Source organism: Phyllostomus discolor, chromosome 12 (genome assembly GCF_004126475.2).
Source record: "Phyllostomus discolor isolate MPI-MPIP mPhyDis1 chromosome 12, mPhyDis1.pri.v3, whole genome shotgun sequence".
NCBI lineage: Eukaryota > Metazoa > Chordata > Mammalia > Chiroptera > Phyllostomidae > Phyllostomus > Phyllostomus discolor.
In genome coordinates this window covers 727,000-799,088 of record NC_040914.2, presented here as the reverse complement: position 1 = coordinate 799,088, position 72,089 = coordinate 727,000, and the positions used below count along the sequence as shown (strand labels likewise).

Sequence of the window (72,089 nt, the reverse complement as noted above, 5' to 3'; positions counted from 1 at the left end):
GGACATATATAGCCAATAGGCATATGTAAAGATCCTCAATTTGCTAATCATCAGAGAAAAGCAAATTAAAACTACCAAGAAATATCACTTCACACATTTCAGAATGCCTATCATCTATAAATCAACAAACAAGTGTTGATGAGGTAGTAGAGGAAAGGGAATCCTTGTGCACTGTTGGTAGGAATGCAGATTGGTACAGTCACTGTGGAAAACAGTATGGAGTTTCCTCAAAAAATTAAAAATGGAATGGCCTTATCACCCAGTGGTTGTACTTCTAGGAATTCATCCGAAGAAAGCCAAAACACTAATTTGGAAGAATATATTCCCCCTATATTCATTGCAGTGTTATTTACAGTAGCTCAGATTTGGAAGCAGCCCAAGTGCCTGGCCATCAATAGATGAGTGGATAATCCACCGCTGGGATTATACCCTAAGAATCCTGAAACACCAATTCAAAAGAACCTATGTACCCCTATGTTCATAGCAGCCTAAGTGCCCATCTGTAAATGAGTGGATCAAAAAACTGTGGTACATTTACACAATGGGATACTACACAGCAGAAAGAAAGAAGGAGCTCCTACTCTTTGCAACAGCATGGATGGAACTGGAGAATATTATGCTAAGTGAAATAAGCCAGCAGGCAAAAGACAAACACCATATGCTCTTACCTATAAGAGGAACCTAATGAACAAAACAAACAAGTGAGTGAAATAGAATGAGAGGTATGGAAACAAGGAACAGAGTGACGGTGACTAGAGGGGAGGGAGTGGGGGTAAGGGTGGAAAGAAAGGAGAGGGACTAGTGAAGAAACATGTATGAATGACCCATAGACATGGACAACAGGGTAGGGATTGACTGTGGGAGGAGATGGTGTGCAGGGCAGTGGAGAGCAATGTGGGAAAATTAGGACAATAGTAATAGAACAATAAAATACTTAAAAAAAAGCTGTTGTGCATTTACACAATGGAATACTGCTTGGTTGTAAAAAAGGAAATCTTACTTTTTGCTACCGTGTGGATGGACCTGGGCAGCATCGTGTTAAGTAAAATATGCTGGTCAGAGAAAGACAAATATCATATGATTTCACTTATACATGGAATCTAATGAACAAAATTAACTAACAAAAAAATAGACACAGACTAATAGATACAGAGAACAGACTGACAGCTGTCAGAGGGGAGGGGTGTTAGGGAATTGGGTTAAAATAATGAATAAATTAAGCAAAGAAAAAACAACTTCATAGACACACAGCACAGTATTATGATTATCAGAGGGCAAGGGAGGTGGGGGGAGGTAGAAGAGGATAAAAGGGGGATAAATGGTGACAGAAGGAGACTTGACTTTGGGTGTTGAACACACAATACAATATACAGATAATGGAGGACTTTGAAGATGACAGTGAGGTAGGTGGGAGCTGAACCCACTTGCTCATGCACCCAACTGGGACACCTAGTTGATCTTCTGAAGAACAGAGTGAACAGCCAACAGAATCCCAGCTTATATGAAGTATGGAAGCCAAAGATTGTAGAGGACATTTAAAAATGGATGGTAAGGAGGTTGAGTAGGCCCACGGGAAGGTCCCCAGGGCCTGCACCTGGGACCATGGCTGCCCTGCAGGAGCTTTGGAGGAGAGCTGAGTCAGAGATTGTAACTTCACAGCATCCTCTCCTCTCAGAGCGGGGAGGCCAGTCCTGCACTAGGAGATACCTGGATGCTTGAAGTCTTGAAGTCACTGTGGAGATAAAGATGCAGTGGGAGACACACAGAGGCCGTACTCTCAGGCTGGGACTGTGGTCAATGGCTGTGACAGTACCAGAGAAATTGGGGAGCTGGGTGACACCTGGAGATGGCAGAAGAGTTGGGCCATGACTGACCATGACCCAGATAGTCTCTGAACAGTCAGAATTGGGCTGTGTGAAAAGCCGGATGCTTGCTAAGAAGGGCTGACTGCATCCAAGGGAAATTTGCTCAAAAATGGCTCTCAGCTGCTGTGCAAGGACTGGCCCCCTGCCCCACAGCTCCCCCCCACCCCCGCCAGTGAAGAGGGAGGGGAGGATGCTGAGAGGGGATTTGCTCCAAACCAGGGCACCTCACAGACTGATGAAGGGGGGCAGTGGGAGCTCAGAGGGGTAGTAGTCCCCAGAGATATTTAATTTAATAGGGGAACTAAACTGCCCTGAAGGGACTTTGTGCACAGGCAGGGCCCAAGCCAGCAAAGAGAGAGAAGGTGTGTGAGTTTCTCCCACTTGGTGCACCTCACAGTCTAATGAATGGGTGAAACAATGAAGTGGATTAAAGGCACTGGCCTGGCACACACTGACAGTGAGGGCCACACAGAGCTCTGAGGACTTGGGTTAGAGGCTGGACACCTGTGAATATTATAGTCCAGATGGAGCCTCCAACACAGAACCACAAGAAAGGAAGAAAAATGGAGCCCAGCCCTACTTGGCCTACAGCATCCAGGAAGAAGAGCAGAACCTGCTTGGCCAGTTTAAACTCAGCAGCAGGCTTTTTTTTTTCCTTCCAATATACACATGGTGTATTACAAAATTGTACCCTGAAACCTACATAATTGTATTGACTAATATCGCCCCAATAAATCAAGTAAAATTTTGTTTAAAAACATAAAACTGTGTAAGTTTAGGCCCATTCACTCTCTTAAAATTCAAGCATGAGCTTAAGAAAGAAGAGGGATCAGCAGACACCGAGAGCATCTCAACAACCCTGTTGAGCAGGTATTTTAGATGAGAAAATTGACTACAAGATTAGGTGACAGTCCCAAGTACAAAATCTATCTCCAAAATGCCTCCAAATATACCCAAATAACTTTTACTATTGTCTTAATCCTCTTGAAGACGGAAGTACTGATAAAGACTATGCCGCAGTTGTATCCATCCTCTACTACAGTATTTTAGTGCACCACACACCTGTATATTAATTTGCCATCTTTATTCATTACATCAAGCTAAAATGCAATCAATTAATTTGCTACATATCTAAAACATCTATTTTGGACAGGAGGAAGATGGTGTCAGGGTAGAAGGGAGCAGATTCCACTTTCTCCTACACACGGTAGAAAATCCTAGCTGATCTACAGAGTAAAAGAGAAAACAACCAATAGTACCTCAGCATATATGAAAATAAGAGAACAAAAATTGTAGCAGAACTGCAAAACCAGATGGTAAGGAGAGTGCTTCAGGACAATAAGGTCCCAGGGACCAGTGCGGAGTCCAGGGGGGCTGCAGCCCCAGGCTTGGTGCCCGCTGCTGGGTTTGCCACAGAGTCCTTGGGAGGCAGCCGGGGCAACTGTTCCCTCCCCAGCCAAACAAGATCTGAGCAGCACTGGGAGAAATCCGGTTTCTAGCAAACACACAGGGGCTGTGAGCATGCCGGAGTCTGTGGACACTGGCAGAGTTGAGAGTCACACAGTGATGGGCCCTGACCCCCATAGTCACTGGTCTGGCTGGAGAATTGGGCTGTGGGAGAGGCCAGGCCACTGTTTGGAGTGGCAGGCTTGAGTAGGAGGAATTTCTCAAAAAGAAAAAGTGAAGACAGACACTGTTTGGGGAATTCTCCTACAAAAATCACTCTGGCCTCCCTGCCAACCAGCTGGGCAGCGATCCCGAGGCTGTGTGGAAGGCTATGCGGAAGACCCTGCACACCCCCATAGCACTGGATAGGTTAAGGCAGCCTGGCCAAGCACATGCGTGCCCTCACCCCAGCCCACAGTGGTAACCACTGGAAAAGGCCTGGATCCCACACCCAAGGCACAGGGGAGAGGTGCTAGGATAGCTCCCCGAAGAGTGCATGTGGCTGATTGAGTGCAGATGGGGAAGGAAGAAGAGCCATCCCCCCTCAGCCTGCTGCAGCCAGCAAGACCAGAAAAATCAGTTTGGACACTTTGAAACCAAGAGGCTTTTTAATTTTATTCTATTTTAATTTTTTTATTTCATTTTTTAATTTTTATTATTTTTTCTCTTCAATTCCTTTTTGCTCTTTCCTTCTTTCTTGCTTCATTCCTTCTTCCTTTCTTTCCAATTTTATCTCTTCTTCCTTCCTTCATCTGCCTTTTTTTTTATTACCTATGAAGTGAGACCAAAAAAAAAAAAAACAGAAACAAAAAACCCTGGAACTGTGAAAAGACCAGAGTTAGACCCAAAGAAGGGGCATCACAACAGCTGTGACAGGGAGACAGATTTCACTCTGCGATTACAAGAACCTGCAAGTTATTGCGTATTAGTATTATTATTATTTTTCCATTATTTATATCTTTTATTTTAATATTATTTTTGTATTCCTCTTCTTTCTGTATAGTCTGCTTTGCTTGTCTGGTTATATTGTATCATTGGACAGGTTTTCCCTAATATCTCTTTCATAGTGTATTCCTAATTTACTGTCCTTCACTTCACTTGTATCCCATTAGTACATTACTCAAAGTCCTATACTCCCTATTCTTGTTATCCAAATCACATACATTCTGTCATATGATTTTTGCTCCAATATTATTGTTAGTAAAAACTGTTCCATATAATTGTAAATACTTCACAACACCCCTCCCAGATCTTAGCCCACTTCACAGTTTCCTGAACTCTGTAAATGTAGTGGTTAACTCTATTCTCTAACATACTATACCTATTTACTATCCTTTACCCTCACCTTACTTCAGAATCTGACCTCCCAAAACCTTACTGCTTTCTAGATCCAACTCACAATCCTTTCTTCCCCAACAAGAGTCTTATCTTCTTTCATCCTTTCTAAAAATCACCTAGCTGGGTGGAAGATCATGGTTAACACTATACATAGCCAAAGGATCTCCTATCTCTTCTCTACTGGCTGCTACTATAAATATCATAGAATACTCTTTTGCTGTCTTAAACCATTTTGCCTCCCCCCTCCAACTGATCACAAAAAAGAGTAGATGGAAGGGGTGAACACCAGGATACCCACTGGAAGAAGAAAGCCAACAAAAAGAGGAACCACTAACAGATAACAGAAGAAGGTGAAGGAGGGAGTGGAAACCACACAAACCTCAATATAGGAACTACTGGAAATACAACTAAATAGTGAAGACACTACCCAGTACAAACAACTGAACAAGAGCAAGGGAGAATCCTCAAAACCTTGTACACACAAAAGAACCAGCTTCAACACACCTGCCTTCACCAGCAAAACAAAATACAAGAGGTGGTGGGCAGAGTAACACTCATTTAACCAGCTGGTGGGAAGGACCCACCAAAGAAAGACCCAACAACAATCAAAACCCAAAGACAAATACAGAGTCAACTTAAACTATAGCCCAAGACCGGTGAGCTCTGGAGATCAAGGAGATTGCATCACTGAATCTCACAGGCATTCTACCACAGAAGTTCACACCATAAACCTTGGGAGCCAGAACTGATCAATTTAAGAAGCTGAGGATAACAAGAAGAGTCTCACAAACAGTGGGAAGACAAAGGAACAGTCCCCAAATGAAAGGAAAGGAGAAAGCCTCAGAAAGAATGCTAAATGAAATAGAGGCAACTCAACTATCAGATATTGAGTTCAAAGAAATGATTATCAGGAAGCTCAATGAGCTCACAATGAGCTATCAGAAACTTCAGGGAAGCTACAATGAACTCACTGCAAACTATATCAACATGAAAAAGGAAATAGAAACTACCAACAAGGGCCAAGAGGAAATGAAGAATACAATTTCTGAACTGAAGAACACAGTAGAAGGAATGAAAAGCAGGATTGACGAAGCAGAAGATCAGATCAGTGTGCTAGAGGACAAAGTAGAAGAAAACACCCAGAAAGAGCAAGAAAAGGAAAAGAGCCTGAGAATAATTAAGAGGGGTGAAGAGAAATGCAAGACAATATGAAACATAATAATATCTGTATAATAGGGATACCAGAAGGAGAAGAAGAAGAACAAGGGATAGAAAACCTATTTGAAACAGTAACGGTGGAAAACTTCCCTAATTTGATGAGAGAAAAAGTCACACAAATCCAGGATATACAGAGATTCCCAATCAAGAGGAACCCAAAGAGGCCCACTTCAACACATATCATAATTGAAATGGCAAAATACCAAGACAAAGAGAGAATCTTAAAAGCAGCAAGGGAGAAACAGGAAGTAACATACAAGGGAGCCTCAATAAGGCTAGCAGGTGACTTCTCAATAGAAACGCTCCAAGCCAGAAGGGAATGGCAAGAAATATTCCAAGTAACTAGAACCAGAGGTATGCAACCAAGGCTACTTTACCCAGCAAGGCTCTCAGTCAACACAGAAACCAAATAAGGAGCTTCCCAGACAAAAGAAGTCTAAAAGAATACACTCCACCAAACCAGCTCTGCAAGAGATGCTAAAAGGACTGCTTTCAGGAAAGGAAGGAAAAGAGAGAGAGAAAGAGAGAAAGGAACACACGTACACAAATGGCAATGAATAAGTACCTATCAATAATAACCTTCAACATAAATGGATTAAATGCTCCAATCAAAAGACATAGAATAGCTGAATGGATAAGAAAGCATGACCCACACATATGCTGCCTACAAGAGACCCACCTCAGGATAAAAGACCTACACATCATGAAAGTGAAGAGCTGGAAACAAATTTTCCAAACAAACCAATAGGAAAAAGAAAGCTGGGGTAGCAATACTCATATCAGCAAAATAGGCTTCCAAAAAAAGGGCCATAAAGAGAGACCCAGAAAGTCACTACATAACACTGAAGGGAAGACTCCACCAAGAAGACATAAATATTGTAAACATATATGCACCCAACACAGGAGCACCCAAATACATAAAGAAAATCTTAGAGGACTTCAAGAAAGATATTGACAGCAACACAATTATTGTGGGGGACTTTAACACTCCACTGTCAAAAATGGACTGATCTTTCAAACAAAATATCAACAAAGATATTGTGGCATTGAACTATGCCCTAGATCAAATGGACTTAACTGATGTATATATAGAGCCTTCCATCCCAAAGAAGCAAAATACACATTCTTTTCAAATGCACATGGAACATTTTCCAAGATTGATGACATGATAGGACACAAAACAAGCCTCAACAAATTCAATAAAATTGAAATCTTATCAAGCATTTTCTCTGACTACAAGGGACTGAAACTAGAAACCAACCCCAAGGGAAAAAATCCAAAACACTCAAAATCCTGGAGATTAAACAGCACGCTATTAAACAATGAATGGGTCAAGAATGAAATTAGGAAAAAAAATCAAAAAGTTTCTGGAAACAAACAAAAATGAACTCACAATAATCCAAAAGTAATGGGACACAGCAAAGGCAGTCCTGAGAGGAAAGTCCATAGTAATACAGGGCTACCTAAAAAAGACAGAAACATTTCAAACACACAACTTAACTCTACACCTAAAAGAACTCGAGGAACAACAAGAAAGACATCCCAGAGCAAGTAGAAGGAAGGAAATAACCAAGATCAGAGCAGAATTAAATGACACAGAGACTAAAAGCACAATTCTAAGGATCAATGAATCCAGGAGCTGGTTCTTTGAAAAGGTTAACAAAATTGACAAGCCTTTAAGCAGACTCATCAAGAAAAAAAGAGAGAGGATCCAAATAAACACAATCAGAAATGAAAGAGGCAAGATTACAACTGACACCACAGAAATACAAAGGATTGTAAGACATTACTATGAAGAACTATATGCCAAAAAATTTGAAAACCTAGGTGAAATGGACAAATTTCTAGAAAAATATAATCTTCCAAAACTCAATAAAGAAGCAGAAAGCCTGAAGAGACCAATAACAGCAGAAGAAATTGAAACAGTAATCAAAAAACTCCCAACACACTAAAGTCCATGTCTGGATGGTTTCACAGGAGAATTCTACAAAGTATTTAAGGAAGAGCTAACCCCTATCCTTCACAGACTATTCAAAAAAATCCAGAATGATGGAAGACTCCCAAACCCTTTTTATAAAGCCAGCATCATCTTAATCCTCAAACCAGATGAAGACATAACAAAGAAAGAAAACTTCAGGCCAATATCACTGATGAACATAGATGCTAAAATCCTCAACAAAATACTGGCAAACTGCATCCAACAATACATTAAAAAGATCATACACCATGACCAAGTGGAATTCATCCCAGGGATGCAAGGATGATTCAATATTCGCAAAGCAGTGAATGTAATACATCACATAAACAAAAGCAAACACAAAAATCACATGATCATATCAATAGATGTGGGAAAAGCATTTGATAAAGTACAGCACCCGTTTATGATAAAAACACTCAACAAAGTGGGAATAGAGGGAGCATTCCTCAACATAATAAAGGCTATATATGAGAGACCTACAGCCAACATCATACTCAATGGGCAAAAACTAAAATCTTTTCCACTAAGATCAGGAACAAGACAAGGTTGTCCACTTTCACCACTTCTATTCAACATAGTGTTGGAAGTTTTAGCCACAGTGATCTGAAAAGAAAAGGAAATAAAAGGCATCCAAATTGGAAAGGAGGAAACAAAACTGTCATTGTTTGCAGATGATATGATAGTGTGTAAAGAAAATCCTGTAGACTCCGCCAAAGAACTTCTTGACCTAATAAACAAATTTTGCAAAACAGCAGGATACAAAGTCAATATCCAGAAGTCAAAGGCATTTTTGTACACCAACAATTAAACAGCAGAAGCAGTAATCAAGAAAAAAAATCCCATTTGATATAGCAAAAAGAAAAATAAAATACTTAGGAATAAATCTAACCAAGGAGATAAAAGACCTGTATGCAGAAAACTACACAATGCTGAAGAAACAAACCAAGGAAGACACAAACAAATGGAAACATATACCATTTTCATGGATTGGAAAAATTAACATCATCAAAATATCCATACTACCAAAGCAACTTACAGATTCAATGCAATACCTATTAAAGTACAAATGGTGTATTTCACAGACATAGAACAAACACTTCAAAAATTTATATGGAACCATAAATGACCCCAATAGCTGCTGCAATTTTGAGAAAGAAAAGCAAAGTAGGAGGGATAACAATACCTGATACCAAACTGTATTACAGGCCATTGTAATCAAAACAGACTAGTACTGGCATGAAAACAGGCACATGGACCAATGGAAGAGAACAGAGAACCCAGAAATAAACCCAAGTCTCTACAGTCAATTAATATTTGACAAAGGGGGAAGCAACATAAAATGGGGTAACAATAGCCTCTTCAACAAATGGTGTTGGGAGAAATGGACAGCTACGTGCAAAAAAATGAAACTCCAGCACCAACTTACACCATAAACAAAAATAAATTCAAGGTGGATAAAAGATTTAAATATAAGCCACGACACTATTAAAGTCCTAGAGGAGAACATAGGCAGGAATATCCCAGACATTTCAGTCAGCAACATTTTTACTGATATGTTCCCCAGAGCAAGGGACATAAAGGAAAGAATAAACAAATAGGATCTCATCAAAATAAAAAACTTCTGCACGGTTAAAGAAAACAGTATTAAACTAAAAAGAGAACCAACTGTAGGGAAAACACATTTCAGAGAAGGATTTAATAATCTCCAAAATATATAAAGAACTTGCACGACTCCACTCTAAGGAGATAAGCAACCCAATTAAAAAATGGGCAAACCCTGGCTGGCGCAGCTCAGTGGATTGAGTGCAGGCTGTGAACCAAAGTGTTGCGGTTCGATTCCCAGTGAGGATACGTGCCTGGGTTGCAGGCCATGACCCCCAGCAACCACACATTGATGTTTCTCTCTCTCTCTTTCTCCCTCCCTTCCCTCTCTAAAAAATAAATAAATAAATAAGTAAAAATTTTAAAAAATGGGCAAAGGACTTGAACAGATTCTTCTCCAAGGAGGACATACAGAGGATTCAGAGACACATGAAAAGATGCTCAATATGGCTAGCTATCAGAGAGATGCAAATTAAAACCACAATGAGATACCACTTCACACCAGTCAGAATGGCCATCATAAACAAAGCAACAAACAACAAGTGTTGGAGAGTGTGTGGAGAAAAGGGGATCCCTAGTGCACTGTTGGTAGGATTGCAAACTGGTACAACCACTACGGAAAGCAGTATGGAACTTCCTCAGAAAACTAAAAATGGATCTTCCTTTTGACCCAGCAAGTCCACTGCTAGGATTATATCTTAAGAACCCTGAAACAGCAATCCAAAAGAACCTATGCACCCAATGTTCATAGCAGCACAATTTACAATAGCCAAGTGCTGGAAGCAACGTAGGTGTTCATCAGTAAATGAATAGATAAAAAAAACTATGGTGCATTTACACAATGGAATTCTATGCAGCAGAAAGAAAGAAGGAGTTCCTACCCTTTGCAACAGCATGGATGGAACTGGGAAGCATTATGCTGAATGAAATAAACCAGGCAGTAAAAGACAAATACCATATGATCTCACCTTTAATAGGAACCCAAACAACAAAATAAAGAAACTAGCAAAATATAGCCAAAGACACTGAAATAGAGAACAGGTTGACAGTGTCCAGAGGGGAGAGGGGAGGGAAATTCAATGGAAAAGGGGAAGGGTTTACAGGAACATATGTGAAGGACATATGGACAAAAACTAGGGGCAGCTAAAAATGGGAGGGAGTTGTGGGGGGCTGGGTGGGTGGGCTGGGATGGGAGTAAAAGATAGAAAGTTGTACTTGAACAACAATGAAAATTAAGTTAAATTAAATTTAAAAATAAAACATCAATTTTGACAGTTGTAATGTTATTTTTGATAGGGGACTGAAGAGTTGGAAAGTTTTAGTTTAAGGTAAAAGGTTATAACCCTACCAAGTAATGTATATGTTAAAGCTTTTGTTTCAGAAACCACAGATAGATAGGGCCCATCCTGGCTCCTGGGAGAACATCTGTCCTCCTGGAGCACTGGTAAAGATTACCACCTGTGGACAAGTGGAACCATCCAGATCATTGTGTTCCAGGGAGACACAGAGGACCATTCGTCTCTGGGAACAGCTAACTGCCCAGGACAAGAATGCTGCAGTCTCTTTCACCTAATTCTCCCTGAATTTCAAACACCCTCACCTCACCTTGTTTATCCCCTGCTGTAAATAGTCTGACCTGGAAAGAAAAGGGAAGGCAGTTCTTTTGGGTGTGAACCCGTTGTCTTCTCAGATTGAGGGCCATCTGAATAAAGCGCCCACAAAGATTCAATCGCTGTCATTGCTTATTGGGTTTGGTAGTGACAGGCAGCCCAAATGCCAGTGTCTTTTCTGGTTTCATCTTAATAAGTTTAATATATTTCACCCTATTAATCTTAACATGCAAACATTTAAAAAGAAAGTAATGATCAAAAGACTTATGGTTCATTTTGTTATGCAAGACTATAACAATATATTCTTTCCAGAATCCTTTACTTTTCTTCTACTTGATACAAAATATGATTTCATCCAACAGTAAAATTACAAAAAGTAAATTTGTGATATGGACAATTAGAGAGCAAGAGAAAAACAGAAAAAGACAGGGAGAGAGAAACAGAAAACTGATTATTTGAATTCCATACTGATAAGGGATTCAAGAGTTGGAAAACTTTAGCTTAAGGTAAAAAGTTATAAGCCTAGCAAGTAATGTATATGTTAAAGCTTTTGTTTCAGAAACTACAGATAAGGCCCGTCCTGGCTCCTGGGAAAACAGCTGACTTCCTGGGGCACTGCTAAAGATTACTGCCTGGGGACAAGTGGAAGCATCCCAGCCATTGTGTTCCAGGGAGGGACAGAGGACCATCCATCTCTGAGAACAGCTAACTGCCCAGGACAGAAATGTTGCAGCTTCTTTCACCTAATCTTTCCTGCATCTCAGACCCCCACTACACCTTGTTTATTGCCTGGTATAAAAACATTGGCCTGGAAAGAGAATGCAAGGTGGTCTGTTAGGGTATGAGCCTGTTGTCTTGTCAGATAGAGGGCCATCTGAGAAGTGCCCATGAAGATTCAATCACTGTCATTGGTTATTGGGTTTGGTAGTGACAGGCAGCCTGAATGCCAGTGTCTTTTCTGGTGTTATATTTTGGCGACTCCATTCTGGGACAGACTTTGGGACTCTCTGGTAAGTCTAGGTATTTGGTGGGGAGTCCCATTGGCTGCCTGGGCTGAGAGGCCCCGGGGGTTTGGATTTGGAGAATCCCAAGCAGCTGCCAAGTGATTTTGAGGCAGGAGACAGCATGGGAAGAACGCTGAGACTGCAATACTGTCACTGGCCAGCATTTAGCACCCTGGTTGCCAGGAAACGCCTTTTACCAATTAGGTAGAATAAATAGTAAACAGGCAGGGAGAAGAATGAGACAAGTCTCACATGCTAACTAACTCAGCAGTCCTGAGCCTGTTCTGATAATATTGCCAGGCGTTCCAACATCACAAGAGACACTATGTTAGCAAGAAAGAAGGGAAGTCGTTGAAATTCTATGTAGCATTTCCACTATCTGGGAAAGAAAGCCTTGAAACTGTGCTTTCATCCCAAGGCCTGAATGTGGGAGAGGGTCCGTGGTGCCCAAAGAACGAGCCTATAAAACAACTTTGGTTAATTGCCTACCTCTGGTCACTATCTGTTTTATGAGGGAGTCCCTGATGCTTACAGAAAGAGCCCATAAATAACTTTGGAAAGTGCCCCAGTTTTAACTAACTGCCTCCTGTCACGTATTTGTTTTAGAACAAGATGAACAAATGGGGTCTGGAGCAAGATAAAGATTCGGGCTAACAGACCCCCACACATACCTAAGTTTGGGTAGTCACATTCCCCCAGGAAAGCTGGCAGTGCATCTACCCATTAATCAATTTGTAACTTTTTTTCCTCCTATCCCACCAACTATATAAGTCCTGAGAACAAAGGACTCTCTCTCAGGGGCTCGGGGTGCTCTTGGCTCTCAGGCCATTGAGCCTCTGGCCACCCAGCCTCAGGCTTCCCAGGGGCTTGCCACCCTGATCTTCAGCCGCTCTTGCTTATGTCACCCTGCTTTGTCCTGAAACTTTGTCTTTTACCCCCTACTCTACCCAGTCCTGCTCTCTTCCATGGGAACAGGCCACTAATAAACTGATTACATACTACTAGATTTGCTGATATGTAATTCTTTACATGCATCAGCAAGAAGAACCAGGTCTCTCCTGTCAAAAATTTCACTTGGGGATTCTCCCCCCTCAGTCCCAGCACTTCTCGTCATTTGTCATGTTTGACTGAATCGTTGTGCTTTCTGGTTCAGGTTAAAATCCAGGTCACGACTTAGGTCATCTGGTAAAGGTACCTTTCTGGGTTACAGAGTTCAGTCTGAAAAAGAACATCCAATGTGGTTTGGGTACCCACTGTTTGGAGCTCCATCTGGTGGAATGGGGGGAAAAGCCTCCATTCCAGGAAACAGTCCTTCTGGGCCAGTTCTGGGTAATTCTTCGACTTATGAGCATATATCTAGAGCATATGTTGTTTTATTATAATACTGTTCTGTTTGTGTCCTGTATAATTTAGACTCAGGAGAGCACTGGTCATTGAATGGGCCTTTAAATTACTGTATTATATTGTAACTAGAACTGTTTTTCGAAAAACCAGGGAAGTGGGACAAAATGCCTTACTTAGAGGTTTTTTTGTTTACATGATAAAGATGCAGCATTAAAAACAAAACAGAAAATAAGTTAATGGCTCAGAGAAAAGGAAATTTGCATGTGAAAGACAGAAACTCCGAGGAGAGGGACCAGGAAGATTTAGATATTTTGACCACTGCAAGCTGGTCAGAGTTCTCACAGCCCCAGGGGATCTACTTGGATGAGGGAAATGGGGAAAGTGCACCTGAACTGGCATCCCTGTCTTGAATTGGTCAAGGAACCAAATTTGGAGGAGGAAAAGCCCCTAACAGGGCAGGGTAATATCCTTTCCAGAGACTTTCAATGGGAGTAGGGCCAGAGGACCAGCCAGCTGGATATTATTGGGCACATACTCTGTTTTCTACATTGGATCTGTTAAACTGGAAAAGCTCAAATCCTTCTTTTAGAGGTGATCCTCATAAAATGAGTGATTTAGTTGCGTCAGTTTTTGCCACACATCATCCCTATTGGGCAGACATACAATGCTTATTGAATTCTTTGCTTCAATAAGGGGGATGAGTAGAGGCTGGTGTTGGGTAAGGCAAATGAAGAGGCTCAGAGGTTGCACCAAGAAAATCCAAATGGAGCTCTGGGCCCTTCCAGGGCAATACCTCTGTCCAAGCCCAACCGGGACCCTAATGGGGATGGTCTTCCTCTCTTAGAGCACTATAAGAGATGCCTTCTTGAGAGAATGGGGAAGGTGTCCCAGAGCAGAAAAGTCTGAGTACGGTGCAGGCGGTTCAACAAAGTCCACAGAGGACCCCTCCCAACACCAGGAAATAGTTAAGGAGATTCCTGGGGATGGCAAGCGACTGCTGCATTTGGAGTCCTACCTTTGGCCTCATTGCTAAACCACTATGAGACTCTGAAGGGACTGGAATGTAGCCCTTTAGAGTGGACAAAGGAGTGCACTCAGGCTTTTGAGTCCCTGAAGGTGCACTGGCCTTGGGACTTTCAAACCTACTGAAGCACTCTCGATAATATGTGTGTGAGAGACGGGACATTGCCCCAGGATTCCTTACCCAAATGCTTAGTGACATTTGCATCCCATCACATAATAGTCAAGAAAATTAGATCACACTGTCCCGGGGTGGCCAGCCTGCTTAAGAGTGCCAGTCACCTGAGTGATCTTGCAGGAAGTAGAAAAGTTTTCCTTGGGACCACCTATATCAGTTATGTGTCCTAGCAAGTATTGAGCCTGCTGGAGCAAAAGGGAAATATGTGGCTCACTGCTGGAAGAATGGGCAAGTACCAAGCCATTCTTCTCAACAATCCCAATGTCTTCCTCAAAACTGTAAGTAAGTTGAATCCTGCCTCTCTTCTTCAGGAGCCTGACTTGGCTGTGCTAATACATGACTGTGCTGAGATAACTGATGAAGTGTATTCTAGCAGAATTGATTTACAGGACCATCCTTTAGAAGAAGCAGACTGGACTCTCTATACAGATGGAAGCAGTTATATGGACAAAGGAAGCAGAAAGGCTGGGTATGCAGTTGTGACTCTTGAAGGAGTACTGGAGACCAAGGCCTTGCCACCAGGAACCTCTGCTCAGAAAACTGACCTGATCACACTGACGAGGTGGCTGGAATTGTTGCAGGAAAAGACAGTGAATGTGTACACTGACTCAAGGTATGCTTTCTTGATTTTGCATGCACATGGTTAAATCTGGAAGGAAAGAGGGTTATTAACCTCCAATAAAAAGAAAATTAAGCATGCAGCAGAAATTTAAAAATTATTAGGGGCTATTCAGGTACCTTTACAGGTGGCAGTTATGCACTGCCTGGGGCATCAGAAAGAGGACACTGAAGTGGCTAGAGAAAGCAATCAGGCTGAATGGGCAGCAAAACAGGCTGCTAAAGGAATGTTTATGATACCCTTGGTAACTGTTCTGGACTTGTCATGATTTGACCTTGAATATTCTACTGCAGACTTAGAGAAAGCTAAGGGCTGGGGTTTTGATGAAGAAGGTCCTCATAGTGGATGGAAAAAGAATAATAAAGGAGCTATATTGTTTTCCTGAACATTTAGTAGATCCAGTCATGAGGCATTTGCATGAGGCACACACTGTGGAAGAGACTCATTAACTATCTATGTCAAACTGTGGCTCACAGGTCCTGGAATTTCTAAAGCCATAAGAAAAGTAATTGTTAGATGTGTTATGTGCTGGAAGAACAACCCCAAAACAGAACCCTATCAAAGGAAAAAAAGGAAAGCAATACCAAGGACAGTGTCCACTTGAGGAAGGGCAAATAGACTTTACTCAGATGCCAAGGGACTGAGAGTGGAAATATTTGTTAGTCTTTGTTGACACCTTTTCCAGGATGGATAGAAGCATATCCTACTAGAATGGAGAAATCTTTGGAGGCAGTGAAAGATTTACTGAAGGAAATAACCCCTCACTTTGGTCTTCCTGGCAGCATCCAGAATGATAACAGACCTGCTTTTATTTCAGAAATTACACAGGAAGTTAGTAAATTTTAGGAATGAAATGGAGACTGCACATGGCATGGAGACATCAGGCTTCTGGGAAGGTAGAGAAGATGAATCATACCTTGAAGACAAATATATCCAAGCTGCGTCAAGAAACTCATCTCCATTGGGATCGAGCTTTGCCTATTGCCCTGCTTAGGATAAGGGTGGCTCCTTGAAGCAGGATTCAGTTGAGTCCCTATGAAATTGTGTACAGGTGGCCATTTCAGGTCACATTTGGGGTCGGAGATATGTATATAGATAAAAAAACTGAAGGTAAAGAAAATGTACAACATTTAAGTCAGACCTTAGCTATGATGAATGGCCTTGCTTATATTAGAGACTTCTCTCCCACAGGTTTGCTGCATTCCTTCAAGCCTGCAGACAAAGTGCTACTCAAGATTTGGGTGACAGCATCTCCAGAAAACCAACTGGGAGGAAAATGGACTGGACCTTGGGACATACTCCTCACCACCCCCACCATGGTGAAGCTGGCTGAAATAAAACCTTTGATTCATCACACCTGAATGAAGAAAGCACTGGAGGAAGATCTGAAAGTCATTTTTAGAAAACAATGACTTATGTTCTTTTCTTTACATCTTGTTTAACCCCTTGTTATGGACAAGGAATTATGGACTTATTCCTTTCGAACATGATGAAAATATTTGGGTATATTTAGCAAAAATTGTTCTGAATATTTCTGACTGTTGCTTTGTAAGAGGAACTTATGTTGAACAAACTTTCATTTCATGTCTTGTAGGTGTCTGTACTCCTTTGGAAAGCCTTAGAAATTATACTGTGTTTAAGTATATCAAAAAGAAAATTACCTACTCTGATATTTATAATTGGGGACCAGTGGTGACTATAAAGGACAGCAAAATGTTTTAATTGAAAGTTGCTAATGTAGCCCCAGCTAGAGAGTGTGCAACTTTGTCAACTCTACTAAAACTGTCTTGTGCTCTCAGCAGGTGTAAAGATGAATTACACCACCACCACTGATGTATCTTATGCTTATGACCATGTTAAACTGCCAACAGGATGGTTTCTTACATATGGAATGACCGTCTATTCCTATGTTCCAGCAAACAGCTCTGGGAGACCATGCTCTCTGGGAAAACTGACAGTGTTTATGCCTCAGAGGCCCCACTTGACCCGGGTTAGACAGGATCTCTCCCTTACACCCAATTGTATTAGTGACTTACACCTTTTTAGCCCTGCTGAGTATGTGTTTTTAACTATATTTGTAATGCCAGCCATGGTAACCTATTTGAATGTAGAAATAAGCAGATTAGCCTGCACTATGGTGAAAGCTTTGAATGCCACCTTGCAAGCCATCAGTGCCATTAGTCAAGAACTAGGACAAGTCAGAGAGGCAGTACTGGAAAATTGTGCAGCTATAGACCACCTTCATTTAAGACATAATCATGGATGTGAAGAATTTAAAGGACTCTGCTATTTTAACTGATAGTTCACAGCTCATAGAACATAGGGTAAAGCAAGTAAATGATGTAGTGTCCAATATAAAACAGAGAGAGGGATTCTTTGGTATTGACTTGTCTAAACTAACCTCCTGGCTGCCTAGTATACCTGGTCTTTGAGAGACATTTATTGTTTTTATCCTTGTCATTTTCTTCAGTATCATAGCTTGTTATGGCATACAATGTGCCTCCTTATGTAGGTCTGCAATTAAGTATATTCCTAAACCCCCACCAGACAGTCCAATGCTAAGTTCTGATCTCATAGAAATAAGATAGTTTAATACTAACAGTGGGGAATGATAAGGGACTCAAGAGTTGGAAAATTTTAGCTTAAGGTAAGAAGTTATAAGCCTAGCAAGTAACGTATATGTTAAAGCTTTTGTTTCAGAAACTACAAATAAGGCCAGTCCTGGCTCCTGGGAAAACAGCTGATTTCCTGGGGCACTGCTAAAAATTACTGCCTGGGGACAACTGGAGGCATCTGGGCCTTTGTGTTCCAGGGAAAAACAGATGACCACCAGCCCATGGAAACAGCTAACTGCCCAGGACAGGAATGTTGCTGCTTCTTTCACCTAATCTTTCCTGAATCTCAAAGCCCTCACTGCACCTTGTTTATTCCCTGTTATAAAAAGTCAGGCCTATAAAGAGAAGGCAAAATGGTCTGTTACAGTATGAACCCACTTCTCAGATCATCGGCCATCTGAGAAGTGCCCATAAAGATTCAATCACTGTCATTGCTTATTGGGTTTGGTAGTGACAGGCAGCCTGAATGCCAGTGTCTTTTCCAGTTTCAGTATCAAAGTTTTTAAGAAGCTACTAAATTAGGGGTGACAGGGAAATTTATAGCACTAAGTGTATATATTAGAGAATGTGTAAATTCTTCAATTTATAATCTAAGCTCCCACTACAGGATCTAAAAATAAGAGCAAAACAATGCAAAACAAGTGGAAGAAGGAAAACAGATAACAAAATCAATGAAATTGAAAACAATAACAATAGAAAAAGTCAATGAAATAAACAGCTAGTTCCTTGACAAGATCAATAAAGTGGAGTAAAAATGAAGAACCTCTAGAAAGACTTGACAAGGAAATCACCACCATGCATATAATGAAAGGACAATAAAGGAATACTATAAATAACTTTACACATGTAAATTTCACCATTTAGATGAAATGGACTACTCACTTGAATCACAAAACTACCACAACACACCCAATATGAAAGAGATAATGTAAATAGCTAAAAACTATTTAAGAAATTAAATCTGTAATTAAAATCTTCCCAAGAGACATATCTCCAGTGTCAGATAATTTCACTGAAGAATTCTACAAAATGCTTAAAGAACACAATCTCTTTTAGAAAACAGATTGCTAGTATTACCTCGATACCAAAGACAGACAAAAAAGGAAAAAGGGTCATCAAGGAACATATATAGAGGACACATAGACAAAGCCAAATGGGGGTAGGTTTGAGGGTGGGAAGTGGGGATGGCAGGAGTGGGTGGGAGTAATGGAAAAAGAAAACAAAATGAGGCAATGGATGTTTAACTAGACTTAGTGTGATGATCATTTTGTGATATATACAAATATCAAATCATTATGTTGTATACCTGAAACTTATATAATGTTAATTATACCTCAATAAAAATTTAAAAAGTAAAAAATTAAATAAACTGTATAAAAGAATATATAGTCCAATATACTTCATGAACATAGATACAAAAATTCTTAATTAAACCATAATAAATAGAATTCAGCAATATAGAAAAAGTATTTTACATGACCAAATGTAGTCCAGGGATTCAATGTTGGTTCAATATTTGAAATTAATCGCTATAACCTACCATTTCAACAAACTGAAGAAGAAAACACATAATCATATTGATGCAGAATTACCATTTGACAAAATTCAACAGCCATTCAGTATAAAAACTCAGAAAAATAGTAATAGAGAAACTTCTTCAATTGATAATAAGTATCTAGAAAAAACTTACAATAAATATTATACTTAACAGTATAATAGTAAATCCTTCCCCTGAAGACCAAGAAGAAAGAATTTCTGCTTTCACCACTCTTATTTAACATAGTGCTTGAAGTTCTTATGTGTGTAGTAAGGAAAAGCTTTAAAGGCAAATAGATAGGAAATGAAATTGTCTTCATTTATAGATGACATTGCTGTCTATGCAGAAAATGTCAGTGAGTCATTACAAAAATCTGAAAACCAGTGAGTTCAGAAAAGTCACAAGGTAGAAAATAAAAAATCAGTGTATTTCTTTATACTAGCAATTGACATGTGAACACTGAAATTAAAAATACATATTATTTATAATCAATTAAAAGCGCATAGGTGTAAATCTCAAAACATATAGGATTTGTATGCTGTAAACTATACAACACTGATGAAAGAAATAAAGATCTAAAATATATAGACACACTATACTTATGGATTGGAAGACTAAACACAGTAAAGATGTAAATTCTCTCTACATTGATATACAGGTTTACTGCAATTCCTATAAAAAATCCCAGCGAGAATTTTTATAGAATATTATTACTGCTGTTAACAAATGCTTTAAAGCAACATAAGTTATCTTACAGTTCTATATGTTAGAAGTCCAACATGGATCTCCCTGTGCTAAAAGCAAATGCAAGCAGCATGACTGCATTTCCTTTTGGAGGCTCACGGAGGGCCTTCTTTTTTTCTCTTTATTCTCCTTGTCCTTCTTTTTTAAAACAGTATTTTATTTATTCTTAGAGCGAGGGAAAGGAGGGAGAAAGAGAGAGAAACATCAATGTGTGGTTGTCTCTCACACGTCCCCTACTGGGGGTCCAGGCATGTGCCTTGACTGGGAATTGAACCAATGACCCTTTGGTTCCCAGGCCAGCTCTCAATCACGGAGCCACACCAACCAGGGCTGCTGCTTCTTTTCCTTATTATTACTGTTTTTATTATTTGTATTATTGCCATTTCCAGCTTCTAGAGGCTGTCTGCCTGGATTCTTTGGCTCATGGCCCTCTATATTCATTTTCAAACCAGGCAACTACAGGTAGAATTCTCACAATTCATCATTCTGGCCTCTTTTACCTCCTCCTTCTGAAGCAAGAGACAGCATAGGAAGAACTCTGAGACTGCAATACTGTCACTGGCCAGCATTTAGCACCTTGGTTGCCAGGAAACACCTTTTACCAATTAGGTAGAATAAAGAGAAACCAAGGCAGGGAGGAGACAAGTCTCACATGCTAACTCAGCAGTCCTAAGCCTGTTCTGATAATATTGCCAGGTGTTTCAATATCACAAGAAACACTATATTAACAAGAAAGAAAGTCCTTGAAATTCTATGTAACATTTCCACTATCTGGGAAAGAAAGCCTTGAAACTGTGCTTTCATCCCAAGGCCTGAATGTGGGAGAGGGTCCGTGGTGCCCAAAGAAAGAGCCCATAAAACAACTTCGGTTAATTGCCTACCTCTGGTTGCTATCTATTTTAGGAGGGAGTCCCTGATGCTTACAGAAAGAGCCCATAAATAACTTTGGAAATTGCCCCAATTTTAATTAACTGCCTCCTGTCATGTATTTGTTTTACAACAGGATGACCAAATGGAGTCTGGAGCAAGATAAGAATTTGGGTGGACAGACCCTCATTCATCCCTAAATTTGGATAGTTACATTTCCCCAGGAAAGCTGGCACTGCATTTACCCGTTAATCAATATGTAACTTTTTTCCCTCCTATCCCACCAACTATATAAGTCCTTAGAACAAAGGACGCGCTCTCTCGCGCGCTCGCGCTCTCTCTCTCTCTCTCTCTCTCTCTCTCTCTCTCTCTCTCCTCTTTCTCAGGGGCTTAGGATGCTCTCTCACTCTTTCGGGGGCTCTTAGCTCTCGGGCCACAGGGCCTCTGGCCTCAGACTGCCCAGGGGCTTGCCACCCTGGTCTCCAGCCTCTCTTGCTTTTCTCACCCTGCTTTGCTCTGAAACTTTCCCTTTCACACCCTACTCTATCTGGTCCTGTTCTCTTCCATGGAAGCAAGCCACTAATAAACTGATTACATACTACTACATTTGCTGATATATAATTCTTTACACACGTCAGCAAGAAGAACAAGGTCTCTCCCATCAACAGTTTAGTTTTAAAGACCTTTGCTATTACATTGTGCCCACCTGAATACTTGAATCAAGAATGACTACATGTAAACATATTTAGCAACCTTGATTCCATCTGCAAACTCAATTCCCCTTGCCATGTGACACAGAGATTCACAGATTGCAAGCATTAGGATGTGGATAAATTGTAGGGCCACTACTTTGTCTACCATAGTAAATATACACCATATTACTCTAAAATTTACATGAAAAGACATAAAAACTGAATTAGGTAAAATAATTTTTATAAAGAATAAAGTAGAAGGAATTACTCTACCCAGTTTAACACTTATCGTACAGCTACAAGAACAAAGATTGTGTGGTATTGGCAGAGACTCAGCCCATAGGTCAATGAAACAAAATAAAGAACCCCAAAAGAGATTCACATAAGTATGCCCAACTGATTTTTTACACAGCTGTAAAAAATGTTCAACGAATGGTGCTGAAACAATGGGCATTCATTCATGAGGAAAAATAAAACATAATCATTCCTGAAAGGGTCAGGCCAGACCCCCAAACCACCAGATTAATGACTCAGTCAGGCCAGTTTCCAACCCTCGGGACTGCCTATGACTCAGTTGTCCTAACTCACTTGGTAGCCCACAACTTAATTGAAACTCTCCCAATGAGCACAATAGACACCTTGGTGCCAGCCACAATAGTTGGTGGCCAGACTGACTCTTCTGTACCTGGGAACAGCCTAGCCCTTTACCTAATCCATTGTCTAGGCTCACATCCTAGAACCCTGAGGCACCTGCCTGGAAGAACAAGAGACTAACCCCTCCCTTATCCCCTCACAAACTCCAAGCTTTTCTTTTAAAAATCCCACTCCTGCCTTCCCCCAGTGCTGATGTCGACCCTGACTTAGCCCACCTCAGCGCAGCATCAAATAAAGGCGCTTGGATCAGATCACCTGGGTCCTCCCACCTCTATTTCTTGCTCATTTCTACCAATTACCTAACTCATATGCTTTTAACTCAAATAACATTACTCAGTCATATCACATATAATCATAATCATATAACACAATGAACTAAAAATGGATCACAGACTAACAGGTAAAAACATAAAACCATCAAATGTTTAGAAAAAATGCAAAGAAAAAATTTGGGGATTTAGAGCCAGGCAAAGAGATTTTTAGAGTTGACACCAAATCGTAACTCACAAAAGAGAAATCTGATAAATAGGACCACATCAAAATGAAAATCTTTTGCTCGTGAAAGATCTAGTTAAGAGGATAAAAATACAGGTTATCCAACAGGGTAAAATTCTTGCAAGTCACACATCTAACTAAGTACTAATATCTAAAATATATGAAAAACTCAACATTTAGCAGTAAATCCCACCAATGGACAAAATACATAAACAGACATTTCACCAAAGTGATTATATGGATGGCCAATAAGCACACAAAAATTTACTGGTCCCTAGCAAATTCAAAATCCAACAGAACAAATTCCATTCATTGTCAAGGCTGTGGCTTGAGACTCTGCCCTCTAGTTGCATCTCAGCTCTCAAGATCCATAGCTCCTCAGGCCTCTGCCTCTGTGTCCAGTCATTCTTCCTTTTTCTTTGCTGTCAATTATTTCTATCAGTCTATTTCCTGTCTCTGTCCATTTCAGTCCAAGCCATTCAGTCTACTTATCTAACATTCAAAAAGACTTCGTGGGCCTCCTGTGTTTGTCACAGGAACCCACACAATTAGACAAGAGGATTCTCCACAGGTCATTTTTGGTTGGGTAAGCCTATTTCTAGTGTTTCCACTGAAATATTTGATTGGATTTGAGTCACACACCTAATGCTTCAGAAAAAGGTTGTCCATACACTCTCTAGAGCAAGCTTTTCCCACATGGAATTTCCTAATTTTGGTATCCTTAACAGTTTAAGATAGGCTGAAAATTTCCCAAATGATCAAGTTTTGTTTCCTTTTTGCTAACAGTTCCTTCCTCGATTTCTCTCACATTTTACTATAAGCAGCACAATGCCTGGCTCCACCTTCAGCATTTTCTTTAGAAATCCCTTCAGCCAAATATCCAAGTTTCTCACTTAGAAGTTTGCTTTTCTGTGTAGATATGGCTGAAACAAAAAACCAACTCTACCTTTGTGCTTTGGATTTCATGCTGTGACTGTTAACCAATCCTATTGTCTTTAGCAAGCATACCAAAGTCTTCCAGTTGAAGATTATCTGTGTTGCCTAAACTTATACAACATAGCCATATTTTTTTTTCATAACAGCCAGAATGGCATGACAACCGAGATAACTATCAAGCTGGTGATAGTATCAATTATAAACAATCATCCATTACAAAACCACCAAGAGGTATGACCCCTGATGCATACTGCATTCTTACTGCATTTGTCTGATCAATCACTTGTACTTGAGTTATTCTATAATAAAAAAGTACTGTATTAGGAGTCTGTTAGTGAAGAGTGTTGGGTCATTTGTCTGCCTTGATCCTACATCCCTATAAGTAAATTACCCTATAACAATAAATTCATTATATTCTATGAAGTTGCTTACATCATTCTTCAGTCTTAAGACACCTCATTATGGTGGCCATACACCTGCGCTCCATTATCACACAACTTTTCACACAACTGTAGCACAGAGATTCAGTTGAATTTCCTGCTACTAAGTAACAAGCATTGTCTTTCCTCCAATTTCTAACAAGTTTCCTCATTTCCTTCTGAATTCTAACCAGAAGTGCCATTAAATGTTAATATTTCTACAAACATCCTCTTCATTATATACATAAGCTTTTTCTATCTTGCTCTTCTCTTCCTCCTAAAATTGCACTGGGGGTGCCTTTAACATTCACTAACCGAACAGTCTTTTAAAAGCAATCTAGGCCTTTACTATCATGTGGCTTAAAATCCAGCCTCTGCCTATTACCAATACTCAAAGGCACTTCCACATTTTTAGGTATTTGTTTCAGCAAACCCCATCTCCTAGTACCAAAATATGTGTTAGTTTTCTGTGGCTGCCATAAGAAATCACCAGAAGTTTAGTAGTTAAATCTACAAACTGTGGCATATTTCTAAAAATATTGTGGAGTATATTTTTAAAAGTGGTATATATTTATAAAATTAGATGTACTTAGTTTTAAATGTAAAAGCTAAAACTTAAAAAATAAATCATATAGAAAATCTCCTGTCTGCCACTTCTTTGAATTTTTTACAGGGACACTTAAGGTAGGATATTTTTTTTTTAATCCTTACCTGAAGACATGCTTATTTTCTGAGAGGGAAATGGAAGGAGAGAGGTAGAGAAACATTGATGTGACACAGAAATCTTGATCAGTTGCCTCTCACATATGCCCCAACTGGGACTGAACCCACAACACAGGCACATGCCCTAAGTGGGAATTGAACCTGCAACCTCTTGGTCTAGCAGGAGTATCCAACCTGCAGCCCACGGGCCACATGTAGCCCACGATAGCTATGAATGTGGCTCAACACAAAATCAGAAATTTACTTAAAACATTATGAGATTTTAAAAAAGATGTTATTTATTTTTTTTAGAGACAGGGAAGGGAAGGGGAAAGAGAGGGAGAGAAACATCAACATGTGGTTGCCTCTCATGTGCCCCAAACTGGGGACATGGCCTGTAACCCAGGCATGTGCCCTGACTTAGAATTGAACTGGTGATCCTCCGGTTTGCAGGTCTGTGCTCATCCACTGAGCTTCACCAGCCAGGGCCATTATGAGATATTTTTGTGATTACATGTTGCAAGGTATTTAATATGTAGCTGAAGACAACTCTTCCTCCAGTGTGGCCCTGAGATGCCCAAAGTTTGGATATCTCTGGTCTACAGGATCACACTCCAACCTAGTCATACTGACCAGGGGTATAGGATAACTTTTTATAGCTGAACTTTTGCAGAATGTCTTTTCATTGTTCCTTTCCCCCTCAGTCAACTGATATATATTGTGGCAGACTCCAGCCAGCAGATCTGCATGTTGTGGCTGAAGATGAAAACATGCACAGACTACAGCAGCCCTGTGGAGAAAAAGGGACGGTATAGTACTCTCTTAAGATGAGAGTCCTGTAGCCACTTCTCTCAAGGGGAGAGTGCCTTGGCCACTCTCTTGAGGGGAGAGTGCACTGACCCTTGCCTAGACAAGCTTTTATTGTTTTTCTCGGGTCTTGCAACAAAGAAGGATTTATTATCTATTACATAGAATATTGTTGTCTACATTTTAGGTACAATTAAAGAAATGAAAATAACAAATGCAGAAGGGAAAGGTGGCAAACTGATTAGCTCTGTCCTTGGGAAAATTCACACAGGCTTTGGAAATTACCTTGAAGATAGGCAATAAACATCTACTGTTTCAGACCAGGGTAAGGAAGTTTTAACAAGAGCAAGCCATAACAGTATGAATGCATTTTCTAGGCCTGATTCCCATGGGAAAAACCAGTTTGAGGGTCTGGCTCCTACCCACCACTTCCATCCTGTAGGTTTTCCATACAGGGTTGAGTCACATTTGCCAGGCTGAAACAAAATTGTTCCCCACAATATATGGTTTCAGAGATTTGTATGAGAGGGCTTAATATAGGATTTGGGAAATAATATAAATACAAAATACAAAAACAGGTTTATGCTATTTTCTGTCTGCCCAGGATGTGTGACTGTCTTCAACTTAAAAATTTTTGTTAGAATGAATTCAGTAGCAATATGTCTCTTCTAATAACTCCCCATTTCCTCCCTTCCTGTTAGTGATATATAGTCCTGCATTTTGGTGGCTATAGCAACTATGATAGGAGAGTAGAAGTTAAAATCTTGGGAAACAGCCAAGAGCATAAATATGGAAAGACACCCAAGGATCAGTATAGAAATACTTTTAAGATTTGTGTACAGCCCTTCCTATAATAAATAGCTCTCTCAGGTAAGAAAACAGCCTAGTCATCTGTGAGTCTACAATTGTACTTTTAAGTTTAGTCATTTAAACACTACCCATTAGTACACCATACATACTAGTACCTCATACACAACACTTACAAAACATGAATATAATGTCTTATGTATAAAAATAAAGTAGCATATGCATACATTGTTTACTACAAACAAAACATGGCTATTTTCTTGATATAATCAGTAAATCAGGAAGAAAAATAGTGTATGTAGGGATGCCAGAAAACTTACACTTTTGGGACAACCATGGAAGTACCAAAGAGAGCAAAAACAAGAAATAGAATGTTCAAGAGAATATGATACACACATTCCCAATATTTTTCATGGGTTGAGGCTGGAACAAACAGATGCAGTTAGACCATGCCTCCTACTCACTACATAACCAGGTAAAAGAGGAAGGCTTGCATCCATAGTCATGAGCACAATTCTTTTGTTAGTAGTCACCACTGTTAGCATATAATAGTATTTACTAATTTTAAAATAGGTTTATTCAAATGAAATAATTCCTAGGTTTTCATATTTTAGAATATAGAACCTGTAGTCTTACTTACTTGTTGTAGTTATTTTACTTTATGTTCATCCTGCCTGCACTCTTTTAAAAAGTGTCTAAGCACAGTGATTATTAGTTAAAGCTAAATATCACAAAGTTGTCTCTAGTTAGAAAAGGCATTATATCTCTTATGTCCAAGTCTAAATTTTTATCATGTCTGATTTTTCTCATCACTCATTGTTCTTTTGTGCTCTGAATTATGTACAAGACCAGGACTGACAACATGTTTCCATTTGCTACCCACTGGCAATTGCTGCCCCTTTCTATAGTCCAGAGGGCTCATTAAACATTATTTTGCCAGGTACTTGAGCTATCAATGATTTTTCTGCTTATTTAGAGCAAATTTACAGTTCTACTTTTTTTTGGGGGGGGGGGGACCCTTTGCTTATTTTAATTTCTACAGAATTTTATTTTATTTTATTTGTTAAAGGTTTTATTTATTCATTTTTAGAGAGGGGGGAAGGGAAGGAGAGAGGGAGAGAAACATCAATGTGGTTGCCTCTCATGTGGCCCCCACTGGGGACCTGAGGTGCAACCCAGACATGTGCCCTGATTGGGAATTGAACCGGCAACCCTTAGCCTGCACTCAGTCCACTGAGCTCTACAACCCAGGGCTCTAATTTCTACAAAATTTTATTACAATAATTGTATGTAGTAAATATGGGTCCAAACCAACCTCCTCGAGAAGGGCATTTAGTAACACTATCCAAGTTGCTGCTGAGCTTACTATTTTCACAGAAAAGATGATACAGATGCAATTGGCTTTGCAGATCTCCAGTTCTCAAAGATCAAAACTTCTTCAGTGAGTTTTCATTTGGAAATTCTAGAGAATTTCTACAGACTCTGTAAGATAAACCAAGCTATAAAAGGCTTATTTTACATATGCTTATTATATTATATATAGGCTTACTTATACATATTTTTCATAACTGTGTCTACTGTTACTATGCTTAAAAATTTTACTCACCTGTGTCCCTTCTTAACCTCCCTTTCTCTAATATGAACTCTTTGATGTTGAATAAGATGTAAACTAGGACTAACATTCCCCTATAATCATGACAATTACAGGATTCCCTCATTGAGTAAGGTTTCAGCCGCAGCTAAAGCTCTTTTTATACTACTGACATTCATATATTCACAACTAACATTATCACAATAACGACATCATAAGGATTTGTTTTTAATAGGAATTCTCCAATTGAATGATTGTTAAAGATCTTTCTCCATATTGATTGAAATCAGAGTTTTTACTTTTCAAAGTGAATCATGTCATGTTGGAAAATCTGTGAGATGTTTAGCAGTATCTATCATAAGCTGAAAAAGCTTAAATATACACTTGGGTGGAGTAATTTCAGTCTTAGCATAAAATCAACAGAAATACACACACGCACAAAATATACAAGGTTATTTATAGCAGTATCTTCATTACAGCACAAAATTACAAAAAATACAAATAACTATCAAAATGATAAACAGTGGTATAGTCTTAAAATGAAATAGTATACAAAGTGAATATAAAAGCACTGCTGCCCATACAATAATGTATGAATTTCAGAATGTTGAGTTAAAAAAGACACAAAGAATTCATGATGTAGGATAAAAATATATAAAGGCATGCAAAAACTACTTCATGATGTTGTAAGGCAGGAAAGTGATAAACTTAGAGGAAGTAACAACTACTTTTCATTTCACTGGGTGCAATGAGAAATATAGTTCATATTTCATTTCTCCTATGGAAACGGTTTATAACCATTATTTTATTTTGCCTCTCCATGTATTATATAAGTCTTTTAAAAATAAACTGAATCAGTAGAACTTAAAAAATTAAAAAATTTGATTCACTGCTGATAGAGTTCAGTAATAATGATCATATCCATTTTTATACTATTAAACAGTAAAACAGTTATGCTGTATGGTACTTTAAATTATTAACTATTATTACATTTGTGATTAAAATTACCTTATTAACATGCTTTTAAAAAAACTAAAGTTTTATAATAACTTTGGAAGGAAGGCTTCACAAAGAAATCACACCATTTATTGACTTTCCATGTTTTCTCCTTTGTGAGTTCTCTGATGGACAATGAGGTTTCTCTTATAACTGAAGGATTTACCACACTCATTACAAATATAGGGTTTCTCCCCTGTGTGAGTTCTCTGATGTACAATGAGATTTGTCTTCTGGCGGAAGCACTTCCCACATTCATTACATTTGTATGGTTTCTCTCCGGTATGAGTTCTTTGATGATGAATGAGATATGACTTCCTGCTAAAGGCTTTCCCACACTGAGAACACTCATAGGATTTCTGACCTGTATGTATTTTCTGATGTACACTGAGGGTTGCTTTCTGGCGAAAGGACTTCCCACATTCATTACAAATATAGGGTTTTTCCCCTGTATGAATTCTCTGATGTAAATTGAGGTTTGTCTTTTGACTGAAGGATTTTCCACATTCATTACATTCATATGGTTTCTCTCCCGTGTGAGTTCTGTGATGATCAATGAGATACGACTTCATTCTAAAGGCCTTCCCACAGTGAGGACATTCATAAGATTTTTCCCCAGTATGTGTTCTCTGATGTGCTATAAGGGTTGTCTTCTGGCGGAAAGACTTACCGCATTCATTACAAATATAGGGTTTCTCCTTATTATGAGTTTTCTCATGAAGAGCAAGGGTTGTCTTCTGGGAGAAGGACTTCCCACATTCATTACAAATATAGGGCTTTTCCCCTGTGTGAGTTCTCTGATGTACAGTAAGATTTGCCTTCTGGTGAAAGGACTTCCCACATTCTATACAAATATAGGGTTTTTCTCCTGTATGAATTCTCTGATGTAGAGAGAGTGTTGTCTTCTGGCGGAAAGACTTTCCACAGTCATTACACTCATATGGTTTCTCTCCTGTATGAGTTCTCTGATGACGAATGAGGTGTGACTTCAACCTGAAGGCATTCCTACACTGTGAACATTCATATGATTTCTCCCCTGTATGTGTTCTCTGATGATCAGTGAGAGCTGTCTTTAGGCGGAACGACTTACCACATTCATTACAAATAAAGGGTTTCTCTCCTGTGTGAGTTCTTTGATGATCAATGAGATATGATTTCCTTCTAAATGAGTTTCCACATTGATGGCATTGATAAGGTTTTTCCTCTGTGTGAATTCCCTGATGCAGAATCAATACTGACCTTCTGCAGAAGGACTTCCCACATTCAGTGCATATATGTTTTTTTTCAATATTGGTTGCTCTTCTCCTTTTATTATGTTCAGATGGATTTTCATTTCTGTAAGCTCTATGATGTGTAAGTAAACCTCCCTTTTTAAGCAATAATTTTTCACAGTCATTATATTCAAATGACTGTACTGGAGTTTCCATCTTATGATATTGCACCAGCACTTCATTATGATTGATATCTTTACCATGTTGATTATGGGATTTGATTCCATGGTGAGCTGTCTCTGGTTTACTATTGAAGAGTGATTTCTCATATCCATTATACTCATTATGACTCTTTCTTGCAGGATTTAGATTACTTATGATTAATTCTGATACATTTTTAAAAATCTTTCCATGACTGTTATATTCAGGAATTAGATTTTTTGAATATATAGGGTTTTGGCTTAAAGAAAATGTCCTGTCATATGCATTACTGTTCTTCTTAATCAGTTTTTTGTGACTGATGAGTACAACTGATCTAGAATACTTATCTTCACATTCCTTAAATTTCACTAAAACATCTTCGGCACTCCAGTTTTGTTCTAGAAAAAAATTTAACAACTTGTGACTCTTCACACATTTGTTATGAAAAGGATTTGAATTAGGGTCTATTATATGAGGCCAAACAAGACCTCAGACAAATTACTCCCCTCCTGGGACACAGAAGCTAAATAAAAACCTCTGCTTCAGTGTGGAAAAGAATAAAAAAATAAGAAATGAATGCTAATAACTTTTCCATTTTGCAACAGAAATTCATACATAAAGTTGACTGAACACAAGAAGCAGTGAAGAGAAGACAAAAATGGAGGAAGAGGGACTGATGCTTAGATAGGCAGATTCAGAGGCAATGAAGTGAACCTATCAAGGGTATTAATCTTTAAATAGGATGGACAAGATTAATAGAAAAGCTATTCAGAGAAAATATTAGAGGAAGGATTACTTCTGGAGGACACAGAACAGAGCCTATATTTTTCTATATTATCTCTAGATTGCAAAGTAAAACCTTCCAGTTGTTCTAACATCCCCATCCTTGTAGCCACCAATGGTAAATTAATAATTCCAAGCACCAATTAATTTGCCAGTGTTTAGAAAAACTATCCCATATTGTAGGTCTAATCTTCTATATAGCTAAGAGTAATTTTCTCTTGTGACAAAAAACTAGAAAAACACAACAGGAAATTTAAAACAGACTAGGGTTATATTCACTGGTATATTCAGATTGCTGTTACTACCAATTTTTTCAGAATTATTCAATTAAAAAACTCTCATGACCATCAATTATAACTATTCCTCTTTTCAATTGCTGACTTATTTTTTCAGGTTTAAAGAAAGACTATTCAAGTCCTTTCCCAATACAGTAACATTCCGTTAACTCCAGATGAGATTGCTCATTCTGGCTCTAGATCATTCCTTAACTTTAACTTTCACTTCTCTTATAAGTTTAGAGCTATATTTGACTTTTATCACTATACTCATCCAAATATGGCAGAACAATGTTAAATCTAGGCTCCAAAATCTTTTTCTGCCTTGAGTCCATTACCACCAACACTAACATATATGGAATTTATCCTGTAAACAAGACTTTACATCCCCTAGAATCACTCTTCATATTTTAACAAGTGTTAAGGATTGTTCCCATATTTGACAAATCTCAGCCATAAAAAGTTTACATTAATACTGTGTATCACAGGTGGTGTGCTTGACAGAAACCAAATGCTTCATTCAGAGTGTATACAGCCATAGGCTATACAGGTATATCTAATAGGAACATATAAGTACATGTTTTTTGACTGAGGGAAACAGAAATTTCTCCCGTATAGCTCCACAAACAGGCCATGGAATTACAAAATGCCTAAATAAGTTTTATACTACTATAAAGACAGAAACAGGGGATCTTATCTTTGACAGAAAGAATCCTTAAGCATAAACCATGTATAATCAGGTATTACATTATATAATCATATCCAAATACTGTGGTGTATGTTATAATTCAAAAGTAGCAAGTAAATTCACAGAAAAAGAAAACTATGGATATGATGTGGAGTAATAAGGGAATAGTTCATGGAGAAGAAAGCTCAAGACTGAACCATAAAATATACATTTTGTGGAAGGGAAAACACAACATAATGAAAAGTACAGATATGACAAATCCTACATATTTAGAGAAAAGTTAGTATATTGGATTAAGTGGAAATTACCAAGAGTTTCCCACAAGAGAGAGAAATAAAGCTGAAAATACCAGATTAGGGCTTATTATGTTAGACCTTGAATTATGAAGAATTTCAATTTCATATAAAAAATAAATAACAGGTAACAAGTGACATATCTTGCCAGAGAAGTAACAATATAATTTTAATGAACTAGGAAAAATTATAGTGAATACCAACTGCAAATACAATAATCAAGACAGAAAATAAGATAGTTATTCTGTATAATGTTAGTGACAAATGTAAATATGGAAGAAGTAAATATAGTTCAGAGGCTGATACACATACATAAATTGTAAAGAGCTAATACAGAGAACTAACACATAAGAACTAATGGCAGAGATAGAAAAATCAAGCTGGTATCAGATAGGAAAAATAAGTTAGAAACAGATGAGGGAAAAGAATTTAAGAGCTAGAAAAGTTAAGTGATTTTTATGTCCAACATATGCCACAAAATAGGTAAGACATTATATTGTAAAACTGCTAAAGGACTAGGGTGAATGTGGGAGAAATAAGCTGAGTATGTCCTTTCAGAGGCATTGACAAAAAACAAAGAACTCAAGACCTGAGAATAAATACAATTATTATTACACAGACTTCTGGTCAAGATGGAGGTAGACATGTTTCACCTCCTTGCTCAACCATAGAAAGAATTACAACCAGGTCTAAAACTATTAACACCCAGGACTGTCAGAAAATTAAGCTGTATGGAAGTCCAAAAACCAAGGATTTAAAGAAAACACATTTAGCCACATGGGTAGCAGGGACAGAGTCACAGAGAAGGGCAGAGTACAGCAGAAAGGCAAAGGTGGCAGTGGAAAGGACAATGGGTGGGAGGGATACCTTGGAAGCAAGTGATCCCAGCCTCACACATAGAGTTCCGGCACCAGGAAGATGGATCCCTGTTAGCTCTGGTGTTAAAAACTAGTGGGTTTGGGGTGGCTGAAGAAACGGCTGGATTTTTGCTGATTCAAGGGCCAGTATGGCCCTAGAATGTGTGCAAACCTATCTTCTCAGGGACTCACCACCTGGGCAGCAGCTGGAAGGGTACCAGTAATACATGGGAAGGAAGTGAAGTGACTGGAAGCAGGGCGAGTACCAGACAAACTGCCATAAGCCAGGAGGCAGCACTGTCTCCTCTCTGAGCCCTCTCCCACACAGCCACAAAGGGGTGAAGTGGGTTGTCCTGCCCTGGCAATTACCTAAGGCTCTGCCCCATACAATTTACAGGGGCCTTTTCTATGTATGCTATGCTACTAAGACATGAAGTAAAAGCAGCTTTACCTAGTACACAGAAACAAACACAGGGAGCCTGCCAAATTGAGGAGACAAAGAAGTATGAAAGAACATAACAAAACCCCAGAAAAAGAACTAAGCAAAACAGAGATAGCTAACCTATCAGATACAGAATTCAAAACACTGGTTATCAAGATGCTCAGAGAACACCTTGAGTAGGGCAAAAAAATAAAGGAAGAAATGAAGTTTACACTAAATGAAATAAATAATAATCCACAGGAAACCAACAGAGAATGGGAAGGGAGCCAGGATTCAAACCAACAATTTGGAATATAAGGAAGAGGTAATCATTCAATCAGAACAAAAAGAAACAAGAATTAAAAAAATGAGGATAGGCTTAGGAAATCTCCAAATGTGCCAACATCTGAATTGTAAGGATGCCAGAAGGAGAAGAATAAGAGCAAGAAGTTGAAAACTTATTTGAAAAAATAATGACAGAAAAATTCCCTAATTTGGTGAAGGAAATGAACATACAGGTCCAGGAAGCACAGAGTTCCAAACATGTTGGACCCCAAGAGGACCACATCAATACATATCATAATTAAAATACCAAAGGTTAAAGATCAAGAGCACATCTTAAAAGCAGCAAGAGAAAAAGCTGAGAATTACCCACAAAGGCATTCCCATATGACTATCAACTAATTTCTCAAAAGAAACTTTGCAGACAAGAAGGGACTGACAGGAAATATTCAAAGTGATGAAAAACAAGTACCTATAACCTATATTACTCTATCCAGCAAAGCTATCATTTAGAATGGAAGGACAGATAAAGTGTTTCCCAGACAAGGTAAAGCTAAAGGAGCTCATCATCACCAAGCCATTATTACAGGAAATGTTAAAGGGACTTATTTAAGAAAAAAAAGATCAAAACTATGAACATCAAAATGGCAACAAATTCCCAAGTATCAAAAACTGAATCAAAAAAAGCAAACTAAGCAAATAATCAGAATAGGAACAGAATCATAGATATGGAGATCACTTGGAGGGTTATCAGCCGAGAGGGGGAAAGGGGAGATTGGGGGTAAATGTGCAGGCATTAAGAAGCATAATTGGTAGGTACAAAATAGGGAGATGTTAAGAATAGTACAGGAAATGGTGAAGACAAAAAACTTACATGCGTGACCCACAGACATGAACTAAAGAGGTAAGAATGCTGGAGGGAAGAGGGGTACCAGGCAGAGGGGAGCAAAGATGAAAAAATTGGGAAAATTGTAATAGCATAATAAATAAAGTATATTTAAAAAAACAACCACCAAGGATTGACTTAGAGAATGGTGATCAGCCATATAAAATGAACCACAAGCCCTGCCTGAGTGGCTCAGTTGGTTGGAGCATCATGCTGTACAAGAAAAGGTTGTACATTCTATCCCAGGTCAGGGCATGTACCTAGGTTGTAGGTTTGATCCCCAATTATGGTTCATATGGGAGGCAGCTTATTGATGTTTCTCTCTCACATTAATGTTTCTCTTTCTCTCTCTGTGCCTTTCTCTCTCTCCCCCTTCCTTTCCCTCTAAAATCAATAAACATATCCTCAGGTGAGATTAAATAAATAAATAAATAAATAAATAAAATGAACAGCAAAGTTTAACAGAAGAAAATGCTAACTATGGAATTATCAGTATCGGACAAGCATGGAGTTTTAAAATTAATAGCCAGGTTTATGGTGAGAATGGGAACATAGACTTAGCACAAAAAATAAGTCTGAGGTAAGAAAGGGAAAAAATGGAAAGCAACTAAAAAGAGAAGCATTAATCAAGAATTTTCAATTTCTTAAAGACTGTTTTAAGAATTCCTAAATCTATACAATGGCAGTGAGAGAAGGGAATGAGAATGCTAGAAAAAGACAAAAAAAAGACCTAAAAGAAGGAAGGCTCATGATACATTTTGATTAAGTCAAGAGTGGCAACTATCTTTGGTAACATCAAACAAACTAGGAAAGAGTAAGAAATAGAAGAGTGATATTAGAAAGTTTGCTTCAAGTTTGCAGGCATAATGATGATTTCAGAGGTTAAGACCCTTTAAAAAAACATTCCCAAAATATTTCAAAGTTGCCATCAACCTTATAACCACTTATAAATTTATTTTTCACTAGTTTCATCTGCCTTAGAATCAGAAACTCACCTAAGCAGGTGTGACTTGTCAGTGGTATCCATGGCTCTTCTCCTTGTTCCAACTTAAGAATCACATCAGGCTTGGTCATGTGACATCCTGATAAGGGAAGATTTGGGTTAAGTTGCTTAGGGTTCAATATACTTGAAAACTAGTAAGGTGTATTTTCAATACCGCAAATTAAGATACACTTTTGCTTAACAGTAAACTTAACACCTTGCACTAGGCAAGTGAAAGATAATTTATTTCTGCTAACCAAAAAGTATTCATCACCTCTTATCCCTGAAATTGAAGATCACACATACTTTAAGCACTATGAAAGAAAATATGTGCTACTAAGTTTCAGAGAGGTTTTCTTACCCACAGAAATGAGGTGGCAATAGTTTTCCAACATCACATCCATGTATAGAGTCTTCTGAGCAGGATCCAGGTGCTGCCATTCCTCCTGTGTGAAATCCACAGTCACATCTTTAAATGTTACTGACCCCTGCAATGGATAGAAACTATGATTACAACAAGTTGACTAGATATTCGGGACTAGTTTTAATCCTGTTTCTTTGGTATTTGGAAGAAAATTTGTAAAGAAAGGCTAACATTTTTCTTGTTTTGTGATTTACGTTGTGAAGAAAACAAAAATCAAAGTACAAGTAACTGCCACCAAATTTATTTAATAACTCATTCTAAAACTATTTACTGTGAATTCACTTTGTACACCCAAACTGCCTTCATTCTCTTGGATACCAAGACAAAATACCATCCCTGCTTACAAGAAGTTACAGCCTCAAAGCATATAACACATACTTTCAAGAAGGTATATGTAAACAGAAACATATAAAAAGGTATTACAGGTAGTACAACAGAAGAATATAAAAGATGCTGTGTATCACAACAGCAGCACAATTTTCTTAGCATTCACCGAGGAGATGAATTTTTTCCCTTCAATATTACTGTGATGTGTAAGAAGAGTATGAGAAGAGAAGAGATTTTAAAATACATGAGAATGACTTTTGGCATCCAGTGATTAAAATGTGAATTGGCCAGGAAAACAATCCCTCAGATAATAATGATAAAATGTGAACACAATATATCATAACTAATGAATAGATGGCATTGAAAAATAACCATAACAGGCAGAAATATGCTCAAAAGACAGCAAATGCAATGGGTAAAACTGTTAAATTTGTGGCATTTTTTCATGAAGTACTGTACCCCAAATCCCACAGCTCTTAATAAGGCAGTAAACCACAGCACCCTTCCTCAAACATGGTACAGAACAGAACTGAAAGGCAGATGAGCTGGATATTTAGGGATAAATTCTGAAAGTCAGAGAAGTATATAATGAATGAGACCTAAAACCTGAGCATAAACTCTGCCAGAGCTCAGACTGAGAGTTAAACTGAGTCAACCTGAGTTAAATTTCAGGTTGAAAGTTAAACTGAGCAATTGTTGGAGAGATCACACAGGGCTTAGGAAAAAGCAGACAGAAAGACACCAGAAAAGAGTTTTGAAAAACAGAAGCACACTCAGTGAGATTGAAATTTCTGCTTTGTTGATTATCAGCGTTCTACAACACACTGATAGTTCAAGCAGTAAAAAACTGAAGCTGTACAGATTCAGCTGTCAGAAATGGGGGCTGACAAAACAGCGGGATAGTATAAAAGGTAAACCCTGAAAAAAGAACTATAGAATGTAAGACCCAAAATCTATGTATATAAGCACTCACCAATTCCTTGCTTGAGATCTAAAGAACATGAGCAAAAGAACTACCTACCCTCAGAGGGCCAGGGTAAAAAGCAGCAGCTGGAAGCTTAAGGATATATCAGCTGCTTCATATTTGAGGGGGCAGGTGATGGGGTAAGCAGTAGGGCAGAATAACTTGATTCTAAATAAGCTAACCACCTGCTAGGGGGAAAAATCGCAATAATCCATAGAACAATAATATATCAGACTTTGAATTACTATAACATATTATTTATGACATCCAAGTTCCTAGTAAAAATTACTGGACATGAAAAGAAAACAACAAACAAAAACAAAGGCGGATATGACCCGTATTCAGAAAAAGACAGTCATAGTAACTAATTAGTAGGTCCTAATGTTGGATTTTGCCCCGCAAAACTTCAAAGTATCTGTTCTAAATGTCTCAAAGAAGTAACGGAAAGTCTGGCATGAAGTACCAGTATATAAACTATAAGAAAGTACCAAATGAAATTTCTAGAGCTAAAGGTACGATGACTGATATGAAAAATTCACTATATAAACTCAATAACACCTAAAACAAAACCAAAAGAAACTAAGCAAACAACTAGAACAGGAACAGAACCACAGAAAGGGAGATCACATGGAGGGTTAGCAACAGGGGAGTGGGAGGAGGAGAAAATAGGAAAAGGTACAGAGAATAAGTAACATAGATGGTAGGTAGAAAATACACAGGGGGAGGGCAAGAATAGTATGGGAAATGGAGAAGCTAAAGAACTTATGACACATGTACATGAACTAAAGGGGGGGAATGTGGGTGGGAGAGGGTGTACAGGGTGGAGGGGAGTGAAGGGGGAAAATGAGACAGCTGTAATAGCATAATCAATAAAATATATTTTAAAAATTACAGATCAGAAATATAAAAAAGAATCAGCAACCTGTAAACAGATCAACAGAAATTAAGCAATCTGAATAGAAAGAAGAATAAGGGAAAATGAATAAAATCATGGAGATCTGTGGGTCAATTTCAAAATAATCCAATGTAGATATAATTATCTACTGTCCCAGAAAGAGAAAGAAAGTTTGAAAAAAAATTAAGGTAATAATGGCTTAACACAGTGAGTTACCAAAAACTTTTAACTTACATACCAAAAAGCTTAATGAACCTCAAAAGAATAAAAAATGAAGAAACCACACCTCATTTAATCCTAATCAAACTTCTAAAAGTCAAAGATGACTTCAAGTATTATATTTTCAGCAAAATTATCTATTAAAAATAAAGGCAACATAAAGCTGTTTTCAGATAAAATCTGAAAGAATTAATCACTAGCAATATTGAAACAACAAAAATGGTAAAGGAAGTTCTTCAGGTTGAAGGTAAAAATGTCACCCAATGATAACTAAGATCTTTAGGATGGAATGAAGAGGATGAGAAAAGTTATATATAAAATACTATAAATATTCCTTTCCTTCTTTCTTTAAAACACATGACTATGTCAAGCAGGTGTTGGTGAACATTTTCTGCTGCTTTAGTATGAAAGCAACCACAACAGTGTGTAAAATGTACGAGCAAAATTGTGTTTCAATGAAACTTTATGAGTGGACACTGACATTTGAATTTTCTTAGATCAGAAATATTTTGCTTTTGCATTTATCAAACAATTATAAAAACCATTCCTAATTTACGGTCTGCACAAAAGCAGGCATCAGTTTGGATTTGGCCTGTGGGCTGTAGGATATTGTTTTAAAGTAAGCATTCTAAACCGAATTATTTACAAATGTAAATATCCCATACATGGAAACAAAACCCCAAACAAAAACCCCAAAAAAACAAAAGTTGGGAAGGTAAGTAAACAGATCAATAATGTTGTAAGATTTATGTATTTTCCATAGTTCATTATTATCTCTAAGTAAATCATAAGTTAAAGATGCATGTTGCAATCCCTTGAAGCAACCACAAAATAATAATACAAATAGAGATCACTATAATGCCAATAAAGTAACAAAAATATATTATTAAAATGTATCTGATTGACACAAAATAAAACACAATTAGGAAGAGTTAAACAAAAACAGGTTAGGAGGAACCTTAATGAATATTACAAAGTATAAGACACCAGTCTGAAAAGGTTACATACTTTATAACTGCAGTTACTATACAAGATTCTGGAAGAGGCAAAATTAAGGAGACCATAAAAAGATTAGAGGATGCCAGAAATTAGGGGAGAGGAAGGGATGAATAGGTATAGCACAAAGGCTTTTAGGGCAGTGAAACTATTCTGTATGATACTGCAATGGTGGATACATATTATACATTTCTCAAAATCTGCAGAACATACACCACCAAGAATGAACACTGATATAAACTATGAACTTTGGGGGATAATGATGTGTCAGGGATGGTTCCTTTACTGTAACAAATGTACCACTCTGATGTAAGATGTTGATAGTGGGGGAGGCTATGCATGTATGTGGGGGGTAGAGGGTAAATTGAGACTCTCTGTAGAAAGTACTACTCAATTGTGTTGTGGATCTCAAACTGCCCTCTAATATAAAATCTATATTAATGGATTAACAAAAAAAAGGAAAAACAACAACAACCCCAACAGGTTAGGCAAATGAAAAGAAACAGCAAAATGGTAGCCCTAAATTCAACTATATCTTTAATTATATTAAGTGTAAACAGACTAAACACTCCAATAAATAGGCCAAGATTATTGGACTGTATAAAAAAGCAACTCAAATATGTTTTGTCTGAAGGAAACATACATTAAATAACACAAATATAAAGTAAAACAAATAGTAAAAACATATAGATACTAAACATGGTAAAGTTGATTTTGGCTATAGTAAAAGCAAAAAACATTTCAAGCTGAAGTATATCACTACTGCAAAGAAGAACATTTTATAATGATAAAAGAGTAAATATATTACAAAAATATAACAATTACAAATGTATACATACTTGAACAGTTTCAAAATACATGAAGTAAAAATTGGCAAAAGTAAAATAAGACTTTAAAAAGTCCCAAATCATGGTTGATGTTAATGTTTGTCAGTAACTGAAGGAGGTAGACCAAAGTTGGTTGGGGCAGTATGGAGATTTATAAAGATGCAGAATCTCAAAGAATACTAACAAATAACTAACTCACATGATAGTCATAGAACACCAATTTCAATAATTTCCCAACACATTTTTTCAAAGAGAAAATAGACTATGCATAGATAAATCATATAGAGCATATTTTCTGACCACAACTGAATTAAATTAGGTATCAGTAAAAATAATGTACCTAGACAAGCCCTCAATATTTGGAAATTAAACAATACACTTCAAAGTAACCAATTCTGGGTCAAAGAATAATGAAAATGAAAATGTTCATAACATATATTAAACTAAATAATAACAGATCAATATTCAAAGATGCAATTAAAGTAGGCTAAGAAAAATCTGTAAGTTTAAATGCTTATATTAGAACATAAGATAGATGTAATGTCAATAATTCAAAACTTTATTTTAGAAAAAGTCAAATTAAACACAAAGCGAGAAGAAAATAGTAAAGATAATGGCAAAAATTAGGAAAATAGAAAGTACAGGGAAGAAAATCAATGAAACATAAAGCCAAATTCTTGAAAGTATCTGTAAAATTAAAAAAACGTTAGTTGGGTGGATTACACAATAAAGAGTGATATCACATATGGCCACTATCAGATAATATCCTACAGATATTAAATAGGTACAAGGGTAGATTACAAACTAATTAAAAGCAATAAATTAGACAATGTAGATGAAAGGATAAATGTTTTCCCTTAAGAAACATGTTACTGAGTTCTGACCAAGATGGAGGCATAGGTAGAAACACTTTGCTTCCTCACGCAACCAAAAGAAGGACAACAACCAATTTAAAAACAATAAACAACCAGAAGGGCCAGAAAATCGAACTGCATGGAACTCCAACAACCAAGGAGTTAAAGAAACATTCACCCAGACTAGTAGGAGGGGTGGAGACAGGCAGTCCAGTGGAGAGGACACCCTGGCAAGGTGGTCGAAGGCATGGGTGAGGCAGGGCTGGCTGAGCAGGAAACTAAAGACTCAAATAGCTGTAAACTACTGCAGGGGTGGCCATGGAGGGAGAAACTCCCAGCCTCACACAAGAGAGTTCATTGGAAAGGAGGGCTAGAGTGGAGCAAACAACTGCATTGTTCCCTCTCTGATCCCTCCACCACACACAGCACCACAATGCAGCAAAGAGGGTTGCCTCACCTGGGTGAATACCTAAGGTTCACCACTTTACAACATAACATGTGCACTGAGACAAAGAAATTTGGCCCAAATGAAAGAACAGATCAAAACTTCAGAAAAAGAACTAAGGGACAAGGAGATAGTCAACCTGTAAGATGCAGAGCTCAAAAGACTGGTAATCAGGATGCTCAAGAACTGATTGAACACAGATTCAAAATAAAGAAGTAAGTGAAGGCTATACAAAGTGAAATAATGCAAAATATACAGGGAACCAACAGTGAAGGAAAGGAAACTTGGACTCAAATCAATGACTTGGAAAAAAAGGAAGAAATAAACATTCAACCAGAACAGAATGAAGAAACAAGAATTCAAAAAAAAATGAGGAGAAGCTTAGGAATTTTAAACATTCCAGTATCTGAACTATAGGGGTGCCAAAGGAGAACAAGGGCAAGAAATTGAACACTTATTTGAACAAATAATGAAGGAAAAATTCCCCAATCTGGCAAAGGAAACAGACTTTCAGGAAGTCTAGGAAGCCCAGAGAGTCCTATAGAAATTGGACCCAAAAAGGAACACACCAAGGCATATCATCATTAAGTTACTCAAAATTGAAGATAAGGACAGAATCTTAAAAGCAGCAAGAGAAGAGGAGACAGTTACCTACAAAGGCGTTCCCGTGAGATTATCAGCTGATTTCTCAAGACACCTTACAGGCACAGAGGGGCTGGAAAAAAGTATTTGAAGTCATGAAAGGCAAGGACCTACATCCAAGATTACTCTATCCAGCAAAGCTATCACTTACAGTAGAAGGGCAGATAAAGTGCTCCCCAGATAAGGTAAAGTTAAAGGAGTTCATCATTACCAAGTCCTTATTATATGAAATGTTAAAGGGACTTATCTAAGGAAGAAGATCAAAACCTATGAACAGTAAAATGACAACAAGTCACAACTATCAACAACTGAATCTAAAAAAAATGTAAACAAAAACTAAACAAATAACTAGAACAGGAACAGAATCAGAGAAATGGACATCCCATGGAGGGTTGTATCACAGCAGTGGGGAGGGGAAGGAAAATAATGGGGAGGGGAGGTACAGGGAAGAAGAGACATAATTGGTAGGCATAAAATAGATGGGGAGAGGTTAAGAATGGTATAGGAAACAGAGAAGTCAAAGAACTTATAGGTATAATCCATGGACATCAACTAAAGTGGGGGAATGCTGGAGGGTTGGGGGGTGCAGGGAGGAGGGAATAAAAAGGGAGAAATTGGGAAAACTGTAATAGCATAATCAATAAAATATACCTAAAAATATGTTACTGAAACAAGAGATCTGAAATCCTACACTATTAAAGATACTTATTTTACAATTTAGAAAATTCTCACATAGATTGTTCCAGACCCAGAAGTCTTGAAAATAAGTTGTATCAAACATTTAAGAGTTAATGAGAGCTCTTCTGCTCAGGCCTATGGCACTGGCAGGATGGGCATATGTTGTGCTCTTCATATTGCCAGCATGTTCCAGAGTCACTTGAGGAGATCAGAAGTGGCATGATAAACAGTACAAGGGAGCCCATTTGGTCAAGCCCTGAAGCCAAATCATTTTGGAGGTGATTTCCACTCAAAGAGAACTGTGCTGGAAAAGTAGGGGGTTAAAGGCCAACAGCCAAAATCTGCCATAAGGAAGTGTGTTAAGACCTAGCTGATCAAGAATGCAAAAAAATTAAAAATAAGTGAAATAAAAAAATACAGCCTTTGTATCCAATGATGGTTATTTGAATTTTATTGAGGAAAAGGATGAAGTTCTGGTTGCTGGATTTGGTCACAAAAGTTGTTAAAATAGTCAATGTCTCTCTTTTTGCCTTACACAAAGGCAAGAAAGAAAGACCAAGATCATAAGATTTGATAGTAAAAACACAGTAGGAATAAATTTACATTTACAAAAAAAAAATAGTTAATGGGACTATTACACTAAATCTTTTTAAAAAAGAAGATAGTCCATGCAGAGATTTTTTTTCTATAAATGTTCACAGAAGTGTCATTCATTATAGTCAAAAGTGGGAAAAAATGTCTATCAAAAAATGAGTGGACAGGATTCAGAAGATGGTGGCAAAGTAGGTGGGAGCCAAGTCTGGTCACTCTTGCACCCAACTCAGATACTTAATAGATCTTCCTAAAAACAAAGTTAACAGTCAATGGAATCTTAACTGATATGAAGTTTGGAAGCCAGAATACAGAGGATGACTCAAAATGGGTGGTAAGAAGTTTTTACAGGTAGATAGGAAAAGTCCCTGGGCATGGCTCGGGCAGCAGTGGCTGCAGTGATACCCACAATTGCAGTGCCTGCATCTGTGGAGAGCCTGGTCAGAGATAGCAACCCAGGGGTTCCCTCCCCTCCCAGGGCAGGGAATCCCCAGATCTGGGCTATGTCCACTTGGATACAAAAAGTCACTGGGGTGAATCAGGCTACACACATACACACAGCTAGTGGCACACACCAGCTGCAGTGGTGGACACCAACTGGGAGAATGCCAGAGAATGCAGAGATACAGTCTGCACCTGGTTCTGGAGAAGCCAGGCCATGGCTGGCCATGACTGCAATAAACTCTTGATTTTTGGAGAGGTGGAGTGTGTGGAAAGCTGGACAGTGGTTCGATGCTGCAGTGGAAGAGTCCAGAGAGACTTTTTTTAAAGGGGAGCTGAGGAGTGCTGGGCAGGGACTCTGTACACGCTGCTGCCCTGCCAACAAGGGAGCTTTGTGGGTGCGATTTGCTCCCACTCAGTACAGCCGGGCAGATTGATCAGAGGGTTACAAAGGACGGTGATTTCTTGGCTCCAGGTGACCCTGGCCTGGGCGCAGCAGCACAGAGTGGAGAGTGCAGGCCTCAGTGTGCTGTGAAGGCAGTGAGCTGGGAACTATGCACCTGAGATTATTTGAGGCCAAACTGGGCTCCCTTCCTTGGAGAAACCTCCCAGAGGGGAAGGTTGAGCCCAGCCCCCACCTCCTGCAGGAGCAGGGGAAGATCTCTAAAACTGGTTAGGCAGACTAAACAACTCTGCAGGAGGCATTTCCACTAGAGTAAGACAGCAAGAAGAAAGCCTAAAAAAGACCACATTGAATTCCTCACAGGGAGACAAAGTACACTGGGTCCTAGGACCCTATTTCACTGAGGCCATCAAAGCAGGGAGTTCAGAAAGCATGCAGCAAGGGGGATTCAGGGTGCTGCCTAGCCTTGGCTCACACACAGCGCTGCTGTCTACACCAAGAAGGAGAGAGCTGACGCATAGATTGTGCCCTGCCCCCATGAAATGGACAACTATTTAATCAGAAACTGTATGTTACTGGAAATAAACTGGGGCAGAATAAGACAGGAGGTGTAGAGGCAGGGGGAATACACCCACAATTTTCCCAGAAGATTGAACAGTGTCTCCCAGGGGAGACATGGAGGTCTCAGCCTCTCAATAGCAACAGAAGCTCCCTTCAGAGGCAGATGAAGGACATATAGGCGGTGTTGCCAGAGGTTGGACAAACAACCCTGGGACCTTGAGCTGATGAAAAACAGGGATGGATCCAGAAAGAAGTCAGCAGGTGAACACCAATAGCTGAGAAGAATTTCACCATGCTCTTCCTCATAACTGAAATGTTTTATTTCTTTCTTTCATCTTTTTTCCTTTCACATAGCCTTTTAATAGTTCTTTTGCTTCAATCATATTACTACTAACTCATTACTCTTGGTCATTATTTTTTTATTCTTTTCATTCAGATTTTATTTTTTTTCATATTATTGTCATTTCAAATCCCACTAAGCACCCTTCCCTGGTCTTACTCCATTTTGCCTTCTTCCTGACATTTCTTATTGTTGCAAACTACTTTCTCCCAAGCTATGCTATGTTTCTCTTCTGTACTATTACTATTTCTCCTCCATCTATCCTTGCAAAAGCACTCTCCTTCCTTAAGTCAGCTCACATTCCTTCTCCCCTCTTATAGTAGTATTAGTTCCTTTCCACCTTTATAAATTGTGGCTAGTTGGGTGAGGATATCACAGTTATTGCTGTTCTTGTCCAACGGAATTCCTATTTGTTCAGTACTTCTGTGTACTTTAAATCCCATAGGCTACTCTCCCCATCTTATACCATTTTGCCTTCCCCATGCCCTTGATCAGTTGAGTTAGGAATTTTATTTTAATGTTTTCCCATTTCTTAGCCTGGGTTCTATTCCTTACTCTTATTACTTTTCTCCCCCATACTCTAAAATCACTTTTACTTATGGTAGACATCTCACATTCTCTTTTCTCCCTTGCATAATATTCTTTTTTTTTTTAAAGATTCAATTAATTTATTTTTAGACAGAGGGGAAGGGAGGGAGAAAGAGAGGCAGAGAAACATCAATGTGTAGTTGCCTCTTGTGCACCCTAAGCATGTGCCCTGACTGGGAATTGAACCAGCAACCCTTTGGTTTGCAGGCTGGCACTCAATCCACTGAGCCACACCAGCCAGGCTGAAGAGCATGCTATTAAACAATGAAAGAGATAATAAAGAGATAAAAGAAGGAATTGAAAACTTTCTGGAAACAAATGAAAATGAACATACAAAAGCCTGCAACCTATGGGACACAGTGGAGGCAGTCCTCAGAGGGAAGTTCGTAGTGATAGAAGCCAACCTAAAAAAGATAGCAACATTTCAAACAACCTAACCCTACATCTATAAGAACTAGAGGAACAACAACAAACAAAGACCAGAGTGAGTAGAAGGAAGGAAATAAGATCAGAGCAGAATTAAATGACAGAGAGTAAAAGAATAAATATAGGATCAATAAATGAAGGAGCTTATTTTTTAAATTGTTGTTTAAGTACTGTCTCCATTTTTACCCCACCATTCCATTCCATCCTACCCATCCCCATGTCCCACCCTTGAACCTACCCTCTTTGGCTTTGTCCATGTATCCTTTACAAATGTTCCTTGATGGCCCTTCCCCTGCTTTCCCTCATCATCCCTCTCCCACACTTTCCTCTGGTTACTGTCAATTTGTTCTTTATTTCAATGCCTCTGGTTATATTTTGCTTGCTTGTTTGTTTTCTTGATTAAGTTCCACTTATAGGTGAGATCATGGTATTTGTCTTTGGTCAAAACAGCCACAAAAGAATTCTCAATAAGTCTAAGAAGACTGAAATCATATAAAGCATCTTCTCTGACTATAATGGTATTTACAAAAACAAACAAACACACACACACACACACACACAGAGCTTAGATAACATGCTACTAACACAGAATCGGTTAAAAAAGAGATCAAGAAAGAAACCAAAGGGTACCTTGATACACGTGAAAGTGAAAACATAACAATCCCAAATCTCTGAGACACTGAGAGCAACTCTAAGAGGGAAATTCATAGCAGCACAGGCCTACCTCATGAAACCAGAAGCAACTCAAATAAATAATGTAACCTTACACCTAAAGAACTAAAAAAGGAACAACAAATAAGGCCCAAATGAAAAAAAAAAAGATCAGTGTAAATAAACAAAATACTCTAAAAAATACAAAAGGTCAATGAAATCAAGAGCTGGTTCTTTGAAAAGATGAACGAGACAAACCTTTAACAAGACTCATCAGACAAAAAGGAGAGGACCCCAACACATATATAATTAGAAATGAAAGAGGAGAGGTGAGAAGTGAAACCACAGAAATACAAAGGATTATAAGAAAATGCAATAAACAATTATATGCCAACAAACTGGACAATCTGGAAAAAAATGGATAAGTTCCTAGAAACATACAATCTTTCAAAACTGAATCAAGAAACAGAAAATCTGAACAGACCAATTATGACCAACAAAACTGAGTCGGTAATAAAAAAAAAATTCCAACAATCAAAAGCCCTAGACCAGATGGCTTCACAGGTGAATTTTACCAAACATTCAAAGAAGAATTAAGGCCTAGCCTTCTCCAAGTATTCAAAAAAAAAATGCAGGAATAGAAAAGGCAAGCATTACCCTGATTCTAATACCAAACAAAGGCATTAACAAAAAAGAAGAAAATCGGAGGAAATATTTTATTGCATCAGTATTTATCAGTTCTTATCCCTGATGAATGCAGATGCAATAAAATATCAACAATACATTAAAAAGATCATACAGTATGATCAAGTGGTATTTATTTTGGGGATGCAAGGATGGTTCAATACCTGCAAATCAATTAGCATGATAAACCACATAAACAAAATGAAGGCTAAAAATCATGATCATATCAATAGATGTAGTAAAAGCATTTTACAAAACCCAGCACCCACTTCCGATAAAAGTATCAGCAAAGTGGTAATAGAAGGAACATACCTCAACATAATAAACACCATATATGACAAACCCACAGCTAATAATACACTCAACAGGAAAATACTACAAGTGTTTCCCTTAAGATCAGGAACAGAACGGGTATGTTCACTTTCATCACTCTTCTTTAACATAGTATTGAAAGTCCTAGCTATAGCAATCAGGCAAGAAAAAAATAAAAGGCATCCAAATTGGAAAGAAAGATATAAAATTGTCATTATTTGTAAATGAAAAAATACTACATAAAGAGAATCCTAAAGATTCCACTATGAAACTACTAGAATTGATAAATAAATTCAGTAAAGTAGCAGGATACAAAATTAACATTTGGAAATCAGTTGTATTTTATCCACCAATAATAAACTATCAGAAAAAGAAATTAAGAACACAATCCCATTTATAATTGATAAAAAAAAAATGCCTAGGAATAAATTTAACCAAGGAGTTAAAATATCTGTACTTGAAAAGTTATGACATTGAAGAAAGGAACTGAAGAAGATACACATAAATGAAAACATCTACTGTGCTCATGGATAGGAAGAGGTAAGATGAGTAAAATGTCCATACTACCCAAGCAATCTATAGATTCAATGCAATCACTATCAAAACACCAATGCATTTTTTCACAAAACTACAACAAATAATCTTAAAATTCATATGGAACCACAAAAGATCCCTCAGCAATCTTGAGAAAGAACAACACAGATGGAGGGATCATGCTACCTGATACAAACTCTACTACAAGGCTATAGTAATCAAAATGGCATGGTATTGGCTTAAAACCAGACACATGATCAACGGAACAGACTAGAACTCAGAAATAAACGCATGCCTATATGGTCAATTAAATCATGACAAAGGACTCTAGGGTATACAATGGGGTAAAGACAGTCTCTTCAGCCCTGGCTGGAGTGGCTTTGGGGATTGAGCACCAGCCTTTGAACCAAAAGGTCACTAGTTGGATTCTCCGTTAGGGCATGTACATGGGTTGCTGGCCAGGGCCCAGGCTAGGGGCATGCAAAAGGCAACTGATCGCTGTTTCCCTCCCACATTGATGTTTCTCTCCCTTTCTTTCTCCCTCCCTTGCCCCTCTCTCTAAAAATAAATAAATAAAGTATTTTAAAAAGCCAACAGTCTCTTCAATAAATGGTTTTGATAAAACTGGACAGATACATGCAAAAAAATGAAACTAGACCACCTTCTTGCACCATAAGCAAGAGCAAATTCAAAATGGTTTAAACACTTTAATGTAAGACCAAAAAAGCATAAAGCTCCTAAAAGAAAACGTAAGCAGTAAACTCTCTGACATTTGTCTTACCAATATTTTTTTCTGATATATCTGTTCAAAACAATATGGAAGTTCCTCAAAAATTTAAAAACAGAACTATCTTATGACCCAGCAACTCTGCTTCTCGGCATATTTCTGAAGAAACCCAGAACACTAATTCGAAAAGAGATATGCACTCCTATGATCATTGCAGCATTACTTGCTATATAGCCAAGATATGGAAGCAATCCAAGTGTCCATCAATAGACAAGTGGATACAGAAGAAATTGTATATGTGTACAATTAAATATTACTTGACCATAAAAAATAATGAAATCTTGCCATTTGGGACAATATGGATAGAGGTAGAGGGTATTATGCTAAGTAAAATAAGTCAGACAGAGGAAAATGAATACCATATGATTTCACTTATATGTGAAATCTAAAGAACAAAGTAAACACTATAGAAAAGGACTCACAGATGCACAGAACACACTCACTGATGGTTGACAGACTGGAAGGGGGATGCAGGGTGCTGGGTGAAAAAGGTAAAGGGATTAAGAAGTACAAATTGAGCCCTGGCTGGGTGGCTCAAGTGGTCAGAGTGCCATCCTGTACACCAAAAAGTTGTGGGTTCAATCCCTGGTCCGGGCATGTATAGGAGGTAGCAGATATGTTTCTCCCTCACATTGATCATTCTATCTCTCTCTCCCTTCCTCTCTCTCTAAAATCAGCAATAATCAATTTTTATCCTCCCTTTGTGTTTTCTTCCCTATTTTTTTTTTATTTTAATCATTGTTCAAGTACCGTTTTCTCCCTTTTACTCCCATTCCAGCCCACCCACCCAGCCCTCCACACCTCCCTCCCATTACCACCCTCCCCCTAGTTTTTGCCCATGTGTCCTTTAAATTTGTTCCTGTACACCCTTCCCCTTTTCCATTGAATTTCCCTCTTCTCTCCTTTCTGGTCACTGTCAGTCTGTCCTCTATTTCAGTGTCTTTAGTTATATTTTGCTTCTTTCTTTGTTTTGTTGTTTAGGTTCCTGTTAAAGGTGAGATCATATGGTATTTGTCTTTCACTGTCTGGATTATTTCGCTTAGCATAATGCTTTCCAGCTCCATCCACTCTGTTGCAAAGGGTAGGACCTCCTTCTTTCTTTCTGCTGAATAAAATTAATTCCATTGTGTAAATGTACCATAGTTTTTTGATCCATTCATTCACTGATGGGCATCTAGGTTGCGTCCAGCACTTGGCTATTGTAAATTGTGCTGCTATGAACATCGGGGTGCAAAGGTTCTTTTGTATTGGTGTTTTAGTGTTCTTAGGATAGAGTCCCAGCAGTGAAATTGCAGGGTCAAAAGGCAGATCCATTTTTAGTTTTCTGAGGAAGTTCCACACTGCTTTCCATAGTGATTGTACCAGTCTGCAGTCCCACCAACAGTGCACTAGGGTCCCCTTTTCTCCACAACCTCTCCAACACTTGTTGTTTGTTGCTTTGTTTATGATGGCCATTCTGACTGGTGTGAAGTGGTATCTCATTGTGGTTTTAATTTGCATCTCTCTGATAGCTAGCAATATTGAACATCGTTTCATGTGTCTTTGGATCTTCTGTATGTCCTCTTTGGAGAAGCGTCTGTTCAAGTCCTTCGCCCATTTCTTAACTGGGTTGCTTGTCTTCTTAGAGTGGAGTCGTGTAAGTTCTTTATATATTTTGGAGATTAAACCCTTGTCTGAGGTATCATTGGCAAATATGTTTTCCCATGCAGTTGGTTCTCTTTTTATTTTGATGAGGTCCCATTTGTTTATTCTTTCCTTTATGTCCCTTGCTCTAGGGGACATGTCAGTAAAAAAGTTTTTGCATGAAATATCTGAGATTTTCCTACCTACCTTCTCTTCTAGGACTTTAATGGTGTCACGCTTTATATTTAAGTCTTTTATCCACCTTGAATTTATTTTTGTATAAGGTGTAAGTTGGTGCTCAAGTTTCATTTTTTTGCACGCAGCTGTCCAGTTCTCCCAACACCATTTGTTGAAGAGGCTATTTTTACTCCATTTTATGTTGCTGCTTCCTTTGTCAAATATTAATTGACCATAGAGACTTGGGTTTATTTCTGGGCTCTCTGTTCTGTTCCATTGGTCCATGTGCCTGTTTTTATGCCAGTACCAAGCTGTTTTGATTACAGTGGCCTTGTAGTATAGTTTAGTGTCAGGTATTGTGATCCCTTCTACTTTACTCTTCTTTCTCAAAATTGCAGCAGCTATTCAGGGTCGTTTATGGTTCCATATAAATTTTTGAAGTGTTTGTTCTATATCTGTGAAATAAGCCATTGGTGCTTTAATAGGTATTGCATTGAATGTGTAATTTTTATCCTCACTTTGGATGAGGATAAAAAAAGAAGTACAAATTGATAGTGACAAATAATCACAGGGATGTAACATACAACATAGGGAATATAGTCAATAATACTGTAATAATTATGTAGGGTATCAAGTGGGTAGTTGAATTATTGGAGGGGATGAGTTCACAAATTATATAACTGTCTAAGCATTATACTATACACCTGGAAGTAACATAAAATAATATTGAATGTCAAACATAACTGATAAACTTAATTTTAAAAAGTTCTGGAAATAGTAGTGCTGCTTATACATCAATGTGAATGTACTTAATAGCACTGAATTATACACTTAAAATGGCTAAAATTGTAATTTTTTTAAAGATTTTATTTATTTATTTTTAGAGAGGGAAGGGAAGGAGAAAGAGAGAGAGAGAAACATCAATGTGGGATTGCTGGGGGTCATGGCCTGCAACCCAGGCATGTACCCTGACTGAGAATCGAACCTGCGACACTTTGGTTCACAGCCCGTGCTCAATCCACTGAGCTATGCCAGCCAGGGCGAATTTTTTATGTTATACATATTTTACTACAATTAAAAAAAATTAAACAGAAAAGTGTAAGAAACAGAAAGATTTCTGAGTACTGGGATGAACACTTAAACGACTGGAAAAGGACCAAAGCTGTTGAATAGAAAGACAAGTGACTGCTATGAAGAAGTACCCAAGAAAAGATGACATCAGTGGTGATGAAGGGATCTGTGGTATAAGAAATGAAATTCAACAGTGAGAGGCATCTCAACTAAGGATAGCTGTATTAGCAGGTGGGCTGGGGCCATAAGCAGATTAGAAAAAATATTTTTAAAAACCCCAAAAGAATAGGATGGGCAGGGGTTGATGAGGTAAATATTGGGCATGTGTCTGAAGTACCAGTGGAAGTTGCAGGTGGTGGTGATGTTTATTTGCAGGTTAGACATGGTTTTGATACTCAGAATGGCAGTTTACAATTAAAATTATTTGAGCATCATTAGAATAATTGTGGTGCATTGTGAATAGAACAAGAAACTGTAAAAAGAGAACCAATACAGAATCTGGACAACACCAGTATTTATGAGATCCATGAATAAAGATAAATGTTCTAAAAGAAAACACCAAGAGAGAAATATCTTTCAAACCAAGAGCAGAATATTTCAAGAGTTACCATCTTAGGTGTCTAGGCATATATATTTACTTTTGTATGTAAAATTAGAAGAAATTTAAAACAGAAATAAATCTATGATACTATTATAGCATACTGGGGAAGTGTTATTGGGAGGCTACAGAATTTTAGAATTGTTAGCAGCCATGAGAAAAATTGAAGGACCAGACAGGAGAAATAAAGGAATCTCAGTTCTGTATATAATCTGTCAAGCACAGTGTATTCTGAAAGCCTCAAGATAGGACTTCAATTCTATCTCCGTCTTGACTGTTTTTATCTATACAAGTTCATGCAGTAATACATTCTCATTTAACTTGAGGAAATGCATTTTTGTGCCAGTATTTCTTCTGAGAGAAGACTGAGAAAGATGTTGAATGATATACTCATTTAATGTATAAACACTGGTTAAAATTAGAAGGAACACTTTGGAAGGTAAAGGCTTATTTTGCCAATATGGGAAGAACTGAGGACCACTTCTCTGGAGGGAAAGGCAGGCAAAAGGATTTAATACAAAAATGGCAAAGGCTCAAATACCCTTAAAAAAAAAAGACTATTTCAGAAAGGAGAGAGAAACCAGCACCTCACCTGAGCCATGGTTTTGAGATTTGCAAGAGATGCCCAGTCTTCCTTTGGGTTCCTCTTTGGAAAAGTGGTGGTTCCTAAGGGAAAGCCAATATGAAAAGATGCCACATCACATCACAGACATGGCTTACAGCTCTAATTGCCTCCATTTCTTTTGTTTTGGCCTTTGTCCTCTCAGCAATCCCACATAAATAATACAGGAGGGAGAATAAGCTAGATAAATTTTATTTTATTCCCAAAGCCAGAGATACAGGCCCTTGGAGCAACAGGTTAAATTTTGAGAAAGCTTTTTTCCCCTCTAGCACCATGTTTTCTTGCCTCAGCAGCCTACTGATATTAACTATTTCCAACCTTCTCTCCATTAAGGCTCTATATTTTATATTGTCACCAGCAACATGTCAGAATACCTGTCACCCTTGATGAATACTGCTGATACAAATTTCTTGATGCTTGCCTATCTATTAAGTATAAATTGTGTTTCGAGTTTTTATTTTTCTTACTATGAGAGAAGATACAATTCTTTTCATAAGTTTAAAAATCATCTTCAGTTTCTTGTCTCTTACAATTATTTTGCTTTTCTTCTAGGTTATTTTTATTTTTCTAGTTGATATTAGCTCTTTCTTAAAGGAAGGAAATTAATCCTATATTTATGTAAAATAATTTTTTATACTTTGTCATTTGACTTTGGGTTTTTCCCATGGAAAAGAAACTTAAAAAATAGATTATGGGGCATGTGGTTTAGTACTGATGGGTATTCAATGACCGGTATTTCTTCCACCCACGAAAACTGCCAACTTTATCATATACTTCATTGCTTTTACGTATTTAACTAGATCTGGGATTTATATTTAGTTCTACTGATGTGTTCATAATTGCTAAGATCATTCTGCAGTTACTAGTTTTAAAACACATTTTAGTATCAGTTAGGGCTACTTCCCCCCTCATTACTTTTTTCTTTCAGAATTTCTGGCTTGTTCATTTTCTCCTAAGAACTTTAGAAAGTTTAAAACTTTTACTGAAACTGTGTGAAATGTTTGGGTGTTTAGATATTGTATCATGTTGTGTCTTTCTATCCTTTTATTTGTCTTAATTTTTGAGTCCCTTAGAAATATTTTTTAAATTTGAATATATCATGTAATCCTTTGTATCACATATTTTTGATGGCCACTGGCCACTTTCCTATTTTCTGGTATACACACACACACACACACACACACACACACAGATACATAGGCATGGACATCTATATAGCTACCTATATACACATCTACATAGACATCTGTGCTTTGCTAATACTTTTTCTTTTCCCCAACAAAGAAGTTTTCTAATTGTTGTCATTGTTCATTTTTAACAGTATAGTAACTTAGAAAGCTTTTTGCCTCAGACTCAGCAGATGTCCCAAAGACAGTGCATTAAACAAGTGCCCCTCATTCTAAAATAAAGTCTGTAAAGCAATTGGCTGTAAAGTTTTGCTACCATTAATTTAACTCCTATTTCAAGAGGCTGGAGAAGCTGAGAGAAGGGAGTCTCTTTAAGGGAGGATATTATTTTTAGAACATAGATTTCCAAGGGGGAGAAAAGTGGGTGATTCTCCCTTCCTTATAACATACAGGGAGCCTTCACACCCTGAGGCCACTAGGAACTAAAGTGATGAGAATTTGTGGGAAAATTTCACATGCTTCCATGATTTGGGAGGGCAAAGTTGACTATGGTGGCTAATTATCACCTGAGCTCTAAATAAGGAACCCATGGATGGAGCCCACCTGGATTGGCTTGTATCCTCCTGTCCCAGAGGACTGAATGAAGAGGCAAGACCCACCAGACCAGATGGGCCACTGCATATCCAGAGGAAGAACTGGGGAGGCAGCTGGAAAAGTGGTTGTACCCACTAGAAGAAAAGCATATCTGGAAGTTCCCAGCAGTGGGTTCTCTCAGAGGGTAAGAGATGACCTACACTAAATTATAATGTTACCAGCCATGTCAGCCTCTTCCTGTCCCTAACTGCTGACTTCTCATCCCTTTTCCAGCTCTCAATCCATTTTAGCTGGAGACTACCCACCTAGAGGGAATAAACAGGAGCAAAATAGAGGTTGAGAATTAGAGAAGACTTGCAGGCTTCCAGCAGAAGGGAGAGTTTTCTGCTTTTAAAATAAGTTTGAAGTATTGATTTATACAATGAATATTTTATTTAGTTAAATTAATATTATAAAATTGGATTGATCTTGTGTTTAAATGTCCAATAGATTTTTAATTATTTTCATAATGACTGAAGAAATTATTAAATCTGCCCAGTAATTTATGCAGCAGCAGCAGAAAAAAAAATCACCCCAATAGAAATTTTGAGTGTCACTTATGGGTTCTACTAATTTCAACATATTAGTCATTAGTCAATATGAGGTTTCCCAATATACTATCCTATAATCTGAAATTTTAAAAGTTTTACCTCATCATCTCCATTTTTAAAACCTCTATTTCTTTTACTTGTCTAATTGCAAGGGTCATATAAAATAACCAATATTCAGATAATCTAAACAATACATATTTAACTAATCATGCATCCAATTATCAAGCACTCCATCTCAATTACACAATGAGCCACATTCAAATTAGTCACTGTGAAATATGCACACAAAATACGTCAAAAATCAGACATATATACACTTATGCACGCAATACACAATCACCATCCCACAGACACATGTCATGCATAATCTCACGGAGCCCATAACAATACTTCTTCACAAAGTAGCAAAATTTCATGCACAAACCCCTCACAGTGGCCTCTCTAAAGTTGCATACAGTCTCAAAAACAAATTGAGCAATTATTGGGAGAGAGGGATCCAAGATGGTGGAGGAGTAGAAGTTATACTAACCTCCTCCCAGGACTAGTCTGGAATTACAACTAAATTGTGGAGAAATCGCCCAGAACAAACAACTGAACAACAGTGAGAGAGAGAAGCCTTATAACCACAGACAGATAGAAGAAACAGATTGAGCACAGTGTGACTGGTAGGGAGTGCGGTGGAGACACGCAAGGGTTGGCTGGGTGCCCACAGGTAGCAGCTAAAGTGCCAGAGGGATTGTTAAGCAGTTAGTTAGATCCCCCTGAGAAGTGTGGGGTGTAAACCCTAAGCTGGGAACCCCAGCCTAGCACAAGAGCCTGAAAAGTACACAGATAACATCCAGTTGCAAAAACCGGCAGGGTTTTTCTCTGCCAGAGATAGCTGCAAAGGGCTGTTTAAAAGGTTAACGTATAAATTTTCATTTGCAGCCATTTACCCTGGGCTCTGGCACAGGGAGCTGGTGGGCAGAGTGGACTAGAAATGCTTGAAACACTAGGGACAGAAGCTTTGGGGAAAGAACTGAGAGAGTAGCTGCCAGGATTCTGGTGCTGAGTCATCCCCCATATGGCAACAGCAGCCCTCATGCTCAGGCAGACCACTCCCCTCCAAGTGGCAGCCACCTGAGGGGAAACAAAGGCTCTGACCCCAGGAGGGATTCTGCCCCATCCACAGTATTTAAGCCTAACTGCTAAGTGAAGAGTGAATAAATTAGCAACTGAAGGAGTCAGCCACAGGCACCAGATCCCTGGAAATCTTACACAGGCTGCTTAAGGCCAAACAAGGTCATCATCTGACATCACCAGAGCTGGATCCAGAAAGAAAAAGTGGCAAATGCTAGATGGTACCCAGATGAAGCCCACTGTGGTCTTCTCCATCATTTGTAGTACTTTCTTTCCTGCAAAGCTCTTTAATATTTATTTCTTGTCCTTCAAGCTCATGCATATTGTCACTAGATTTTATACCATAGTTTATTGCAATTCACATATTTTGCCCCTCTCTTCCATCACCCCATTTTACCTTCTTCTTTCCTCATTATTTTCATTTTAAATTTTGTTTTCTCTCTTGCTACAACTTGTTTCCTTTCCACACTCTTACTATTTCTCCTGTGTCCAGCCTCTCAAAACCAGTTTTCTTGTCAATGGTCATCTCACATTCTTTTTTCTACTCTTCAAAAACCTGCATTCTCTCTCCACCTTCAGCAATCTTTCCTCGTTGGTTGTAGATAAGGTAATTGTTGCATTTTTTTCAATTTTATCCCTAGAGCTTCATGAATTTTGTATTTCAAATCTCAATTTTCACTGTTCCCTCTGCTACTTTTCTTTGTTTCAACTTTCAATTTTTCCCTGTCTCACCTCACTAATCACTAATCACTTACTCACTAATAGTATTCCCTCTACCTCTATCATCTCAAAATCACTTCACTTTCCCCTAGACATCTTAAGCTTTTCTTTTTTCCCTCTTATTCCCCTCACACCTATATTAATTTTAGTTTACTTGTTGATAGCGCTGTGATGGATCTTTCTCTATGATTTGGTTCCTTTTTTATTATTTATTTTTTTCCCTTTTTCTTTCTTTCTTACTTTACTTTAATTTCTGTTTAAACCTAATACTATACACTTCCCTTCTCTTACTCCATTCTGCCTTCTTCCCTCCTTTTTTAAAATTTATGTTGTAAATATTACTTTTTCTCTTCACATTGGTGTGATTTCCTACTCTTATTAGTGCTCTTCCCTTTACCCTCTCAAAATCATTTTTCTTTCAGGAGGTCATCTCAGATTCACTCTCCTTTCTTGTAATAGTCTTAATGTCTTTATATCCTTATTAATACTGGTTAATTTGCTATTGATAGTGGGATTGTGGGTGGGAGTTACTTTTTCAGGTGTGGGTTTCTTTCCTGGGCTTTGTGGTTTTGTTCTGGCAGCATGTGCACAACAGCATACAAGACGTGGCAGGTGGAGTGACCCTCAGTCAACCAGCTAGAGGGAAGGACTCATCAAAGAATGACCCAATAACAATCAAAACCCAATTACATCCGGAGAGTCAACATAAATGGCATAAAGGGCATCCCAAGAGCATCAAGTTCAGGGTACCAAAGAGACTACACCACTGAATCACACAGGTCTCCTACCATAGAATTTCACATCTCAAAGACAGGGAGTCAAAACAAATCATTTTAATAAGCAGAAGCAAAGAGAGCCTCCCAAAAAATGAGAACATGAAAAAAACAAACCCCAGTGAAAGGAGTGAGAAATCCCCAGAAAGAGTGTTAAATGAAATAGAGGCAAGTAACTGTTGATATGGATTTCAAACAATGGTTATAGAGAAGCTCAATGAGCTCAGTGAGAATTACCAAAAACTACAGGGAAGCTACAAGGAATGTACTGCAAGCTACATAAGCATGAAAAAGGACATAAAACTATCAATAAGAGTCAGGAGGAAAGGAAGAATACAAATTCTGGATTGAAGAACACAGTAGAAGGAATCAAAAGCAGCCTAGATGAAGCAGAGGATCAAACCAGCAAGCTGAAGGACAAGGTAGAAATAAATTCCCAGAAAGAGCAAGAAAAGGAAAAAATACTAAAAAAGAATAAAGAGGCCTTAAGGGAACTGCCGGAAAACATGAAACATAATAATGTCTGTATAACAGGGATACCAGCAAGAGAAGAAGAGCAAGGGATAGAAAACCTGTTAGGGAAAGTAATGATGGAAAACTTCTGTAATGATGAGAGAAAATTCACACAAGTCCAGGAAACATACAGGGTCCCAAACAAGATAAACCCAAACAGGCCCACTTCAAAACACAGCATAATTAAAATGGCAAAATTCTAAGACAAAGACAGAATCTTAAAGGCAGCAAGGGAGAAATAGGAAGTAACATACAAAGGAGCCCTGATAAGGCTAGCAGCTGACTCTCAACAGAAACACTATAAGCCAGAAGGGAATGGCAAGAAATATTCCAACTAATGAGAAACAAAGGCCTGCAACCGAGACTATTCTACACAGCAAGGATCTAATTTAAAAATGGAGGGTAAAATAAAGAGTTTCCCAGACAAAAGAAGGCTAAAAGAATACACTTCCACCTAACCAGCATTGCAAGACATGTTGAGATTGCTTTTTAAGAAGTTGAACAGAGAGAGCAACACAGGTACAAAGAGGGAAAATGATACTGAATAAGTGCCTATCAATAATAACCTTAAATGTAAATGGATTAAATTCTCCAATCAAAAGACACAGTGTAGCTGAATGCATGAGAAAACATGACCTGCACATATAAAGCCTATGAGAGACCCACCTTAGAACAAAAGACCTACACAGACTGAAAGTGAAGCATTGGAAAAATACATTCCAAGCAAATAGACAGGACAAAAAAAGCTGGCACAGCAATACTTGTCAGCAATATCAGATAAAATAGACTCCAAACAAAGGCCTTAAAAAGTGACAGAGAAGGACACTTCGTAATACTCAAGGGAAGAATCCATCAGGAAGATATAACCATTGTAAACATATATGCACCCAACATAGGAACACCCAAATAAATAAGGAAAATCTTGAAGGACTTCAAGAAAGATAAAGTCAGAAACACTCTGGTAGTAGGCAATTTTAACACTTCACTGTCAACAATGGATAATCTTCCAAAGAAAATATCAACAAGGATATTGTGGCATTGAATCAGGCACTAGAGCAAATGGACTTAACTGATATAAATAGGGCCTTTCATCTCAAAGAAACAAAATACACATTCTTCTCAGAGGCACACGGGGCACTTTCAAACAGAGACCACATGATAGGACACAAAACAAGCCTCAACAAATTCAAGAAAATTGAAATTGTATCAAGCATTTTCTCAGACCACAGGAGTTTGAAACTAGAAATCAACCTCAAGGAAAAAACTCAAACATTCAAATTAATGGAGACTGAATAACATGTTATTAAACAATGAGTGGATTAATAACAAGATCAAGGAAGAAATCAAAAAGTTTCTGGGAACAAATGAAAATGAACACACAACAGTCCAAAACATATGGAACACAGCGAAGGCAGTCTTGAGAGATGTTCAGAGCAGTACAGACCTACTTGAAAAAAGACAGAATAAATTCAAATAAAAAACCTAACCCTACATCTATAAGAACTAGAAGAACAACAACAAACAAAACCCAGAGTGAGAAGAAGGAAGGAAATAATCAAGATCAGAGCAGAATTAAATGACATAAGAGACTAAAGAACAATGAAAAGAATGAATAAATCCAGGAGCTGGTTCTTTGAAAAAATAAATAAAACTGACAAGCTGTAACCAGACTCGTCAAGAAAAAAAAATAGGACCCAAATAAATTAAATCAGAAATGAAAGAGGAGAAATTACAACTGAATCCACAGAAACACAAAGGATTGTGAGAAATTACTACAAACAACTACATGTCAAGAAATTGAAAACCTGGGTGAAACTGACAAATTTCTAGAAACATAAAATTTCCAAAACTGAATCAAGAAGTAGAATGCCTGAACAGACTAGTAACAGCTAGTGAAATTGAGGCAGTAATAAAAAAACTTCTACACACAAAAACCCTGGATCTAGTGGTTTCATAGGAGAATTTTACAGAACATTTAAGTAAGAGCTAATTCCTATCCTTCTCAAACTATTCCAAAAAATCCAAGAAGAAGAAAGACTCCTGAAGTCTTTCTGTGTGGCCAGATTCATCCTACACCCAAAACCAGATAAAATCACAAGAAAGAAAGAAAACTACAGGCCAAAATTGCTGATGAACATAGACTCTAACATCTTCAACAAAATATTGGCAACTGCATCCAGCAATACATTAAAAAAATCACATGACATGATCAGGTGGGATTTAATCCAGGGATGCAAGGTTGGTACACTATTCAGAAATCAATACATCACATAAACAAAAGAGAAGACAAAGATCACATGATCATATCAATAGACGCAGAAAAAGCATTTGATAAGGTACAGCACCCATTTAAGATAAAAACAGTCAGCAAAGTGGGAGTAGATGGAGTATACTGCAACATAATAAAGGTCACATGTGGAAAACCATAGCCAACATCATATTCAATGGGCAAAAACTAAAAGCTTGCTCACTAAGATCGGGAACAAGACAAGGATATCTGCTTTCACTTCTTTTCAACACAGTATTGGAAATTCTAGCCACAGTGATCACAAGACAAAAAGAAATAAAGACATCCAAACTGAAAAGGGGGATGTAAAAGTGTCATTGTTTGTAGATGACATGGTAGTGTACATAGAAAATCCTATAGACTCCACCAAAAAAACTACTCGACCTAATAAGTGAATTGGGTAAAACAGTGGGATACAAAATCAATATTATGAAATTGATGGCATTTTTGTACACCAACAATGAAATATCATAAACAGAAATTAGGGGGAAAAATCTCATTTGCTACAGCAACAAGGACAATAAATTACCTAGGAATAAATCAAACCAAAGAGGTAAAAGACCTGTACTCAGAACACTATAGAACACTGAAGAAAGAAATAAATGGAAGCATATACCATGGTCATGGAATGGAAGAACTATATCATCAAAATTTCCATACTATGCAAAACAATTTGCAGTTTCTACATAATCCCTATTAAAATACCAACAACATATTTTACACATACTAAACAAAAAATTTCAAAAATTTAAATGTAACCATAAATGACCTGGAACAGCCTCCACAATTTTGAGGAAGAACAAAGTAGGAGGGATCACAATACCTGATATGAAACTATATTATAAGCCCACTGTTATCAAAACAGTCTGGTACTGGTATGTTCAGACACATAGATCAATGGTACAGAACAGAGATTTCAGAATTAAACCCATGTCTCTATGGTCAATTAATATTTGACAAAGAGGGCAGGAGCATAAATGCAGTAAAAATAGCCTCTTCAACAAATGGTGTTGGGAGAGATGGACAACCACATGAAAAAAAATGAAACTCTACCACCAACCTATACCATACATAAAAATAAATTCAAGATGGATAAAAGACTTAAATATAAGTTGTGACACCATGAAAGTCCTAGAGGAATATAGGCAGGAATATTTCAGATATTCCACACAGCAATATTTTCACTGATGCCCCCTATAGCAAGAGACGTAAAGTAATGAATAAACAAATAGGACTTCATCAAAATAAAAAGCTTCTGCATGGCTAAAGAAAACAGCAGCACAATGAAAAAGTAACCAACAATATGGGAAAATATATTTGCCAATGATACCTCAGACAAGGATTTCATCTGCAAAATATTTAAAGAACTCACATGACTCCACTCTAGCAAGACAAACAATCCAATTAAAAAATGGGCTAAGGACCTGAATAGACACTTCTCCAAGAAGGACATACCAGAGGGCGCAGAGACATATGAAAAGATGCTCAGTATCACCAGCCATCAGAGAGATGCTAATTAAAACCACAATGAGTTATCACTTCACACCTGTCAGAATGGCCATCATAAACAAATCAACAAACAAGTGCTGACCAAGTTGTGGTGATAAGAGAACCTAGTGCTGTTGGTGGGAATGTAGACTAGTGCAGCCACTGTGGAAAACAGTATGGAATTTCCTCAGAAAACTAACAATGGAAATACGTTTTGACCCAGCAGTTCCACTGCTGGGATTATACCCTAAGGTTCCTAAAACACCAATTCAAAGGAAACTATGCACCCCAATGTTCACAACAGCATTATTTATAATGGCCAAGTGCTGGAAATAGCCTAAATGCCCACCAGTAAAGGAAAGGGTCAAAAAAAAAAAAAAAAAGGTACATTTACACACTGGAATACCATGCAGCAGAAAGGAAAAAGTTGCACCTACCCTTCCCGACAGCATGGATGGAATTGGAGGGTATTAAGCTTAGTGAAATAAGCCCAGAAGTGAACTACAAATACCATATGATCTCACCTGTAAGTGGAACCTAATTACAAAACAAACGATGGAGCAAAATAGAACCAGAGGCATGCAAATAAGGAACAAACTGACAGTGACCAGCGGGGAGGGGGAGAGGTATAACGGGGAAAGTTGGGGGAAGGGTCAATTCAAGGGACATGTTTAAAGGACCCATGGACACAGACAACAGGAGGGACGACTGAATGTGGGAGCTGGGGGTTGGGTTGGGCAGGGGACAGTAATGGAGGCATAATGGGAACAATTGTAATTGAACAATAAAAAAAATTGACATGCACGTATTTTAAAAATTAGACACATGCAGAGATCCTAACACTTTCACAACCAATTAGTGCCAGAATGTCACGCGGAGTAACACGTGCCCAAACACAGACAGGCACACAAAGCTACACAAACCGATTGCCCCTACAGGGTGCCGGCTGCGCTCTGATACCTGGGTTTCCTTGCGGGTTGGGGGTAGGGTGAAGGGAAAAACAGACACAATTCCTGCCCAGGCCTAGCTCAGGACCGCCTGGGATTTCCAGTTCCCTCTTAGGCCCTCTCCAGCCTGGATCGCTACGGTCCGGGCTCTCCGTTCCCTCCTCGGCGCTCCCGGCCTTGGCTCCTAGTTCCTTCCTATGACTAGGTTCTTGCTTCCCTCCTCGCTTTCTCTAGGACCCGGACTCTCGCTTTCTTCCCCGGCTTTCTCAGCATAAGTTCCCGCTAGCTCGCTTTCCCCAGCCCAGGTTCCCGCCCTTCTCCTTAGCATTACCCGGCTGCCCGCCACCGCCACCTCCTAGCACCCGCCAGTCTCACCTCCGCCCCTAGCCAGCCGTCTGCGCCTGCGTACTCCGCCGGCTCTGCAGCCCAAGAGTCTCTGCGGCTCTGTGTTTGGTGCCGGTTTCTCAATGCATCCCCTGCACCTCTCACCTTTCAGCTTTGAACTACATTTCCCACCGCCCTGGGATGCTTCGGAAGAGAACTTTGATCTCCGATCATTTCTGGCTCCCCTCCACAAATCCTCAAATTCCTCGCGCTCCTAGTGGTAACCTAGGTGTCTGGGCCCCGCGGGCGCTCCCGGGGAGGAAATCCGCAGCCCACAAGGCGCAGACAGGGCTGTGGACTCCGGAGCTCAGGCATAGGTACGGAGTTTAAAGTGAGTGTGAGCATTTGTGTGTAGGTGCTGCTGAGGCCAGGAAGGGTGCGTGATTGTTTTGTGTGTCTCTGCCCCCGATGCGGAACTTTCTGAATGACCGTGGTTGGCTGTCCTGTGGGAAACGTGGCACGGTTGGTTTGAGACCGCCCGTTATAAGATAATGCCGTCCTCGCTTAGTGCCCCTGAAAGAGGCTTTTAACTCTGATCGGTTAGTTTTGGTTGTTGTCACCAGGCATAGTGTTTCATTTCTGCAGTCTTGGTTTAACCGTTGGGACTGAGAGGTTCTGCTGAAGAGCTCCTTGACAGTATGTCTGTCCCTAAGAAGGAGGATGCCTGTGTTAACCAGAGTTGCCCTGCACTGAAGCCTTGCCTGAGCAGCCTTCTTCATGGTGCCCCCACCTTCAGTGCCTAGCCTCCTGCGTAACTCAGAGAGGGGTGTAAATGGAGTTTGTGTCCCCTGCCCAGGGGCCAAATTTATGTTCTCTCCTTTGTTAGTATCTGTATTCCAGGGTTTCCTGCTGCTTCGTTTTCTCCTGCTTCTCCCAGAATAATGCGGTAATTAATGCTTTTTGTTTTAAGCTACAAACTTCTGAGGTGGATACACAGCAATAGGTAACGGAAATAGGTATTTAACTCTCTGGTTTTTTTTCTGTCACCTTATGTTTATATAATTAAATTGGTCAACCTGTTTTGTAAAGTGATTTCTCTGCTGATAGTACATCTTAAAAATATTCCATATCCTTCATTATTTTCTACAACTTTGCATTTGTCTTAGTATTCTATACATGGAGATTTTGTAATTTAGTTAACTAATAACTTTCCTAGACAAATCTTTTTCTTTGCTGTTCAGCACCAATGTCTTCACTTTACATTCCCTTCTAGGACCATATGGGGACAGGAGTTCTTGTCTATTCAGGGGTCTGTAGATGCCAGAGTGTGACATTGACTTCTGCTGAGCAGAGTGTGGATGACTCACCCCACTTAGAGAAATTTGTTCAAGGGTGTGTGATACCTATATCACACACATTTAACTAATCAGTTGGGTCTCCCTGATTACAATTGCTCTTTCCCCTTTTCCAATTCAAAATCTGCATTCTGGAGCCATCTTATTTTCTTCACTGTGACTCTTTAGGGTGCTTAGGTAACTTTCTGAAGAATTGGTTTAAAATTCCTGGAGGTAGAAATGGATGTCTCTGCTATGTTACTTCTAAAGTGTCATTATCCTGATCCTTCAGATTGCTTTCTCAACTTATTTTTCTGCCCGATGACTAAGGGAATGATCTGAATTTCTGCATAGTCATATCAGGTCTAAGTCCCATTTTTCCTATGTGTAGAGTTCAATTATTATTTGATTAATTTCCAAGGCAGCCATCATTTCCTTGTTGTAGCAAAGGTTGGTATAGAGATTGGCAACAAAAGATCTGAGCCTAGGTAAGTAAGGGGCAAAGTATAAGGGAACCATTGTGTATAAAATCTTAGGATTCAAGATTTAGGACTTTTAAGGTAGTATTTGAGTCACTCATCTGAAGGTCTTCACATCTAGGAAGAAAGTTCAGGCCTCTTCAGCCAGAATTCAAACCACTACAACACTGTACTCCATGTGTCACACACAAATCTATTATTTTGTCTGCTCTCAGAGAGGGAGGGATTGGCTCTATTACTTTTTCTGACTGTAAAATTAGTAAATTCTTAATTCAGAAATTTAGAAAATACAGAAAAGCTTTAAGTAAAGCTTACCTAGAAAGAGCTTCTTTGCACAATTTATTCCAATCTTTTCACCTGTTTTCTGTGAATTAACATATGGCTATACGCATATAAGATTTTCTCAGTCAAAACAGAATCATACTGCAATACTGTTTTGTAATCTATCTTTTTGTCTAACAAAATACATCAAACAACTTTTTATGTCACTATATTATAAACTGAGTCATAATTTTTGACTGCATTGTTTGCCTGCATGTACTCAGCAATATGGTTGAGAATGAGGCTTTCATAGTTTAACCTGCTTATACATCTTTATCAATTGCCCTGCTTAAATTTTCACTGACATGTAACATACAGAGAGAGTGTCTATTCTACTAATGTAGGGTATTATCAGTCTTTTGAATCTACCAGTCTAGTGGAAATTGTGGTTTTTTAAATGAATTACCTATGCTTAGGTTTCACTAAATGTAATAAAATAAGAGCTTCTGAAGCAAAAAGCAGAATTTAAAGAGAAGTGGTTTTGTAGTTAAAGAAATGTGGATTCAAAACATAGCTTTGCCATTTATTTTGAGCATATATGATTTCTTTTCCTTCATTTTTAATAAAACTTTTTACAACACACAGCACAGATCTTAAAATTCTAGTTCAATGATTTGTGTTATAAACCCTTGCCACCACTTTTTGATAAAAATACTTTTCAACATCCCAGAAAAGTGTCCCTCATGTCTCATTCCTTTCATTATACCTCAGAGTTAACTGTTATTTTGACCTCTATCACAATAGATTAGTTTTGTCTGGTTTTGAACTTTTTATAAATGGAATCTCACTGTATGTACTTTGGTGTCTGGCCTCTTTTACTCAACATTGTATCTGTAAGAGTCATTCATATTGTTGTACTTAGCAGTTGATTGTCATTTAACATTGTTATATAGTATTTCTTTGTCTGAATATACCATACTTTATCCATTCTCCTGTTGTTGGAATATTTTGGTTGTTTCCAGTTTCGGGCCATTGTGAGGAAAGCTGCTATGAACATTCTTGTACCAGTCTTTTGAAGTACCTATAAAATCAGAATTGGTGGGTTAGAAAGTATGCATATACTTAGCTTTAATAGATATTGCAAAATAGTATTTGAAAGTGATTGTTCTACTATACACTCAGCTACAGTGTATGAGAATTCCAGTTGTTCCACATCATCGGCATTATTATTGTCAGTCTTTGGAATTTTAACCATTTTACAGGGTGTGCAGTGGCACATTTAGATTTAATTTCATTCCCCTCATGCCCAATGATGCTGCAAACATCAGTTTTTGACAGTGCAATAATTCCTTTAGCCACAGAACTGGAATGAAAAAATTGAAGTAATTGATGTTTCATAATGAAAAGTAAGTATATAGCTTGCCATATAACACAGCAACTGCAGTCTTGGCTGTTTATCCCAGAGAAATAAAAACTTATGTTTACACAAATGTCTATAGATGAATGTTTATAGCAGCTTTATTTGTAATAACCAAAAACTGGAACTAACCCATATGTCCTTCAACAGGTAAATGGTTAAACAAAATATATACACCATGGAAAAACACTCAGTAATGAAAAGGAATGAACCGTTAAAACACAATAACTTACCATATTTTGCCATGTTTAGTGAACACTTTTCTGCCCAAATTTTTGAGGGAAAAATAAGGATACACATTATTCATGGGTATAATGATCGTATACCATGGGTATAATAACTCCATTTATAATGTGCACAAAACATAGGCTTACATTATACACTGGAGCACATTATACATAGCAAAATATGGTAGGTGGAACTCAAAGGAATTATACTGAATGAGAAAAAGCAAATCTCATAAAGTTACAAACTGCATGATTCCATTTATATAACATTCTTAAAATGACAAAAAAAACAGATATGGAGAACAGATTAGAGGCTGCCAGGGACTGGGGGAGAAGGGGTGAAGAGTAGGTGATGTGACTATAAAAGGGTAGCAAAAAGGATTCTTGTAAATCATGTTCTGAATCATGATGGGGGTGGTCACATGACCTGTACCTGTGATAAAACTGCATAGAACTAAATATACACAGACATACACAAATGGGCGTATGTAAACCCGGAAATATGTGAATAAGTTCTGTATATCGTATCAATATCAATGTTTTGGGTCATGACATTGTATGGTTGTTTTACAAAAAGTTAGCATTGAGGGAAACTGGATGAAGGTGATATGGGAATCTCTATATTTCTTGCAATAGCATATATATTTAAAATTATCTCAAAATAAAAAGTTAAAATATAAACATATAGATGGAAGCAGTGGTTTGACATTTGGAAAAAAAATAAAATTTTATCCAGAACTCACATCATACCACAATGATAAACTCCAAATAGGTCAGGGATATAAACATAAAAAATGAAACCATATAGGTCCTAGAGGAAATCATGGGTAAATTCCTGTTTAATCTTAGTGTAAAAAAGAACTTTCTAACTGTAACTTAGAACAAAAGATGCCATAGATGAAAAATCTGATATATTCAAAGATTACACTACATTAAAAAATAAAGTCAAAAGATAACTTACAAATTGGGAGAAAATATTTGCAAGCTATTATTACAGATAAAGTGCTAATTGCTGCAACCAGTGAGGGGAAGAGGTCCCTGCGGGGGAGGGGGCAATGGGAGATTAAGAAAGACACAGACAGTTTAAGGAAAAGTGGGGACCAGGTGGGACATTGTCCTCTGATGGAGAGACAATGACCCTGAACATGGCCTCCGCGTTTATTTTATAAGAGCTAGTTGGATAAAGCTCAAGGACAATTTACAGACTCAGGGAAAAACTGCAGACATAATTGCTCCATTCCCATGCTGTCTAAATGATACATATGTCTTCTGCAAAAGTCACAGCCGAATTCAGCTGAAGCTTGTGGTTAACTATCTCCTTAACCCCCTGCAGACGCAAGCAGTCAAGTGTGGTCTTGCCAAGCACTCAACCTTAGCTTTGACGCCAGCCTTCACTGTTCTTCGCAGCTAATATTCCGGTATTTGCTTAGGCTGCCATAACAAAAATACCACAGGCTGGGTGGTTTAAACAACAGAAATTAATTTTCTCACTGTTCTCAGAAGCTGTAAGTCCAAGATCAAGGTAATGGCAAGGTTTGGTTTCTCCTGAGGTCTCTTCTCCTTGGCTTTACAGAAAGCTGCCTTCTTGTCCTCATTTGGCCTTTTCTGATTATGCAGAAATCCCTGCTTTATCTCTCACTATATGTCCTAATCTCTTATAAGGACACTACTTAGATAGGAAAAGGCTCATCCTAACACCTCACTTTAACTTAATTATCTCTTTAAAGGCCCTATCTTCAAATATAGTCATTCTAAGGAACTGAGGATTAGAGCTTCAGCACATGAATTTGTTAAGGGGGTGGGGGAGAGGATTCAATCCATAGAATTCCTAATGTTAAAAGAACTTCATTTCACTATTTTTAGAAATATTGAATCATTTTGTTGTTCATCTGAAACTAATATACTGTTATATGGCAATTATACCTCAATTAAAATTTAAAAAAACTTTTAAAATTGAGGGAAAGACCAAAGGAAACCTTGACAGGAAAGAAAGGATAAAAGAAATGAACTGACAACTCACAAAAAAATATGTACAAATGACACTTAAATGTATAAAAAGAGAAATTCAAGTTAAAATGATTCTGAGACTGTTTTCATCTATCAGAATGGTAAAAATTAAACAGTATAACATTTTGTTGGTAAGATGGGGTGTAAAGGGCAGAATGGTGACCTCAAAAAAGATATGTTCATATCATAAGCCCTGGAACTTGTGAATGTTACTTTATTTGGAAAAACAGTCTTTGTAAATGCAATTAAGGATGCTGAGGTGGGGAGTTCATCGTGGATTGTTTTGGTGGACCCTAAATCCAATGACAGGTATCCTTGTAAGAGTGAAGCAGAGAGAGAGATTGGACAGGTGGCAATGTGGCCATGGAGGCAAATATTGGAGTCATAAGCCCTTGCCTGGTTGCTCAGTTGATTATGGCATTGTTTCCAATACTCTAAGGTTTGTGGGTTCAATCCCTGGTCAGGGCACATATAAGAAGTAATCAGTGAAGCATGAGTGGGTGGGACAAGTAAATCTCAGTCTCTCTCTGTCTTTCTCTCCTCCTCCCTCTTTCTTTCCCTCTCTCCCTCCCTTCTTCTCTCTCTCTAAAAATCAAGGTTAAAGAAAAGTTACCTTCTATGCCAAAACATAATTTAAAAATGGTAATTGGAGTCATAGGGCCACAGGTCAAGGAATATCTACAGTCATGAGGAGCTGGAAGAGATTCTTTTCTAGGGTCTCTCAAAGGAGTCTGTCTGGCCCTGCAGACACCTTAATTTTGGACGTCTAGCCCCAGAACTGTGAGAGAGAATAAATATCTATTGTTTTAAACTATGCAGTTTCAGGGGAAGACCTGAAATGTGCTCTGGGAAGACAAAGAAAGCCCAAGCTTATGAAGGCAAACATAATTTTTTCCTATTGGCTGTCTAACTGGGTGTGATGACTAGTTCAAAAGCACTGGTCAGGTGCAAGAGATGAGAGCCTGAGGTAAGCCTCTGCACAACAGGGAGGCAAATTCCAGGATGGGCTTCAATGGCAAGCCTAGAAGTCCAAACCTCATCTGGGTGTGGATGTCCCTGAGCCCGACTTTTCTAATGGTGTCTTTTTTTATTGTTTTAATCATTGTTCAAGTACAGTTTTCTCCCTTTTACTCCCATTCCAGCCCACCCACCCATCCCTCCCCACTTCCCTCCATTACTACCCTCCCCTTAGTTTTTGTACATGTGTCCTTTAAATTTGTCCCTGTAAACCCTTCCCATTCTCCCCTGAAATTACGTCTTCTCTCCCCTGTGGTCACTGTCAGCCTGTCCTCTATTTCAGTGTCTTTGGTTATATTTTGCTTCTTTCTTTGTTTTGTTGATTAGGTTCCTGTTAAAGGTGAGATCATATGGTATTTGTCTTTCACTGCCTAGCTTATTTCATTTAGCATAATGCTTTCCAGCTCCATCCATGCTGTTGCAAAGGGTAGGAACTCCTTCTTTCTTTCTGCTGCATAGAATTTCATTGTGTAAGTGCACCATAGTTTTTTATCTATTCATTTACTGATGGACATTTAGGTTGCTTCCAGCACTTGCCTATTGTAAATTGTGCTGCTATGAACATTGGGGTGCAAAGGTTCTTTTGTATTGGTGTTTTAGTGTTCTTAGGATAGAGTCCCAGCAGTGGAATTGCAGGGTCAAAAGGCAGATCCATTTTTAGTTTTCTGAGGAAGTTCCATACTGTTTTCCATAGTGGTTGTACCAGTCCGCAGTCCCACAACAGTGCACTAGGGTCCCCTTTTCTCCACGACCTCTCCAACACATGTTGTTTGTTGCTTTGTTTATGATGGCCATTCTGACTGGTGTGAAGTGGTATCTCATTGTGGTTTTAATTTGCATCTCTCTGATAGCTAGCAATATTGAACATCGTTTCATCGTTTGGATCCTCTGTATGCCCTCCTTGGAGAGGTGTCTGTTCAAGTCCTTTGCCCATTTTTTAATTGGGTTGCTTGTCTTCTTAGAGTGGAGTCATGTAAGTTCTTTATATATTTTGGAAATCAAACCCTTGTCTGAGGTATCATTAGCAAATATGTTTTCTCATACAGTTGGTTCTCTTTTTATTTTCTAATGGTGTCTTGACTTCAGTTTAGGGTCCCCTCAACATTGTTGACTCCATTTTCAGATAAATCTGTTCACAATGGAAATGAGTCTTTGGGAACTCAGGCTTGAGGGACTTCTTTTCTCTCCTCTGGCCTCTCAGAAAAAAGCTTCTGAAACATTG

The 72,089-nt window shown here is 38.3% G+C and overlaps 1 protein-coding gene across 1 annotated transcript; it reads right to left on the bottom strand.

Moving 5' to 3' along the window:
* Positions 1–28,528: 28,528 nt before the first annotated feature.
* Positions 28,529–56,480, bottom strand: ZNF567 (zinc finger protein 567). The gene is made up of 5 exons (XM_036012873.1): positions 55,565–56,480; positions 53,614–53,687; positions 36,325–36,451; positions 35,977–36,063; positions 28,529–30,894 (listed from the first exon to the last, which is right to left on the bottom strand). Exons 2-5 carry the CDS (start codon positions 53,620–53,622, stop codon positions 29,174–29,176), a joined length of 1,944 nt encoding a protein of 647 aa, XP_035868766.1. The 5' UTR covers positions 53,623–53,687; positions 55,565–56,480; the 3' UTR covers positions 28,529–29,173.
* Between the last annotated feature and the right edge of the window lie 15,609 nt (positions 56,481–72,089).

Excerpts from the sequence above, each read along its gene's own strand:
- ZNF567 (XM_036012873.1), bottom strand. Across the intron at positions 36,064-36,324 it reads TTGCCACCTCATTTCTGTGG|GATGTCACATGACCAAGCCT; the intron begins GTAAGAAAACCT and ends TTCCCTTATCAG. Across the intron at positions 30,895-35,976 it reads GACAAGTCACACCTGCTTAG|AACAAAACTGGAGTGCCGAA; the intron begins GTGAGTTTCTGA and ends ATTTTTTTCTAG.